The 61,713-nt window shown below is 53.2% G+C and overlaps 6 protein-coding genes across 7 annotated transcripts; 3 read left to right on the plus strand and 3 right to left on the minus strand.

Moving 5' to 3' along the window:
- Positions 1–2,647: 2,647 nt before the first annotated feature.
- On the minus strand, positions 2,648–8,935 carry LOC120307544 (basic salivary proline-rich protein 1-like). Its single transcript, XM_039342400.1, has 2 exons — positions 8,880–8,935; positions 2,648–6,372 (listed from the first exon to the last, which is right to left on the minus strand). Exon 2 carries the CDS (start codon positions 6,287–6,289, stop codon positions 5,108–5,110), a length of 1,182 nt encoding a protein of 393 aa, XP_039198334.1. The 5' UTR covers positions 6,290–6,372; positions 8,880–8,935; the 3' UTR covers positions 2,648–5,107.
- A 12,397-nt stretch (positions 8,936–21,332) lies between these two features.
- On the plus strand, positions 21,333–27,771 carry DNTTIP1 (deoxynucleotidyltransferase terminal interacting protein 1). Its single transcript, XM_039342401.1, has 13 exons — positions 21,333–21,505; positions 21,601–21,671; positions 21,978–22,074; positions 22,755–22,853; positions 24,170–24,238; positions 24,407–24,463; positions 24,551–24,612; positions 24,924–24,969; positions 25,185–25,243; positions 25,344–25,404; positions 26,933–27,004; positions 27,170–27,225; positions 27,378–27,771. The coding sequence occupies exons 1-13, from the start codon at positions 21,386–21,388 to the stop codon at positions 27,538–27,540; spliced, it is 1,032 nt and encodes a 343-aa protein (XP_039198335.1). The 5' UTR covers positions 21,333–21,385; the 3' UTR covers positions 27,541–27,771.
- Positions 27,772–30,567: 2,796 nt separating this feature from the next.
- Positions 30,568–33,921, plus strand: UBE2C (ubiquitin conjugating enzyme E2 C). Its single transcript, XM_039342374.1, has 6 exons — positions 30,568–30,703; positions 30,832–30,859; positions 31,037–31,123; positions 31,698–31,902; positions 32,212–32,271; positions 33,669–33,921. The coding sequence occupies exons 1-6, from the start codon at positions 30,606–30,608 to the stop codon at positions 33,725–33,727; spliced, it is 537 nt and encodes a 178-aa protein (XP_039198308.1). The 5' UTR covers positions 30,568–30,605; the 3' UTR covers positions 33,728–33,921.
- A 3,221-nt stretch (positions 33,922–37,142) lies between these two features.
- Positions 37,143–43,475, minus strand: TNNC2 (troponin C2, fast skeletal type). Of its 2 annotated transcripts, none has more exons than XM_039342403.1 (6): positions 43,366–43,475; positions 42,111–42,162; positions 41,342–41,485; positions 41,144–41,258; positions 37,698–37,834; positions 37,143–37,382 (listed from the first exon to the last, which is right to left on the minus strand). In XM_039342403.1, the coding sequence occupies exons 1-6, from the start codon at positions 43,366–43,368 to the stop codon at positions 37,351–37,353; spliced, it is 483 nt and encodes a 160-aa protein (XP_039198337.1). In that variant the 5' UTR covers positions 43,369–43,475; the 3' UTR covers positions 37,143–37,350. The 2 variants fall into 2 exon arrangements, with proteins under 2 accessions (XP_039198337.1, XP_039198336.1); XM_039342402.1 differs by having other exon boundaries at positions 43,357–43,466.
- A 4,569-nt stretch (positions 43,476–48,044) lies between these two features.
- Positions 48,045–51,023, plus strand: SNX21 (sorting nexin family member 21). Its single transcript, XM_039342404.1, has 3 exons — positions 48,045–48,696; positions 49,707–49,864; positions 50,314–51,023. Exons 1-3 carry the CDS (start codon positions 48,435–48,437, stop codon positions 50,983–50,985), a joined length of 1,092 nt encoding a protein of 363 aa, XP_039198338.1. The 5' UTR covers positions 48,045–48,434; the 3' UTR covers positions 50,986–51,023.
- Positions 51,024–51,158: 135 nt separating this feature from the next.
- ACOT8 (acyl-CoA thioesterase 8) lies at positions 51,159–55,544 on the minus strand. Its single transcript, XM_039342405.1, has 6 exons — positions 55,379–55,544; positions 54,636–54,772; positions 53,588–53,813; positions 53,042–53,199; positions 51,883–52,074; positions 51,159–51,783 (listed from the first exon to the last, which is right to left on the minus strand). Exons 1-6 carry the CDS (start codon positions 55,504–55,506, stop codon positions 51,662–51,664), a joined length of 963 nt encoding a protein of 320 aa, XP_039198339.1. The 5' UTR covers positions 55,507–55,544; the 3' UTR covers positions 51,159–51,661.
- Between the last annotated feature and the right edge of the window lie 6,169 nt (positions 55,545–61,713).

Genomic DNA, 61,713 nt, shown 5'->3' on the forward strand with positions numbered 1-61,713 from the left:
CATGAAACCAGAAAGACTTGAGACACAGGAGCAGTTAATACCATGTAGATCAGAGCAATGTAATAGAGGAATTCCGCCTGACAGGTATTCTGCCAGCAAGGTAAAGGTTTGCAATGTGTGGTATGAGCCAAGAAGTTATAAAGAGGTGTTGGCATTACCAAAAGCTGAACAAGAAAGATGGAAGGAGGCCATGGATAAAGAGATGAAATCCATGGGAGACCATGAAGTATTTAAATCAGTGACTTTGCCACAGGGAACCAGAGCTGTGGGTTGTAAGTGGGTATATAAGAAAAAGGTATTGCCAAATAATGATCTACAGTATAAGGGCAGGTTAGTGGCACAAGGTTTTTCACAATTAAAGAATGTGCACTACGATGAAGTATTTGTGCCAACTGTGAAAAGTGAGAGTATAAGATTAGCACTGGCGTTGGCAGCGGCATATAAGCATAAAATCTGGCACTTTGATATCACAACTGCATTCCTCAATGCTGAGTTAGAGGAAGAAATTTATATGATCCAAGCACGAGGATACGAAATTGCAAAACCTAACATGGTGTATAAATTAAACAAGCCTATTTATGGGCTGAAGCAGTCAGACAGAAACTGGAATATCTGTTTAGATTTAAAAGTTGCAAAGCTGATAATTGTATATATACCAGACAGTTACAAGGAGGGAATTGTCTACTGTTATTTGTGGATGATCTTTGCTTCATCGCAAAGGATGCATCACAAGTCAAGGAATTTGCTGATAAATTAGGAAAGAAATTCTAATTAAAGAATTTGGGAGAAATAAAAAATTATCTCAGTGTAGAGATACAGAAAAATGAAAAAGATGGTTATATTCTCAGTCAAAGGAGAAAAATTGAGTAGTTACTGGAAAAATATAATATGAAAGATAGCAATACTGCTCCCACATCCATGAGTATGGATTTTTATAATAGTTTAAGTGCGGACAAACGTGAAACCTGTGATCAAGAGATATATCACTCAGCAATAGGGAGTCTGTTATATCTATCACAGTGGTCCAGACCCGACATAGCTTGCGCAGTAAGCATTTTGAGTTATTTTACTGTTGCACCTACAAAGTTACATTGGATGGGTGTAAAAAGGGTTCTCAGATATTTAAAGGGAACTATAAATTTGGGTCTTCAAATACAGATTACTGAGGAATTGAAATTAAAGTGTTATGTCGATAGTGACTATGCAAATGACATAAACACAAGGAAATCAAATTCTGGGATTATAATATTGTTTGGAGGGACTCTGATTGGATGGAAGTCCAGAAAACAAACAACTGTTGCTATTTCAACAGCGGAAGCAGAGTTTATTGCTTTATCTGAATTGTGTTCTGAAGTAACATGGTATGTACAGTTGTTGCAAGATTTAAATATTAATGTAAAAGAATCTGTAAAGGTATTTGAAGACAATGCTGCCTGTATAAAAATGGCAACTGGTGAAAGGGTGAAGAACAGAAGTAAACATGTAAACATTAAGTATTGTAATGTCAGCGAAGCTGTAAAAGGAAAATTGATTAGTTTACATCATTGTTCTTCTGAGGATAATTTGGCAGACATGATGACTAAACCATTGGGTAGTGTTCACTATGGAGAATGTATTAAGTCAATAGGTCTGATGTCTCTTCCTGTCATGAAGGGAGGAGTGTTGGAATATTCATGAGCAGGAAGAGTCATGTGGTAACTCAGTCAGTCAATGTGAAGAAAGTGCTACTGAGTCTGTGCAAAAGGTATTGAGTTAGAAGCTGAATTTTCAGTCTCAGGTTTGTCTCTGTATCTCTCTGTAAGAGGTCTTCATTGAGCTATGTTGCTGTAAAGAAGAATGTATGGTATTGTAAATATTTTGATATGAATATAAAAAGGTTATCTGAATCAGCTAAATACAGTCAACTGTGAGAGCTTCTTATTTATTTTTCACCAACAGAGAAATTAAAATTCTCTAACACACCATTATTGCCCCCCCCCCCGGGTTGCCTTGGGCCTTGAAATCACAGCTTTGGCCTTCGGTGTCCTTAGGGCAACCAGTCAATTTGTCAGTCGCTGGCCCACAGGCAGAACCAAAAAGTGTGATCAGATCAGAATCCTAGCCAATGACAAACTGAACACGATCGCTGTCCCTCACCCTCACGTCTAGCTTTGCTACCTCCTGCTTGTTATTTGTTGGGACACAAAATAACAATGGTCAGGATGACCCACTTTAGTGTATCCTATAATTTTACTCCACAATTACTGCACAATTAGAGAGTTGGTGGAGCAGCTGCACAATGAACAATGATCAAATGTGTGAGAAGTAAAAGAATGACAGAGCTGGAAGGACCCTTAGAGGTCTCCTAGACCAACCCCTGCTTGAGCAGGAGACCCTAGACCAGGGGTGCCCAAATTTGGAACTTTAAGACTTGTGGGCTTCAGCTCCCAGAATTCCCCAGCTATCCATGCTACCTGGGGAATTTTGGGACTTGAAGTCCACAGGTCTTAAAAGTTCCTGAGGTTGGACACTCCTGCCTTATAGCATTCCAGACAAATGGCTGTCCAATCTCTTCCTCCAGTGAGGGAGCACCCACAACATCTTGAGGCAAGCTGTTCCACTGGTTGATTGTCCTCACTGTCCAGAAGTTTCTCCTTAATTCCAGGTTGCTTCTTTCCTTGATTAGTTTCCATCTGTTACTTTTTGTTCTGCCTTCAGGTGCTTTGAGAATAGGGGTCCATCTTCACTTAGATGACATCAGGCTCAAAAAACAAAATCCTTGTGTCATGGCTGCCTTTGACGATGTCCCTCATGCAGATATTGTCATGGTTCCGACAGATTAAACTTTCAAAAGAACTTCAAGGCATTGTTTACCTTAAAGAATCTTTTATTCGGGAAGCATAATATCGGCACTACATAGTTGAAGCCAAAAACTGAATTCCCCTTCCCTGGGCACAAAGTAGGAAAACACGATTCCCTCCTCCAACTAACAGTCATAAATCACATTCCCCAACTAACTTGAAACATGGGCTCTCTCCACAGCTCTCCAGCCCATCATTATCAACTCTGGGCTCAGTAAACTTGAATTCCCACGGCTGAGTTTTTTGTGGTTATGACTAACTGAACTCTCATCCACATTCCCCCCTCCCAGCATCAATCAGCTCTAAAAGCAAAAGAGAAAAATGAATGCATTTCCATGTCAAGCAATGTTAGCAGACGTTCTTGGTCACAAAATTGTAAAAACTACACTGGACTATACAAACAGCCTGCCGTGCCTAAATCCCACTCATTATACAAATTCTGTTGTCTTTTTGCTCAGTGGCCGTAGTGTGCTTAATAAAATTAGTGGGCTGTGTCTGCTCATAAACAGGGGAGCACTGGGTAATCCTGATTGGAACAGTATAGTGTTGTGGTCCATTGGCTGCCAGCAGAGTTGGCATCCAAGTCCGAGGAGGAGGAGGCACCTGAGTTAATACATCAGAGCCTTTGGAAGGCTTTGATGAGCAAGGAGACTCAGAGCCAGATGCGGAGCCGGGGCCATCTGCCCATGCTAAGGTGGAGAGGCAGCCGTTTTCGGGGCCTGAGCTGAGTGAGGAACAGATGGGTCCGTCCCAGATGCGTGTATGTGCAGAGAGGAGAGCAATGGAAGGCAATGAGATGGTTCTCAGGGAAAAGATGAAGACGTTAGCCAGCCCCTCCCTGGCTGGAACATAAGTAGGAGGGGTGTGGGAGTGGCCAGTTGTCACAGACAACCATTCGTGTTACAGGACATTTCCATCAGTCAGATTTATTTGCCAATATTTATTTACTAAGACTCAGGTTTGTCGGGACTACATGTTTTGTGTTTGAAGTGCTAAATGAGTCTCCCTGCTGGAAACTAATAGACTGTAATAGACATTGAAATTGCCTCAGCGGGTGAGGAAGATCACCATTGAAAAGCGATGGCTGAGCCTTGCTAGGAAGCCCATCCCCCCCATTTCCAAAACACAGCCTGGTTCACACAATTGTGTCACCTTCTGGAGGAGCACAAGAACTTCCTGAGAAAAGAGTAAAAGTCACGGTGGCTAATTTCATGCTGTAAAGGGCACATCCAAATCACTCAAGCCACACTCATAGTCTGGCCAGTGGTGTCCAACATAGCTGGCTGGGGAATTCTGGGAGTTGTAGTCCAGAAGCCTTAAAGTTGCCAAGAGTGGACATCCAGGCCTAGTGGCTGAAGGGTAGGAACCCGCAAAATGTACCAAGGATTTTAGGTGTGCAATATCTGCCCCAACACACAAAGGAGTCTTTTTTTTCCAAAGCACATATCCATAGTGTATCAGTATTAGATATCTATTGTATATCTATAGACACCCAGAAAAATACAGCCTACTCCATTTAACCCTCCAGGGAAAGATGGAAGGACAACGAGGCCCAGGCAGAAGAAGAACATCGTGGCTTCAAAATCTAAGGGACCGGTTGGGACAAAACTCAGCAGCACTTGTTCGTGTGGCAGCTGATAAAAACAGGATCGCCAACATGATCGCCAACGTCCGATAACGGATATGGCACAAGAAGATAATATATCTATAGTACATCAGTAGTAGACAGTACAAGTAGTCCTCGACTTACCAGAGTTTGTTTAGTGACTGTTAGACATGAGAACAGTGTTGAAAAAAGGGATGTGACCAGGGTAATGTGATCAAAAAGACATTTGGCAACTGACTCCTATTTATGACGGTCCCAGAGTGTTCCAGAATCACGTGGTCCTCTTTTGCGACCTTCTAACCGGCAAAGTCAATGGAGAAGCCTAGTTCGCTTAATGACCGTGCTACTCACTTAACAACTGCAGTGATTCACTTAGCAACTGAATGGGAAGAAAGGTCGTAAAATGGGGCAAAACTCGCTTAACAGCTGTCTCAGCTACAGAAAATTTTGGGCTCAATTGTGGTCGTAAGTCGAGGGCTCTGTGTACTCAGAGTCTGGAAGCAGCAGGATAGGACACAGATTAGGGACTGTCCTGGCCTCCTATTAAATTGAAATTACAAATTTTCATTTATTTAAAAATTAAAGCTCCAGGCTGCCAAAACTGTGCTTCAGGTCCACCTTCCTTTCTTCCATCCCCTTCCGAGCACTTCTTGGCCTGCCGTTAGGGCCTCGACCCTCCCACAAGGTCTCCCCAGGCATCGAAGATCGGTTTCCCGTCATTGTTGGCCTCTCCAGCCTCAGGAAGAGCTGCCGTTTCTCCCCTCAAGCCAACATCGGCCCCTCCCGCCCCCTCGTCGCTCCAGGCATCGTGGTACGAATAGGCGTCAAAGGGGGATTTGTTTAATCCATAATCCAGCTCCTTGTCAAAGGCGGCATCGCCATCTTCGTTTCTTTCTGCGGCGCCTTCTTCCTTCTCTTTTCCTTTCTCCCCCTCCTCCTGTTCATCATCATCATCATCAAAAAGGTCCTCCTCCTCAGTTTCGTTCCTCTCCTCAGCTTCTTTTTCAGGTTTGGACTCCTTCTCGGCTTCGGGTTTCCCCCCAGGTTCTGGCTTGTCGGAGGCAGTTGACTCGTCGGCAGACGGGTGTTTTTCGTGTCCCAGGTGGGAAGACGGCTTCTCTCCAGATGTGAGCTTTTCACCAGCCAGGGGTCTGCCAGGGCCCTTGGGGCCACAGTTAGAAGCTGGCTTCCCTTCAGGTAGGGGGCCCTCGTGAGTCAGAGGCCCAGCAGCTGAAGCTGGTTTCGGCTTGTCCTGGATGGAGTGTCCAGAACCGGGATCCGGCCTTTCATTTGAGATGGGCTCCCCCGTCCCAGATGTGGGTTTGTCACCTGGGGTGCTAGAAGTGGGCTTTTCGCTAGCGTTTAGCTTCCCACCAGAGGTGGCCTCATTATTGGGATCCCAGACCGGGTTCCAGGTTCCCAGATTGGGCAACACTGGCGTGGAAGCCGACTTGGGTCTGCCGAGGCCGCCGGACTTCTCCTTCCAGGGCATGTTCCCACCAGGCAAGCGCTTCTCCCTGGAGACAGGGCCCCCTCCCCGCTGGGGCCCAGTGTCCGGAGAGGGGTCCCTCTCAGATGGCTCTTGGGGCTTCTCAGCTGCTCCGGGCCTTCCAGAAGATTGAACTTCCAGGTTATTTGCAGGTGGTCTTTCCGGCGGTGGATACGTTTTAGGGATGAGCTTTCCAGGGGGGGCTGGACCTGCTGCCCCAGGGGGAAGGCCACCTTCCTTGCCCGACTGGGGCTCTTCAGCCACCATCTCCCCGTCCTCACGGCTTTCCTTCCCCTGGGGCCAAGGACTCTTCTGCCCCACCTCAGGCTCTGGGGCCATCATGCATGCCAGCATTGCTTCCTCCTCCTGCGAGACCCTGTCCTGGGGGGCTTCCCCAGGGGCACCGCTGGGGGACAGAGGGGGCTGTCCAGGAGTCCCTAAATAAGGGGGAGAGAAGGCAAATGGCGTCAGAGGGAGGGAAGGAGGCCTGGACCTGCCAACGCATGATCTAGAGGGGGGGTGGCTGGTTCTCTTGGGCTCCTTCTGGGGTCCCACTGAAACTGAGTTGATGGGCCCCTCGTTCCCTTTGCAAGGAGGGAGATCCTTCTCCTTCTAGGGACCCTCCCCCAAATAAGGACCCGGATGTCTCCTTGGTGCAAAACATCTGGGATGATTTTCCCCGGTTGGGTACAGAAACCTCTGCAAGGAAACTTCCTCCTCCCCCCTCCTCTTCCTTTCTGCAAACCACTCCCTGCTAGCACTGATGATGGCACCTAGTTGGGCAATGAAATGTCTGCAAGAAAATAGCCAAACAGTCCTCCTCCCCCGCCTTCCCCTTCCTCCCCCCTTTCTTTCTCCTCCATCCTGCAAACCCCTCTCCCTGCCAACACTGATGATGTTCCCTAGTTGGGTCATGAAACGTCTGCAAAATAACCACCCAGCTCAGAGAGAACCAGGGACCCCACAGTCCTCTTCCTCTTTATCTTCCTCCTCCTACCCCTCTTCCCCTCTCCTCCTCCTACCCCCCACCTCTGCAAACTCCTCTCTGTTCCAACACTGATGATGTTCCCTAGTTGGGTCATGAAATGTCGGCAAGAAAACCACCCAGCTCAGAGAGCACCAGGGACCCTGAGTCCTCTTCCTCCTCCTCTTCCTCTCTCCAAACCCCCTTCCTTTCCAGCACTGATGATGTTCCCTAGTTGGGTCATGAAACGTCTGCAAGAGAGCCACCCAGCTCAGAGAGCACCAAGGACCCCTCATTTCAATCCTGAGCTACACAAATTCTCAATGGACTTGGCTCACCAAATGACTGACATCATCCAGAATGCCCGACCGTGGCAACTCCTAAGACTGGTGGACTTCAACTCCCAGAATTCCCCAGCCAGGCAGGCTGGAAGCTGAAGTCCACCAGCCTTAAAGTGGCCAAGGTTGGACACCCAGGCCTAGACTCTTTGTGAGATTTCACCTGGGCTCTCGCCAAACAGCTTCCATGGCATGGAGCTGGCCCTCTCCTTCTTCCGCGCACTCCCTTCCCTTCCCCGCTTCCTCAACTCGATAATGGGGCGAACATTCCGTATGAAGAGCAAAGACTAATTGTTTAGCACCGTTTATATTACACAATGACAACACTTGTCATGAGGTGTGTCATTATAACAAGCCTGTTCTTTCCACTGAGCCTCTGATGTTTTCTTTGTATTTTTCCTTTTGTGCCTGTGCGAAACTCAACAGGAATTTGTGAGGTTTCTATTTGTCTACAAAATATGTTGGGGGTGGACAAGCTCTCAGGAGCTGAACCCCACCCAAGGCTTGCAGGTGTAAATGAGAGGAAATGACCTGGAAATAATTAGGGGGAAATGAATGGTTAGTCATCAGAATTACAACCATAGGGCCTGGGCAGTTGTGCCCCCCCAAACCAGGGCAAGCTCACTGTGGGGAGGGGGCACAAGGGACCCTCCCAAGGTCTACCCTGCTCACCAGCATTCCTTCCAGTAAGGCTTTTAGGACAGGAGTCTCCAACCATAAGAACTTTAAGACTTGGGTACGTCAGTTCCCAGAATTCCCCAGCCAGCAGGTCTGGCTGGAGAATTCTGGGAGTTGAAGTCCACAAGTCATAAAGTTGACCAGGCTGGAGACACCTGTTTTAGAACACAGAATAAGGACCTGGGTGGTCTTCTAGTCCAACCTTTTACTCAAGGCAGGAGACCTTACATCACTGCCCCCCCCAAGTGTTCCTGGGGGATTCTCAAAGCCCAGTAGATTCTTTGGAAGCCCCAAGTTCTCCACAGGGAGGCCCAGGCGCCCTCAGAGCCCAGCTGGGCAACCTCGGGGGACCCAGAATTTCCCAGTGTGGCTCTGCTGGCCCCCACCCACTGCCCCCTCCCTCGCAGGACTTTGACTGAGCTTTGGGACTGTCTAGGACAGAGCCGGGGAACCTTGGCTCTTTTATGACTTGTGGACTTCAACTCCCAGAATTCCTGAGCCAGCCAACCCCCCCCCCGATTAGCAGGTGACTCTAGACCAGGGGTCTTCAAACTTGGCCCTTTTATGACTTGTGGACTTCAACTCCCAGAATTCCTCAGCCAGGCATGCCTGACTGAGGAATTCTGGGAGTTGAGATCCACAAGTCATAAAAGGGCCAAGTTTGAAGACCCCTGCTCTAGACCTTATGGTTGTCCCAACTGACCTGTTTTATAACAATCACAATGAGCAGACTCCCTTACGGTCATAACCTGAGGACTGCCTGTACCCCAACCTGGCACCTCTTCCGAGAGGAAGGACGCAGCAACTCTGCTGCTGAGGTCGCGGGGTGCAGGAAAGGACCCCGTCCGCTTCCTCCTCCTCCACCCTGCCCACCCCCCCATCTCCCTTGCCCAGGTGGTCTGCTCCACTCCTAGCATCAAGCCAGGCGAGGAGCTGCCTTCACCTGCACGCAGCCTGTACTCACTTCGGGGGGGTGCGGCCGGCAGCCCCGTCCAGAGGACCACAGACCCCACGAGCAGCAAGAGCCACCCCGGCTTCATGCCAGCAGCACCAAGAGACGGATGGCTCCCGGTGCCCAGAGCGCGCTTCTTCCAGGCTATAAAGCCTGCCCTAGGTTGGGCTGTGGGGAGGGAAAGGAATGGCTGGCGGGAGGGCCCGCCAGGCCCTGTGGATAAGCAGGTTGTGAGTCCCTTCCCTGACAGCCACCCCAGAAGTTCTGCCTCCCACACAGCAGCCTGGCAGATCCGGCAACGGCACAAAGCCAGATCGCCTGAAGGCTTCTGGGAGGGAGGGAGGGAGGGAGGGCTGGACCCCAAGGATGACGGCTCTGGCTTCTGCCCATGGGGGGTCTAGGAGACCCCTGCGTTTCTTCCCACCTGCCTAGGCAACCTGCACACTTGGGGTCTACCGAGATCAGCCAGCCAGGAACATTCCTTCTGGCAAAGCTGGCAGCAGTAAAAAAAAAAAAATCGGTCATTTTCAATTCAATTCAATTCAGATAAGAGCTGAAAGGGACCTTGGAGGTCTTCTAGTCCACCCCCTTGCTCAAGCAGGAGACCCTGTACCGTTCAGAATAAGAGAATAGCCGAGTTGGAGAGATGCTTGGAGCAGTGGTGGGATTCAAATAGGTGAACAACTGGTTCTCTGCATGGATGCCGCTTCCGGAAGTCCATTCTGGGCCTGGGCAACAAAAAATTAGCTACTGGTTCTGCCAAACCGGTGCGAACCGGCTGAATCCCACCACTGGCTTGGAGGTCTTCTAGTCCAGAGGCCCCCAAACGTTTGGGCACCAGGGACCAGTTACGTGGAGAGAGGTTTTTCCGCGGACCACAATGTGCGTGGTTTTGTGTGGGGCCTGCATCCTGCGGATGGGGCTTCACTTGTTTGTGTGGACCGGTTACTGGCATGCCGCGGCCCAGTACTGGTCCACAGACCGGGGGTTGGGGACCCCTGTTTTTATCCAACCCTCTGCTCAAGCAGGAGACCCTGTACCATTCAGAACAAGAGAATAACAGAGCTGGAAGGGACCTTGGAGGTCTTCTAGTCCAATCCCCTACTCAAGCAGGAGAACCTGTGCCATTTCAGACAGGTGGCTGTCCCATCTCTTCTTCAAAGCCTCCAATGATGGAGCAGCCACAGTGTCTGGAGGGCAGCCGTCCCACTGGTCAATGGTTCTCCCTGTCAGGTGGCTTCCAGGTTGCTTCTCTCCTTGATTAGGGGGGAAATTCAATGGCATTGAAAGAGAACTTACGGCCATTTTTCTCATGACCGTTGCAGCCTCCCCCTGGTCACATGACCAGAATGCAGACACTGGGCCACCGACTCGTATTTATGACGCTTATGCAGTGTCCCGGGGGTCACGTGATCCTCTTTTGCAACCTTCTAACGAGCCAAGTCCATGGAGGAACCCAGATTCACTTAACAACCACGTGACCAACCTAACAACTGCAGTGTTTCACTTAACAACGGTGGCAAGAAAGGTTGTAAAATGGGGCAAAACTCACTTAACGAGTGTTTCGCTTAGCAACAGAAAATCTTGGGCTCGACTGTGGTCGTAAGCCGAGGACTATCGGTGATGGCCGTGTCTGCCCTTGTGTTATCCAGAGTCGGGCAGCGCTGCTGTTCCTCCCGCCCGCAGCCTCCCATAATCGGGCATGTTTCTTTATGGCTTGGCATCATCGCCCACGGTCCCTGGCAAACGTGCCCAGACTCTGACACACTTTAATTTGTTTATTTAATTTATTCAGAGGACCTACATGGCCGCCCCCTCACTCCCAGCGGCTCTGGCTAGCCGACAAACAATGAAAAGCTCGATAGAAAAAGGATAAAAACAATAAACGTCCACCCCACTGGCGACAACACGCAGTCAAGCGAGGTCCTGCATGGGCTCCATCCTGGCAGGACCAGGGTTTGGGGGTCTTGCGAAGTAGGATCAAAATTGAGGCCAGTCTAATCTCTATGGGAACGATGTTCCAGAGGGTGGGAGCCACCACAGAGAAGGCCCTTCTTGGGGGTCCCGCCACATGTACAGGTAACCTTGCCTTACCGACACTTCATTTAGTGACCAAACTCACAAAGTCACTGCAGTTGTTGAGTTAGTCACCCGCTTGTTAAGTGAGTCCAGCTTGCCCACTGATTTTGCCGATCAGGTGGTGGCAAAAGGGGATCACGTGACTCCGGGACTCTGCAGCTGTCATACATACGAGTCGGTTGCCCAGCGTCTGAATTTCGATCACAAGACCGTGGGGATGCTGCAACGGTCGTAAGTGTGAAAAAGGACCGATTTTCAATTCTGTTGTTAGGTTCGGTCACTTAATGAGCTGCTGTGAGTCAAGGTCTATCTACAGTCGTCTCCCTTGGCCTGGTTTGGAAAAGATATGCACATGGGAAGGCCGAGGAGAAGATGGGTCCTTGCCTTCTCCTGAAGCTACGTCGCTCATTTGCCCGTCTGCACTTGGGAGAGACCGGAAAAGCTGGCCAGGCCTGGAGCAGCCCACAAGGGTTAGCAGTGAGAGGATGCTACATTCCAGGTAGGTCCTTCTTGACCTGCACAGTAAGTGGAAAGAGCCCCCCCCCTTAAAAGAGGGGGGGATAGGACATCATCCATCTCCAGTCTACCCCAAAATCCTTTCAGCAGGTCCAAGGAGGTTCCACCCCCATTTGCACTCCTCAGGTGACCCTGAGGACACAGGTCAACCTCCAGGTGGCCTCAAGGACTCTCTAAAAGGAGGCAAAAGACCAGCTGTCTGCAACGAGTATAAATCCTTCCCTTCTCCACCATCCGGTCAGAACCTGAAGGAGCTTCTGGGATGAGAAGCGAAACGTCTTCAAAGGAAAAAACAAGGAAGTCCAGTTGTCTCCTGAAAAAGCACCTTTGGGACAACCAGGACCTGGATGACTAAGGACCTGCAGAGACATTTACGTGGCACAATGTTCAGGCCCCATTTGCAAAGGGTGATTAGCCTGTGGCATTCCCATCATTGTAGCCGGACACCCTCATCAATTGTCTCTTTAATGGAACAATAACCTTAAGTAATTGAGAAATTAACACCCAAGCATGATAACTATCCTCATTTCCTCACCCACAAGAACAGGAAGAAGTAGCCAGGTGGGAGCAATCTTTACCTGTCTTGGTGGAGACTGTGACAGGGATCAGCTGGCAGAACCAGTTCCTGGGGCAGGTGCCTCGTCTGTCTCCCGCAGGGCTCCCTGGGAAGAAACAACCTGTCAATTCAACCAAAGGAGAAAGAAGGGGGGCAGGCAGAGGGGCTGCCCACACACCTGAGTGACCTCCTCTAGATCACAGGGGTCGCCAATCTTGGCAACTTTAAGACTCGTGGACTTCAACTGCCAGGGTTCCACAGGCAGCGTAGCTGTAATCTGTAATTTTATAAAACTTTTTTACAAAATGAAAACTATCATCACGCATTTTAGAATATGTTGTAAAACGTTTCCTGTGGCCAAGTGAATAACAGAATAGCAGAGTTGGGAGGGACCCTGGAGGTCTTCTAGACCAACCCCCTGCTCAAGAAGGAAACCCTACACCATTTCAGACACATGATTGCGCAATCTCTTCTTTAAAATTTCCAATGATGAAGCACCAACAATTTCTGAAGGCAAATTGTTTCACTGATTAATTGTTCTCCCTGTCAATAATTTTCCACTTAGTTCTAGGTTGCTTCTCTCCGTGATGAGTTTCCATCCGTTGCTTCTTGTCCTGCAGGTGCTTTGGAGAATAGCTTGACTCCCTCTTCTTTGGGGCAGCCCCTGAGATATTGGAACACTGCTGTCATGTCCCCCCTCATCCTTCTCTTCGTTAAACTAGACATACCCAATTCCAGCAACTGTTCTTTGTATGTTTTAGCCTCCGGTCCCCTGATCATCTTTGTTGCTCTTCTCTGCGCTCTTTCTAGAGCAGCGGTTCTCAACCTGTGGGTCGGGACCCTTTCGGGGGTCGCATGACCCTTTCATAGGGGTCGCCTAAGACCATTGGAAAACACATATTTCCGATGGTCTTAGGAACCGAGACACTGCTCCGCATCCGTCTCCGCACGGCCTTCTCCGCCATTTGCAGAGAGAGAGAGAGAGAGAGAGAGGCACTTTCGCTTCCCTTCTCTCTCTCTCTCTCAGGTGGACTTACCTCCTGCAGGGCTCCTGATTGCCCCTGCGCCCGGGTGCCCCATCCCCTGGGAAAAGCGCGGCCAGGGCCTCGTGGCCTTGGAGCCACCCCGGGAAGCCCCCGGGATCCCTGCTGGGAGTGGCCCGCTGGAGGCTCCGCTGAGCGGGCCAGCCCTTCCGCAAGCTGCGGCCCAAGGCAGACAAGCCCCTGCAATCCCCAGACAGCCCGACCATTGGCCCCTCTGGCCAGGAAGGCATGCCAAAGTCCAGGCGGCTGGGAAGGAAAAGGAGATGCAGCAAAGGTAGAAGAGGAGAGCTGCCTCCTGGGGCCCGGCGCTGGCAGCGGCTTCCTTGCCCTCCTCTTCCTCCTCCCCTTCTTCCTCCTACTGCCCCCAAGGCGGCTCGGGCAGGCACCGGGAGGAAGAGCTATGCCTGGGGGGGAGCAGCCAGGCTGGCAGAGGGGCTGGCGGGCTGCGCGGCACAGCCCCACCGCGGCTCCATCGATGGACGGAGGACGAGGCCAGGCAGCGCAGAGTCCCGGCAGGGGCGGCAGCCGGGCCAGGGGCAGTGGGGACCCCCAACGATGCTGCCATAAGAGAGAGAGAGAAAGAGAGGAAAGAGAGAAACAGAGGAAAAGAGAAAAGAAAGAAAGAGAAAGGGAGGAAACAGAGAAAGGGAGAGAAAGAGAGAGAGGAAAAAGAAAGAGAAAAAGAGGAAAGAGTGAAAGAGAGAGAAGAAAGAGAGAAACGGGAGAGGAAAGAGAAAAAGAGGAAAGAGGGAAAGAAAAAGGAAAGAGGAAGAGAGAGAAGAGAGAGAGGAAAGAGAAAGAAAGAGAGAAAGAAGAAAGAGAGGAAAGAGAGAGAAAGAAGGAGGAAAGAGAGAAAGAGGAAAGAGAGAGAAGAGAGAGAGGAAAGAAAGAGAGAAAGAGAGAAAGAGGGAGAGGAATGGCACTTCTCCAACCAGGCTGGGCGGAGCCGGAGGAGCGGCCTTCCTGCCCCCCCCCCCCGGCCAACTGGATGGGGGAGTTGGGGGTCACCACAACATGAGGAACTGTATTAAAGGGTCGCGGCATTAGGAAGGTTGGGAACCACTGTTCTAGAGTCTCAACATCTTTTCTATATCATGGCGACCAAAACTGCATGCAATATTCCTAGTGTGTCCTTACAAGGGCATTACAGAGTGCTAATATTCAACTGTGTGTTCATTTCACTATGGGCTGCTTTCAAGGCAGAAACGTCTGACTCACTGCCTGAATTATTAAGAATTTTCCAGTGACGGCGCCCCATGAGACAGCCCTGAGGGACCTGGTAAGGAAACGATGATCCAATGGGTCATGGGGTTTAGTTCTGATTTAAAGAGGAAGTCCATGGATGTTCCTTGGGAATGACTGTGGTACCTCCTGCCTTTTAACCACTTCTGCAATTTTGCAAAAGTTGCTCACCGAGAGAGAGCCCAGGGCTGCGAAGGTTTTGCAGAATGCGACCGTGTCTTGTACGTAGATGTTTGGGAAGCCTCATGCCTGAGCTTCATCAATGGGCCAACAGAGTGGAACCTGTCTTTTGGATGCAAGCTACCTTTACCCACAAGGCCCCAAACCTTCCTGGCGCTTCTGCCATGCACATCTTCCTCCATCTAGGGCAGGGGTAGGCAACCTTGGCTCTTTTATGACTCGTGGACTTCAATTCCCAGAATTCCTGAGCAGCATGGGGGAACTATGGCCCCCTCATGACTGGTGGACTTCAACTCCCAGTATTCCTGAGCCAGCATGGGGGAACTATGGCCCCTTCATGACTTGTGGACTTCAACTCCCAGAATTCCTGAGGCAGTATGGGGGAACTTTGGCCCCTTCATGGCTTGTGGACTTCAACTCCCAGAATTCCTGAGCCAGCATGGGGGAACTATGGCCCCTTTATGACTCGTGGACTTCAACTCCCAGAATTCCTGAGCCAGCCTGGCTCAGCTTGCAAACCTCTCCCTTTCCCCTCAGCATGGCTGGCTCAGGAATTCTGGGAGTTGAAGTCCACCAGTCATAAAAGAGCTAAGGTGGCCTACCCCTGATCTATGGTCACATATAAATATTCCTAGACTCACAGCACTTTATTTAGTGACCATTCAAAGCTACAACAGCATTTTAAAAAGTGACTTATGACCGTTTTTCACACTATTGCAGCATCCCCAGGGTCACGTGATCAAAATTCAGCCACTTGGCAACTGACTCGTATTTATGACAGTCTCAGTGTCCCGGGGTCACGTGACCCCCTTTTGCAACCGTCTGACAAGCAAAGTCAATGGGGAAGCCAGATTCACTTAACATCCATATTACTAACTTAATAACTGCAGTGATTCCCTTAATGACTGTGGCAAGAAAGGTTGTAAAATGGGGCAAAACTCATTTAACAACTGTTTGGGGCTCAATTGTGGTCTTAAGTCGAGGGCCCCCTGAATTATCCCAGCGGATTCGGCAGGGGAATCGGGCGAGAGCCAACGTCTTTTCCGCCAAGAAGAATCAGAAGCTGCTTCTGTTTGGTCTGCCGTATAATCGATTCCACTTCGGTTCCTAATTCTTTTACATTTCTCTTCTTTTCTTCTTCTTGTGCCATATCCATTATCGGACCCTGGCGATCACGTTGGTGATCCTGTTTTCATCAGCAGCCGCACAAAAAAGGGCTGCTGAGTTTTGTCCATTTTGTCCATTTCTCTTGCTTCATGAAAAAATGAGAAGGAAGGTTATTCAGGGGAAAAGAGAATAAGTGTTCCACACATCACACATCGCTAGCTGTTTTGGGGACATCCCGGGGTTCCTTGTGATGACTTTTCTGTTTTCATTTTTGTAAGCCAACCAGAGTCCCTGATGTGATCTGGTGGCGGCAATTAGTCCTGGCATTTCAAGGTCAAAAAAGGCCTGGAGGTAAAACCGTGCATACGTAAAAATTCACATTTTTCCCTTTCAGCATAAGCAATGTTATTCAAAGCAGAGAAAGGAGCGGAAACATTGTATACCGCAAGCAACCAAGAGCTCTAGGAATAGGCAGCTTGCATAAATTTGTAATAAATACACAGTAAAAATAGTAAGAGGAAGAAATTAAGAGCGTGGGATAAGAAAATATAATTATTATGTAATACCCACGCCGTTTTCTCTCCTTCTCACACAAGAGATAGAGGGAAGGATGAGAAAAAATGGTTGGAAGCTGACCAAAGGAGAAGCAACCTGGAATTAAGGAGAAACTTCCTCACAATGAGGACAATCAACCAGTGGAACAGACGTTGCCTCCAGAAATCGTGGGTGCTCCGTCACTGGAAGTTTTTAAAAAGAGACTGGACAGTCACCTGTCTGAGATGGTATAGTTCCCATTCCATTCCATATTCTATTCTATTCTATTCAGACTCTAGGTCAGCGGTTCTCAACCTGTGGGTGGGGACCCCATTTGGGGTCGAACGACCATTTCACGGGGGTCGCCAAACAATGCAGTCCCATTTTTTCCCCCTTTTCCTTAGCTGTGCTACTCCCTTTTATTCTATTGGCTTTTGAAAGCCAATAGAATAGACTCTCTTGAATAGAGTCTAATTCTATTGGCTTTCCAAAGCCAATAGGAATCGTCCAGGCTGTCTCTGCCCTGCTGAGCCCGCCAAAAGTCCCCTTCTGCAAACGGTGCTGCACCAGTTGAGTAGTCCTCAACTTACGACCGGTTGAGTAGTCCTCGACTTACGACCGGTTGGGGGTCGCGGCATTAAAAAGGTTGAGAAGCACTGCTCTAGGTAGATTACAAGATAGAAAATCCACCATATGCAATTCCAGATATCCCTCCCCCCCCCCACAAACCCCACATCAATAAGAGCAGGGCTGATCTACTCACCTGATGTAAATGCCTGAGAAAACAGCCAGATCTTCAATGCCTTGCAAAGTAATAACACGTTTGGGGGTCATCCAAGTCTCCGGGGGGGTGGTGCTTACAGGATATGGGTTAGGGTGCCCAAGGGAGGAGGGGCAGGTGTCTGGAGTCTGGCAAGCTGCTTTCCGAAGCAGCGACCACCGAGGGTCACTTGCACCTCCAGAACAGAGAGTTGACCTCTTGGTGGGAGTGTGCCACATTTCAATGAGACAAGATGAATGCATGAATCAATCAATCAATCAATCTCTGCAACCTTAAGGATTAAGGCAGAGAAACACAGAGCCAAACAGGAGATTTTTTTTTCCCCTTGCCAGCCTGGAGTGCCATTCACGCTGGGTGGGAGGCAGCTGGATCAGCGCCACAAGAGACAGCATCCCAACTGATGCCTACCTATTGCGGTGCTCAATCATCTCCAGGGGCTGAGAGATACTTGACATCACCACCCTAGCCCTTACCTCTCCTTTTCAGTATTTTTTGCCAACTCGCTTAGCTATTTACATTCAAACCTGCCATTCTTCTCTCTCAGCTTCCTATCCATTAAGCCCACTAAATTCTCAAGACTGCCAGACACAATTGCTTCAACACAGAGTGTCTTGCACTGAGCCCTGGATGGCACCCAGATGTAAGTGCCAGGAAGACTCCCACGTAGTCTTTCAGGCCAGCTTGACCCTCTCCATATTTAGAACATAAGAATAATAGAACTGGAAGGGACCTTGGAGGTCTTCTAGCCCAACCCCCTGCTCAAGGCAGGAGACCCTATCCCATTTCAGACAAAGGGTTGTTCAATCTTTTCTTAAAAGCCTCCAGTGATGGGGCACCCACAACTTCTGGAGGGAAGCCATTCCACCAAGGGATTGTTCTCACTGTCGGGAAGTTTCCCCTTCTTTCTAGGCTGGATCTCTCTTAATGATCTTCTACCTATTTATTATTTCTTGACCTTCATTTCATCATTCCAGTTCGTCTTTGTGGTCAGCCTCTAGCATTTTCTATTTGGATCCCTTGCCATCCTAAAGTCATCTCCCTAAGGTCCAGGGAAAGATCCTGTATGTCAGCACGGCCTTAGTTAGGAGGGAGGCTTTGTAGAAATTCTTTTGTCCTCTTTTATTATAGATTTGTATGGCCGCCCATCTTACAGCCTGAGGGGCTGACAGCAACAAACGTTGTTTTTATTAGATTTAATCAAAGCTGACACACGCAGCTGAACACAATGTGCCAGTTCCAATCCTTTCTCCAGAATCCAGGGATGACCTTGGGCGGATCCTCCCAAAGGCAGATTTATTGTGCAAGCCTCTTGATGCAATGAAGAATGATTGGAAGTCAGAGAACAAGGTCTGCTGGTCATATCCCTTTACCTCTCTCTCTCTCTCTCTCTCTCTCTCTCTCTCTCTCTCTCTCTCTCTCTGTCACACACACACACACAGACACAGACACAGTTGGAGGAAAAGATGAAACCACTGCCTAGAATCTGTTGACCTCCTGGAGGCACTCGGCATCCATCCTTTCCATTCTAGCTCTCCAAATCACTACTCATTCATCCAGAAATGCCCATATGCCCATATGCCAGCCTGCCCTCCAGGTCTGCAACCCTGCCTTTTCCCTGACCCTTTTCAATTCCAGTTCACACCCAGTCATGGAAGCATCCTTATGAAAGCTTTGACAAAACAAAGAGACATTCAGCTAATATAACCTGGCCTTCGTCAACATTCAGCTAATATAACCTGGCTTCGTCAACAGATCAGAGATGGGGCCGATCAAGTGGGGAATCCGATTGTATTGTTCCTGCCGTGGGAGGGAGACAGAAGAGTTTTTAATGGCTTTGTTTTGTGATAGACTTTTATAATTTTTCTAAATGTTGTATGCTCACCTATGTGTGAGTTCAGCAGCTATATAAATTTGTCTATGGAGATTCTCAATCGCGTGCACAACATAGGAGAACAAACCCATCAGGACAAGATTCAGCAGTTCATCTGCCTTTGAAAGACTTCCAAAGACAGCAAAGTCCACATTCTGGCCAGAGAGGACTGCTGGCTTGAAAGAGGGGTCAAGGAGAGCATCTAGGTTAAAACTGAACAGCCCTCTCTCAACAGAGGGGAAGGAATAGGATACCATCTATCTCCAGGCTACAACACAGTTCTTCCAGCAGTGTTGAAGGCTCCACACCCATTTGCACCACTCAGGTGATCCTGAAAAGAAAGGTAAACCTCCAGGTGACCTCAATAACTCTCTGAAAGAAGGCAAACGACCAGCTGTCTACAAGGAGTATAAATCCTTCCATTCCCCACCATCCAGTCAGAGCTGAAGAAGCTTCTTGGATGAGAAGTGAAACATCTTCAAAGAAAAACAAGAAAGTCCAGTTTTGAATAGAGCTGGAGGGAACCTTGGAGGTCTTCTAGTCCAGCCCCCTGCTCAAGCAGGAGAACCTATACCATCTCAGACAACTGGCTGTCCAGTTTCTTCTTAAAAACCTCCAGTGATGGAGCGCCCACGATTTCTGGAGGCAAGCTGTTCCACTGGTTAATTGTCTTCACTGTCAGGAAGTTTCTCCTTAATTCCAGGTTGCTTCTCTCTTTGGTCAGTTTCCAACCACTGTTTCTTGTCTTGCCCTCTGGTGCTTTGGTGAATTATGTGACCCCCTCTTTTTTTGTGGCAGCCCCTCAAATACTGGAAAAAGCACCTTTGGGACTATATAAATGTGTTTAAAAAAACAAACAAAAACAAAATGTCTTTTTATGACTTCTAAGGTAAGGCCAGGGCATGATGTCACGTCTCTCTTGCACCAGATATGGCAATTCTTTAAAAAAGGGAAGAATCCCACAGGTCAGCAGGCTGAACATTGGTAAGCCCAACTGGCTGCCCTCCGAGACTGCCAGAAAGCAAAAACCCTCATTTGCCCCCCTCCCATAGTCTCTGGTCCCACAAGTGGTGACCACAAGTAGTCCTCGACTTACGACCTTTCATTTAGTGACCGTTCAAAGTTACAATGGCACAGAAAAAAGTGACTTATGACCGTTTTTCACCTAGTGGTGGGATTCGAATAGGTGAACAACCAGTTCTCTGTGTGGATGCCACTTCCGGAAGTCCATTCTGGGCCTGGGCAACAAAAAATTAGCTACCGGTTCTGCTGAAGTGGTGCAAACCGGCTGAATCCCACCACTGAGGAGGAGGAGGAGGAGGAGGAATGGTGGGATTCAAATAGGTGAACAGCCAGTTCTCTGTGTGGATGCCGCTTCCGGAAGTCCATTCTGGGCCTGGACAACCAAAAATTAGCTACCGGTTCTGCTAAAGTGGTGCGAATCGGCTGAATCCCACCCCTGCTCACGACCCTTGCAATATCCCCAGGGTCACGTGATTTCCCCCTTTGCAACTTTTCTGGCAAGCAAAGTCAATAGGATGCTAGATTCACTTAACAACCACAGCGATTCCTTTTACAACAGTGGCAAGAAAGGTCGTAAAGTGGGGCCAACTTCACTTAACTACCATCTTCCTTAGCAAAGGAAATTTTGGGCTGGGTTGTGATTGTAAGACGAGGACTACTGAGGGAAGTTAGCCCAGAGAAAGAAATATTAAAAAGGGCAGAAAAATATATTTTTCCTCAAAAGGACTTTTTAAAACCAAACCTGGCCCCAAATCTATCTCTCTGGCCCAAGCAAGCGCTAGCCCCATACAAATGCAGATGTAAAAACCATCAGAAAGTTGCCAGAGCAATCAAGAAAAGAGAAGATCTGCATACCCCACCCAAACTCTAGGTGTCATTAGCCCCATCACCTGGGAAGCAGGATATGATAATAGAATTAAACCACAGATATCAAGGCCTAGACAAACACTCAGAAACAGCCTCAAGGTTCATGCCACAGGAACAGGAAACTATTCCAAACAAAAGGCTGGAGGGGATATAAAAACCTACTACACCATGTGCTCAGCCCCTTCTCTCCTCTGCACTTTCCCGAAGAACCATCTTTCTGCAATAAACTGTAACCTTCTTCCCAAAGCAGTCGCCATGTTTGCTTATTTATTCCCGGCTTGGATGAACCAGGATGAAGACTTTACTTCTAACACTACCTACATTTGTACCTGTGGAAGAGTCCCACAACTGCCCTGCCAGGTCCAGGAGCCCCCCTTGAGAGCCAGGACTGAACCCCCCCACGGAGGTCAAAGGAGCCCCTTGCCCTCCTTCCTTGGGGCAGTCCGGGAGGAGGGGGCGTCTCCTTCATTGGGCTGGGGCTCGATAGGGGAAACCTATGGGGGAGCCCAACGTCAAGCGGGGGTCTGGCAGGCCCCGCCCGCTTCCTCGAGGGGGGGCCTCCCTGGACGGGAGAGAGAGAGAGAGAGAGAGAGAGAGAGAGAGAGAGAGAGAGAGCTAAGCCGTTGCCGGGCAACGCGCGCCGCGTCCGGGTTGGGGGGCCGTCGCGCGGCGGTGACGTCAGGGAGGCGCGCCCGCGGGGCCCGGGAGGCTCGGCGGAGCATGGGGGCCGCCCGGGAGGTCGAGCCGCCGCCGGCGCAGGACGAGGAGCCGGACGACGAGGAAGAAGAGGAGGCGGCGGCAGCCGGGGCGGGCGATGGGGAGCCGGCGGCGGGGGCGGCGGTGAGGGCGGGGCCTGCGGGCGGGGGGGGGAAGCGAGAGGGCGTGGCCGGCGGGCGCCTCTGACCCTCCCTCTTTCTCCCCCCCCCCCACCGCAGAGTCCCTGGAACATCATGATCAAGCACCGGCTGGTGCAGCGGCGGGGGCGGCGCTCCCAGATGATGACCAGGTATTTCCCCCCCCCGGGACCTCCCCCTCCCCAGGACCTCATCCCCCCGGGACCTCCCCCTCCCGTGATCTCCCCCTCCCCAGGTTTCACCCCCCCCCGGGACCTCCCCCTCCCCAGGGCTTCACTCCCGGGACCTCCCCCTCCCCAAGACTTCACCCCTCCCCCGGACCTCCCCCTCCCCAGGGCATCCCTTCCCTGAGTTCCCCATATCTGGGGGTGATGGGAGGATCGCTTCCGGGAAGGGTGCTGGGGTGGGGGGGGGTCGCGATTGGGGAGAAGGACGCCAACCCTCTCCCCCCCCCGCAGCTTCACCGATCCCGTGGTCTCCATGGACCTGCTGCGTGCCGTCCTGCAGCCCAGCATCAACGAGGAGATCCAGGCCGTCTTCGGCAAGTACATGAAGGTAGGGGGCTGCGAGGGGGGAGGGAGAGGGAGCACCTGCATGGCCCTCCCCAGCTGCCCCAGCCCCCCCTATGGCAGCAGGCCCCCCTACCTCCCCATGCCTGGCCCAGGCAGCGAGGGAGGGGTCCCAGTGGGAGCCAGGATCGCCCTGCTGGACATCCTGGAGGGGCAGCGGGGCTGGGGCTGGTCGCCAGTCTGCCAGGGCTGCGTCTCATAAGGCCGGCCACGAGGTAAGGTCATAAATCAATACAGGAAGTCCTCGACTTACAGCCATTTGCTTAGTGACCGAGGTGAAAACAGCACTGGAAAAAGTGACTGTTTTTCACACTTACAACTGTCACAGCAGCATCCCCAGGGTCACATGAACAAAATTTGGATGCTTGGCAACTGACTCATATTTATGAGGATCGCTGTGTCCCGGGGGGGTCACGTGATCCCCTTTTGCGACTTTCCGACAAGCAAAATCAATGGTGAAGCTAGATTTAACAACTGCTGTGATTCACTTAACAACTGGGCAGGAAAGGGCGTAAATGAGGCAAACTCACAGAACTGTCTCGCTTAGCGACAGAAATATTGGGCTCCATTGTGGTCGTAAGTCGAGGACTGCCTGCAAATGCCACCCGTTCTGTCCTCGGTGTCGCGAAGCCTTCCGACCCTGAGGGGGGCCTCCCTTCTCTCCAGTTTTTCCAAAAGGCGGCAGGGAACGTGCGCGAGAACGTGGGCGAGGACGTGGACACGGAGCAGCTCATCCAGGAGACGTGTCGCAGCTGCCTGGAGCAGGTATGGGGGGCTGCGGCTGCATCACTGCTAAGAAAGCGCTGCTTTTGAGCACAGGATGGTGGGCAGCCCCCCCCCCGGGCGAAGGGAAGGCCCTGCTTTCTCTTCCGTTCTCTCTGTCTTGTTTGGGCAAAGGCCGGTGGGAGCCCTAGCAAGCTGCGGATCGAGGGTGACCATTGAGTGTAATCGTCGGTTGCAATATAATATAATACAAAAATGGTGGCTGGAATTGGGCATGCCTAGTTTAATGAAACGAAAGACCAGGGGTGACAGGATAGCAGCCTTCCAGTATCTCAGGGGCTGCTCCAAAGAAGAGGGAGTCAAGCTATTCCCCAAAGCGCCTGAAGGCAGGACAAGAAGCAACGGGATGGAAACTAATCAGGGAGAGAAGCAACCTAGAACTAAGGAGAAATTTCCTGACAGTCAGGACAGTTAAGCAGAGGAACAGCTTGCCACCAGAAGTTGTGGGTGCTCCAACACCGGAGGTTTTTAAGAAAAGATTGGACAGCCATTTGTCTGGAATGGTATAGAGTCGCCTGCTTGAATAGAGGGTTAGACTAGGAGACCTCTAAGGTCCCTTCCAACTCCTAGTACAGGGGTAGGCCACCTTGGCTCGTTTATGACTGGTGGACTTCAACTCCCAGAATTCCTAAGCCAGCCATGCTGAGGGAAAAGGGAGAGGTTTCAAGCTGAGCCAGGCTGGCTGAGGAATTCTGGGAGTTGAAGTCCACGAGTCATGAAGGGGGCCATAGTTCCCCCATGCTGGCTGAGGAATTCTGGGAGTTGAAGTCCACGAGTCATGAAGAGGCCATAGTTCCCCCATGCTGGCTGAGGAATTCTGGGAGTTGAAGTCCACGAGTCATGAAGGGGGCCATAGTTCCCCCATGCTGGCTGAGGAATTCTGGGAGTTGAAGTCCACCAGTCATAAAAGAGCCAAGGTTGCCTCCCCCTGTTCTAGTATGTAAAAGTGAAAAGTTGAGGTTGCAGGTTATTACCTTATTCTATTGTGCCAAAAGGAGCTGGAGATCACTGCTCTGCTTTTTCTTTTCCCCTTTACCATAACATTTTCCTCCCCTATATTGCCATTATTCACATTTTTCTTTGTATTTCTGCATTTTATATTTTGATAAACTAATAAAACGTGAGTATTGAGATAGGGTGACCATCGAAAGCGCATCCCTCAGCTGCTCAAATTAACGGAAGTCGGCGCTCAGTATGCCTTCACAGGCCATTGGCCCATCTGGAGCCGCCAGCGTCAGGGGTTCAGGGACGCTGACCGGCTCTCTGGGGCCGGCCTGACCACCCTCCTCTCCCTGCAGGCCAAGCTTCTGTTCTGCGACGGTAAGAGGCCGATAGCCAGAGTTCCCCACGAACTGCCGGCCATCAAGGTAAGGGCCAAAAGCCAGGCTGGGGGGGGGGGCGTCTGGCTAAGGCGCTGAGGGCCCCTTCGCCTCTCTGCTGGGAGAAGCCCCTGGCCATCTCTGTATGGAGCCCACCCACTTGGGGCAGGGAGCAGGTCTCGCTCTGCAGCTGCCACTTTCTGTCTCTCTGTGCAGCGGGCGAAGCCCTTGGAAGACGAAATGAGCCAACAGGGGAGCCCCATCCCAAAAAAGGTAGGCCATTGGGGAGCCCCCGGCAGAAGGCGGCTGGCGCTGTCTTCGGGCGGCCAGGAAACATTGATGAGGTCTTCTCCTTGGCAGAGAAAGGGGAGACCGCCAGGACAGAGCCAGCCCGGTGACCGAGGTGCCTCAGGTGTCAGCGTGTGAGTAGAGTTTCCGGACAAGGATTTTTTTTCGGGGGGGAGGGCAATCTGTACTGGCCTGCATTTGCCCTCTTCTCCCCGTGAAGCCTTGGGACCCCCCTCTGGCCAAAACCTCCCATTATAAGAGGAGGAGTAAACCAGGAAGCGGGAGGGGGGGTGTCCTTTTATAAGGAGGGATTCGAACCTGGCACACAACCGGTTAGGGTATGGAGGGGGGGCAGCAAAAAAGGTTCTCCCCCGGAAGGACAAACGCACGGCATTTGGCCGTCACAGCTTCAGCAGCCCCCCAAGCCCCCCTCTCTGCTTTCCAGGGGGAAGAGCAAGTCTTCTGAGCCAGTGCAGAGGGACGGTCCGAAGGTACGCCGGGCACACGGGCCCCCCTTGAGTTTGCAAAGCCACCCAGGGGGGAGAGAGCAGTGGGCGGGAGAGCAGCCTCTCCGAGGCAGAGCCGAGGGGCTGGGCCTGGGCCCCACCCATCCGCAGGCCATTGACCGGGGAGCCCCCAGAGAAGTCATGGGGCCTCTGGTCAGTTCCTGCTATGGATTGATGTCCACTCGCCTCTGGCCTTGCAGTGGGACCCCCTGCGCCTCACGGAGACCACGAGCTTCGTCCTTGGGTCAAGAGCGAACAAGTAAGGGGGAGCCGGTGACACAGTTGTCCTTCTTCAAAGGGGGTGGGTGGGGGTCGCCCCTTGACCATTGCAGACTTTAACCATTTCCAATCTGATTCAGGGCCCTCGGGATGGGGGGCACCAGAGGCAGACTCTACATCAAGCACCCCCACTTGTTTAAGGTCAGTACGGTTTCTTTCCTGGGGGGTGGGGGGGATCTTCCTGCCTCCTCACCTGGCCACTGGGAATCCGAGTGGGTGGGGCATTTCTTAATTAGCCCGCACACCCCAGGGAGGACCCTGCCCAGTGCTTTCAGCAAGAATGCCCTCGGGCCCAGGGCAGAGGAGAAAGAAGCTGGCATCTGATCACAGATAGTCGGACTTACGACCGATGGACACGGTTTGGAAGCTCTGAGGACCCCCACCCCCCATTATGGTAGCTTTTTGGGCACTTGGCAGGCAGCCAGCATTTAAAGCGGTTGCAGTATTCCCATGCCCACACGACTGCCATTTTTGGTGGGGTTTTGCCAGAAATCAGCGTTTGAATTCCAGTTTCCAGCAAAAAATGCTCATTGAATACAGATGGTCCTGACCTACGACCACAATTGAGCCCAAAATTTCTGATGCTAAGCGAGACAGTTGTTAAGTGAGTTTTGCCCTGTTTTAAAAGCTTTCCTGCCACTATTAAGGGAACCACTGCAGTTAGAAACACAGTTGTTAAGTGAATCTGGCTTCCCCATTGACAGGGAAGGTCGCAAAAGGGATCGCGTGAGCCCGGCAGACTGCAGCCATTGTAAATGCGAACTAGTTGCCAAGTGGGTGAATTTTGAACAGGGGTGCTGTGACGGTCACAAGTGTGAAAAACAGTCCTAAGTCCCTTTTTTCAGTGCTGCTGTAACTTTGACCGGTCACTAAATGAACTGTTGTAAATGGAGGACTGCACAGCTGTGTTCACTTAACTGCCGCAAAAGTTGTAAAATCAGGTGGGGTCACATGGCGACCTACTTAATGACCGTCACCACTTAGGACAGGGGTAGGCAACCTAGGCTCTTTTATGACTGGTGGACTTCAACTCCCAGAATTCCCGAGCCAGCCAAGCTGAGGGGAAAGGGAGAGGTTTCCAAGCTGAGCCAGGCTGGCTCAGGAATTCTGGGAGTTGAAGTCCACGAGTCATGAGGGGGCCATAGTTCCCTCATGCTGGCTCAGGAATTCTGGGAGTTGAAGTCCACCCGTCATAAAAGAGCCAAGGTTGCCTACCCCTGACTTAGGACCATAATTCTGGGCTCTTTTGTGGATGTGGCTTGTGTCTACTCTGGCGCAGAGGCAGGATGACGTTTGGCTTAATCCTGTTTCCGGTTTTGCACCGTGGGCTCCTGCGTGGCCCCCTGCCCCGGCTTGCAGGAAGCCACCTGCTTGGCTCAACCAGGCCAAGGGCCACGTTTCCTTCTCCACTGGGGGAGGCCCCTCGTTGCTGGGGTCTCCATCCTTGGCCACTTGTGGACTTCAACTCCCAGAATTCCCTGGCCAGCCATAAAGTCCACAGGTCTTAAGAGTTTGGAGATCCCTGCTGTATAGCCCGTGGCATTGCCTCTGGAGTCCCCCCTCCCACTGCCCCCCAAATCCTGAAGGACATCAAAGCTCAGGGCAGCGGCTGCTTCCTCACTTCTGCTTCTCTCTCCCCCCCCCCCCACTTTCTCTCTTTCTCTCCCAGTACGCAGCAGACCCACAAGACAAGCACTGGCTGGCTCAGGAGCAGTACATGAGGGCCACCGGAGGGAAGATGGTCAGTAGGGGGCAGGGGCAGAAGCAGCAGGCAGGGGGGGGAGTAAGTGGATCTTTCTCCCTGGCCTGGGGTGTCTGGTCAAAGGAGGGGCTTCTGTCCAGCGCTTCTCCTGCAGGCAGGAGGGGCTGGCCTCCCCTGATGCCCTCGCGGTCTCTCCCTGCACAGGCCTACCTGCTGCTGGAGGAGGACATCCAGGACCTGGCTGCCAGCGATGAGTACAGGTGAGGCTCAGGGAGGCAGGTGAGCTGAGTCCATTCCGAGGAGGCCGGAGCAGGGCAAAGGGTGTCCCCCCCCCCGTCCCTTTAAAACGCTGTTAGTCTTGACCTCCTCTTCCTCTTTTTCCCACTCCTCCTCCTCCTCTTCCTCCCCCCAGGGCTTCTCAGGACCTGAAGCTGGACGAGCTGAAGCCCTTCACCATCCCTTCCTGGATGATTGTGAAGATGCAGAGATATATGAAGACCCTCCGCAGTGACGGGGAGCAGCAGTTGCCGCAGCAACAGCCCCTCTCCCTGCCAGAGGAAATGCGGGAGACTTAAGGCCCGGCCCAGCCAGGGTCTCTTGCCCCTCGTCTGCCACCGGGGACAGGGCTGCAGGGATGCTCCTGGGAAGCCCAGGAATGGGGGGGGCAGCCTCCCCTCAGCCTTTTCCCTGCACAGGATCCCTCCAGGCGCTTCCCTCCTTTCCCGATTTTGTATTTGGAATCTTGTATTTGCTTTGTTGGAGGATTCAGAACGGGTGAAAAAATAAAGGCTTCTGATTGAACCTTCCTTGCTACTTGAAGGGTACTTGAGGAGCAGGCAAGGGGTGAAGAGCAAAGGGACTCCCTGGCTGGCACACAGAGGGGCACCGTGACCCCTCAGCCCCATCCAGAGGGCTTTGGTGGAAAAGCTCTCCACAAAATTCATTTAGTGCACGAGTTAAAAGGTTGCGTCCTAAATGTTGCACCCTTCCTTACCAGCAAAGGCCTGCCAATAGCCGGGCTTATTTCACCAAGCTTTCACGTGTGTTGTTTTTGCTTAGCTTACAGGTCAGCAACCCATGATTCTGGAGCAGCATGTGGCTCTTTGAGCCTTTTCCTGCGGCTCCCAGCTTCCTCCGCCATTTGGAGATAGAGAGAGACACTTTCGCTTTCCTTTTCTCTGTTTCTCTCTGTATGTAAAAAAAAGAGTGGCCTCACGCTGTTTTGGACAAACTGGCAAGCTTATTGGGCGGGGCTCCTGCCTTTGCTGCATCTCAGCAGGAAGCAGTAGCGCTCTCTCGTGCTCTCTCTCTCTCTCTCTCTCTCTCTCTCTCTCACACACACACACACACACACACACACACACTGAGTGGGGGAAGAGGACTGGCAGACCAAGGGCAGGAGAGAACCAGTCCAATAAGAACGTGTGTCAGCTTGTCGGAGAACAGCGTGAGGCCAGGTGAGCAGAAGATCAGAGGGAGGGAGGGAGACAAAGGGAGGGGGGGGGAGAGAGAGAGAGAGAACTCATGCACAGCAGCCTCTATTTTTAATTAAACTCTTCAATCAAGCTCCCCTTCCTTTGTGTGTGCGCATTCTGTGGCTCCCAGTATGTTCTCTGGGAAATGGGTCCAAGTGGCTCTTTGAGTGTTTAAGGTTGCCAACCCCTGGTTTAGCTTGTTGCACGGATCCTGCCTTTGTGGCTTTTGGAGGGGATGAAAAAGTCAAGAATGACCTGGACTGTGGCCCACAATCTCTTTCCGGGCCTCTCATTCTCTCTGGATCCGAGTCATTCAGTAGCACGGAGCAGGTGGGGGGGCAGAGCTGCCTTTCCTTCCTCAGGGATACTTCCGCTGGGCATTGGTGGGGTAGGAGAGGCCGCCCCAGGGACCCAATCCACCGGGAACTGCAGAGCTTGCTTCTCTCTCCCTGCTTTATTGCATCAATGTGAAGCTGCAGGAGGAGGTCACCCAGCTGGTTGGGGTGTCACTTGGGGCGTGCAGATGATGCCCAATGATGCATTCCCCTCCCCCCAAAACACTAGAGATTTTAGCAAACTAGTGCACAACACGTACATCTTGCAAAGCTTTGTCTAAACCGCTTTTGAGACTCACTGAGCTGGTTCGGGAATTCTGGGAGTTGAACATTGGATGGAAGCTAACCAAGGAGAGAAGCAACCTGGAATTAAAGAGAAGCTTCCTAACAGGACAATTAATCAGTGGAACAGCTTCCCTCCAGAAGTGATGGGTGCTCCATCACTGGAGGTTTTTGAGAGTGGATAGCCATTTGTCTGAAATGGTATGTAGGGTCTCCTGCTGGACTAGAAGATCTCCAAGGTCCCTTCCAGCTCTATTCTGATTCTGAAGTCCACAAGTCTTAAAAAGTTGCCAAGGTTGGACACCTCTTGGTCTATGCCAGGGGTAGGCAACCTTGGCTCTTTTATGACTCGTGGACTTCAACTCCCAGAATTCCTGAGCCAGCCACGCTGAGGGGAAAGGGAGAGGTTTCCAAGCTCAGCCAGGCTGGCTAAGGAATTCTGGGAGTTGAAATCCATGAGTCATGAGGGGGCCATAGTTCCCCCATGCTGGCTCAGGAATTCTGGGAGTTGAAGTCCCCGAGTCATGAGGGGGCCATAGTTCCTCCATGTTGGCTCAGGAATTCTGGGAGTTGAAGTCCACGAGTCATGAAGGGGCCATAGTTCCCCCATGCTGGCTGAGGAATTCTGGGAGTTGAAGTCCACCAGTCATGAGGGGGCCATAGTTCCCCCATGCTGCTCAGGAATTCTGGGAATTGAAGTCCACGAGTCATAAAAGAGCCAAGGTTGCCTACCCTTATGCGGTTAATTATTTTAATTTTTTTTTAACCTAGCGTCTGTTTTAATCCTACTGGGGGTGCTCTCGTACCTCCCCCCCCCCGCCCCACTTCCCTGCGCACCGTTAAAATCAAGAAGTGGTGGCAGGACATAAACTGGGGGGCGGATATTTGGGGTGAAAAGCCAAGGACCGAATGGGAAATCAGCTCTTGTGACCGCCTATCAGTCCCCAGAGCCGCATTCAACGCCGTAAAAGACGATCTACTGGAAGGAGAGGGGAACAACCCCAGCCCCCACCCCCCACCCCGCTTGGGGAAAACTAGTTTCCACCCATTCTCCAAAATTGGGGACGGGGAATGAGAAGCCCCGGGCAGAAGAAGCGAGAAGAACGAGGTCACCGGAGCCTCCCATCATCCCCTGCCCCGCTTTCCCGGAGAGAAGCCGGCGAGTTTGTGTGTTTGTGTCTGCTTGTGTCTGTCTCTGTATGTGTGTGTATGTGGAGGTAAAGTCCCCCAGCCCCCGGTCAGGGGCGGAGCGAAGGACGGACACCCAAAGCCGCCCCCCCCGCGCCCTCAATCTCGCAACACCCCTGCCAGGTCGACCACCGGAGCCCCGGGCAGCCGCGCCTGCCACTCCACCACCCCCCCCCCGCTCTTGAAGGAGGCCCCGCCCACGCCTATCGGAGCAACGCTGCCGCGGCGGCCAATCGCTGGGCGCGCGCGCCGCCATTGGGCAGATCGAACGCGAGCCGGGCGCCGATTGGCTGAGCCCGGGGAGCTTTGCAACATTCAAACTCGCAGCCAAAGCCGGGCGAGCCTCTCCCTGCGCCCGCCATGGCCTCGCAGAACGACGACCCCGGCGCCGTCGCCCGCGGCCCCGGCAAGGCGGCAGAACCCGGCGGGGGCGCCGCTCGGGGCTCCGTCCGCAGCAGGTGGGGCCGAGCGCGGCCGGCGGGGGTGACTTGGGGGGGGGGGTGGCTGGGCACGTGCAGGGCCGGCTTCGGGCGACCCGGTCGGCAAGGCGCCGCCCGGGCTGACTTCTCTCTTTCTCGCCCCGCAGGCTGCAGCAGGAGCTGATGACGCTGATGGTGAGTCTGGGGGGGCTCTCTACGCCTGGGGGGGGAGAAGGGGGGGCTTTCCCCTGCCTGCGACCGCCACCGTCCCCCGCAAACGGCCGCGCCCCGGAGCCGCCCGCGTCCTCTTTCCAAGCGCCCGCGGCCCCACAGCTCCGGGGCGCCTCTGATCCGCCTGCCTTTCCCTGGCAGATGTCTGGCGACAGCGGCATCTCGGCCTTCCCGGAGTCGGACAATCTCTTCAAGTGGATCGGGACCATCAACGGCGTGGCTGGGACGGTGAGCGGGCCAAGGAAGACGGAGGCCTGAGGTTGGGCCCCGCAGGGCTCGCCTCCGGCTCCTGTCCCCCCCCCCTTCCTCTCCCCCAACCCGGCAGCCTTTCACCCTCTGCAAATAAAGCGGCGAAGCAGGCGCGGCCCCGGTTGCCAAGCGCTGATGTTGACGAGGGAACGCTCAGATGCGTGAAAGAAGCGGCGGTGGAGCTGGTGAACGGGGCAGGTTGTCTGCCCACCCCACTGGCTGGCAGGCGGGGGGAGGAGGGTTCTGATGCCCTCGTGGGAGCCTCTTGGGGGCATCAGGAGCTCCTGGGGAGAGAAGCCTCCTTCCTTTGACCAGCCAGAACCCTCTCTGGCTGTTGGGGGAGGGGTTTCTGGGCAGATGCCCCCAGCTGCAGAAACGGGATCCCCCCCCCAAAAAAATCAGCAGCACTCTGGGACAATGGGCTTTCAAGCAGAAAACAGGTGGTGATGGAAACTATTGAGGCCACACAGGCAAAGGGGGAGGCCCCAGAGAGGGTCCTGCCCTCCCCCATGCCACACCTGATCTTTTTCCCCCTCCCCTTTTGCAAATGCAGGTCTATGAGGACCTGAGGTACAAGCTGTCCTTGGAGTTCCCCAGCGGGTACCCCTACAACGCCCCCACCGTCAAGTTCCTCACCCCCTGCTACCACCCCAACGTGGACCTTCAGGGGAACATCTGCCTGGACATCCTCAAGGACAAGTGGTCAGCTCTCTACGACGTCCGGACCATTTTGCTCTCCGTCCAGAGTTTACTGGGAGGTGAGGAGAAAGGGGGGCCTGGAATCGGGGGGGGGGCTAGCAGGAGGAGAATTTCTCCCCCCCCCCCCGCCAGCCAGCTGTGGAATTCCCACTGAAGCCTCTGAGCTGCACCCCAAGAAGTAGAGTTGAGGGGGTGGGGGGATCCTGGCTGTGCAGAAAAGAGTCATGCAGTAACTGACTACCCGGTGTCAGGCGCGCTGCCAAGACCTGGCAGAGCAGAATCCCCCATCCCGCCATGGCAGGGAGGAGGGAGGTGAATTTGATTCTGTTACAAAAAAACGTGATTTGCGACCTTCTTTGCCACTTCAGAGCCAAACGTGGAAAGTCCTTTGAACGTAGAGGCTGCTGAGCTTTGGAAGAACCAAGCAGGTGAGTAGCCGAGTCAGCTCGGACTGGTGGTAAAAGCAACAGGCTAGAAACCAGGAGGCGGGGAGTTCTAGCCCCGCTTTAGAAGGAAAGCCAGCTGGGTGAATATGGGCCAATCACCAAGAAACTGGGAGTTCTAGTCCCGCCTTAGAAGGAAAGCCAGCTGGATGACTATGGGCCAATCACCAGGAGACTGGGAGTTCTAGTCCCCCCCAAGTAGAAAGTCAGCTGGGTGACTTTGGGCCAGTCCTCTCTCTCAGCCCAGCCCACCTCACAGGGTGGTTGTGCTGGGGAAAACAGGAGGAAAAAGGAGTATTAGTCATCTTCACCATCTTAGCTACCTATAAAGTAATAAAGGCAGAATTAAATGCTAACAAATAAGGAAGTCTCCTGAGAAGAGAACCCTTGGAAAGACGCCCCTCCCCCCCAGCACTGAGGGAGAGTTGCAGAACGCAACTTGAGCTGGGGTGGGGTCCTTTCCTTCATTTTAAGAGCTTCATGAGGACTTGGGTCTTTCTTGTCTGAAAGTGGTGGAGGCAAGCAACTTTTGGTTCTTTTTGGCTTACCTTCTCCGGCCTCTTGTCTTTTTAAAGCAGCTGCTTTGTGCCGTACAGGCAGTCCTCTACTTACAACAATTTGTTGAGTGCAGGGGTAGGCAACCTCGGCTGTTTTAGGACTCATGGACTTCAACTAGCTTACAGCATAGCTGACTCAGGAATTCTGGGAGTTGAAGTCCATGAGTCCTAAAAGAGCCGAGGTTGCCTACCCTTGGTTTACTGACTGTTGGAAGTTACGACGACACTGAAAAAAAGTGGCTTAGGACCATTTTTCACACTTGTGACCGTTGCAGCATCCCCGTGGTCATGTGACCCACATTCACCTGCTTGACAACTGGTTCGTGTTTACGATGGTCGCTGTGTCCCGGGGTCCTATTTTTGCAAAAGCAAAGTCCACGGGGGAGCCAGATTCACTGAACAGCTGTGTTACTAACGGAATAATGCAGCCATTCACTTAACTGTGGCAAGAACAGTCGTAAAATGGGGTAAAACTCACTTCGCAAATTTCTCATTTAGCCACAATAAATTTGGGGCTCCATTGTGGCTGTAAGCAGAGAACGACCTGTATAGTTTTTACAGCTGCACAGTTTCATGGCTGCAGGAGAGCAGGCACACTATTTATTTTTATGAGACTTATATACCGCTTTAAGTGCAAGCACTCTCTAATTGTGCAAAAGAATTGCCGTGCCCTTGCATCTTTGCCCAGCTCTGTTGGGGAGGGTGGGTGGGCAGGATTTGATGCCCAGAAAATCTTTGGCTGAATTTGACTCGGTCTCCACCCTTTTTTCTAAACACATAACCGTCTCCGGGTCCTTAATCTGTCCCTGTTGTCTCTTCACACAGCCTACAGAAAATACCTCCACGAATCCTATCGAAAACACATGAAGAGTCAGGATACTTGATGTCCTTCCAGCCAGCACACCACTTCACTGGGGGGGGGGAGAGGAGGGAGCCCCGTGATAACGTCTTTTCTCTCTTCTGTTTTATCCTTGTGATTTCTGTACGTCAGCCCCTATTGTATTATAGATCATTTTAATGTTTATCTGGCTTTTTCCGTGGTGCTAATGTATAAATAAACTTCCCTTGTTTTTATAAAGTGATGCCTATTTGAGTTTGGGAGTGGGTTTCAATGAATTGAAAAAAAAAGGGCAGAGAAGAGTAACAAAGATGATCAGGCGTCTGGAGGCTAAAACATACAAAAAAGAGTTGCAAGAATTGGGGATGTCTTGTCTAATGAAGAGGGCGAGGGGGGACATGATAGCAGTCTTCCAATATTTGAGGGGCTGCCCCAAAGAAGAGGGGGGTCCACCTAATCTCCAAAGCACCTGAAGGCTGGACAAGAAGCAATGGATGGAAACTAATCAAATAGAGAAGCAACCTAGAACTAAGGAGAAACTTCCTGACAGTGAGAACAATTAATCAGTGGAACAACTTGCCTCCAGAAGTTGTGAATGCTCCAACACTGGAAGTTTTGAAGAGACTGGACAGCCATTTGTCCAAAATGGGTTTGGGGTTTCCTGCTTGAGCAGGGGGGTGGTGGTGGACTAGAATACCTCCAAGGTCCCTTCCAACTTATTCTGTCATTTTGAATTCCCTTGCATTTACTGAGAAAGGGGGAAATGTCATAGGGGGGAGTTGCGTTACAATTTTCATTTACATTTCTACCTATTCCTTATTCCTCTGGACAAAATTGAGAAATAGAGGTTGGATTCAGTGTTGTTCTTTTATAATGTCTTTTTGTCATGGGCAAGAATATGAAAAATGAGACCTTTGTAATGGATCGACACCATCTTGTGCTCTTTTGGGGTTTTCAGTTTAAATAGCTGCTATTTAATACGGAGTGGGACTAATTACCTCCCACACCTCTCCACGTCTACGATTTTAGTATTTAAAGATATAGATGAAATACTCTTGTATTTTTGTTTTAAACAAAGCTTGATTATTTTTTTTTCCTACTTGTGAGATAGTTTAGCTCAAGGGTCTTCAAACTTGTCCAGTTTAAGACTTGTGGACTGCAACTCCCAGAATTCCTCAGCCAGCCCTGAGGGCTGGCTGAGGAATTCTGGGAGTTGAAGTCCACAAGTCTTAAAGTGGCCAAGTTTGAAGAGCCCTGGTTTAGCTCCAGTGAGAAAAGACTGGTACCCCTAAGCCTTGATGGTCTGTGGTCATATAATGGTCATTTTTCACTTGCACCTAATACCCCAGAAGAGGGGGGGGGCAATATTTCCAAGTCACTCCGCAGAGCAGGAGGGAAGGCCAGAGAGAGCTGGGAGACAAGGCTGGAGACCTCCCTCCTCCCAAATGCTGCAGAGTTCCAGTTTTAAATGCTGGTTATTTTCTTGTCCTCAAATCTCCCTCCAGTCTAAGTTGAGTTTTGCCCCATTTTGTGACTTTTCTTGCCACCGTTGTTAAGCAAATCAATGCGTTGTTAAGTGAATCTGGCTTCCCCATTGAATTGGCTTTTGTCAGGAGGTCACAAAAGGATCCCAGGGCCCCTGGTGTATAACTGCACCAGCCTTTAAAATCCTCCTGTCCGTTTCACATGGAGCCCCTTGGACTCCGATCCCGGACATGTCTAGGGGGGGCTTTCCCTCCTCCCTCCGAGAGCCTCCAGCTGACACAGCTGAAGTCACAAGTTTTGGCTTGCAAGGGGGGGCAGGAAATTGTCTTCCTGGAGGAAATTGTTCGGCCCCTCCCTTGAGGACTGGTGCTCCTAGACACCCCCCCCCCAGAGGTCTTCTTCTTAGGTGACCCTGTCCAGGAGTTGCAGCCCTTCCTGGGGAGCCCTGCTGCCCTTAGATCTGGGTCACCCCCTCCCTGAGGGGCTCCAGTAGACAGGTGTAATCCTGGCCCTGGGCATTGGGGGGGGTGCTGAGGTGGAGAGCTGCCCCAGCAGGATTACAACCAGCTTGGAACCCTCTGAGTCCGCATTGTTTCACACTGTTCCCTGTGGGGTGCATTGTTTTACTGCTTAGTTTTGTGGACTGCTCAGAGTGGAGTGGAGTGGAGAGGGGAGGAAGGAAGGAAGGAAGGCAAGGCAAGGCAAGGCAAGAGTAGGAGGGAGAGATAGGAGAAGGAAGAAAGAAAAGGAAGGAAGGGAAGGGTAGGAGGGAGAGAGAGAGAAAAGGGAGGAAGGAAGGGAAGATTGTGAAGGAAAGATAGGAGGAAGAAAGAAATAGAAAAGGAAGGAAGGAAACGAAGGGTAGGACGGAGAGAAAGAGATAGGAGAAAAAAGGGAGGGAGGAAGGGAAGGAAGGGAAGAGTGGGAGGGAGAGAAAGGAGAAAGGGAGGGAAGGAAAGGAGGGAAGGAAGAAAAGGAAGGAAGGGAAGGGTAGGAGGGAGAGAGAGATAGAAAAAAGGGAGGAAGGAAGGAAGGGAAGAATGGGAAGGAGAGATAGGAAGAAATAGAAGGGAGGAAGGAAGAAAAGGGTGGAAGGAAGGAAGGAAGCGAAGGGTGGGAGGGAGAGAAAAAGGGAGGAAGGAAGAATGGGAGGGAAAGATAGGAGGAAGAAAAATAGAAAAGGAAGGAAGGGAAGGGTGGGACAGAGAAAGATAGAAAAAAGGGAGGGAGGAAGGGAAGGAAGGGAAGAATGGGAGAGAGAGAGAGAAAGAAGAAAGGGGGAGGAAGGAAGGGAAGAGAAGAGTGGGAGGGAGAGATAGGAAGAAAGAAAAAGGAAAGAAGGAAGGAAGGAAGGAAGGAAGGAAGGAAGGAAGGAAGGAAGGAAGGAAGGAAGGAAGGAAGGAAGGGCTTGGCTTCTCATTCCACGGCCATCTTCCACGGTGAGGAGGAGGGGGGGCAGTGTCCGCCACTCAGGAAGGGGATCCAGAGCCGTTCAAGGGAGCTCAGTTGCCACCATGCAGCAGCCCTGCTTATCGTCCATTTCTTCCACGAGGCTGGCAGATACACAGCCGGGCACAGAGGCCAGCCTGCCTTTGGGCTTGCAGGTGGTGGGGGGGAGAGGTTAAGATGCCTCCCTTCCCCCCCCCCATGCTCTGCTTTCTCCCTTGAGCCAGCCTGGGATGGGCAGGGGGGGACAAGGTGCCCTGCCCTGAAGCCCAAGGAGAGGCAGGAGCCCCACGCCTCTCGGAGCCCCCCCCCTGTCCCCCTCCCTGGGTTTAGTTCCTCCAAAGGGAATGTAAGCGTACTCCTTGGACGACCCCTCCCCCTGCCTGGCATGATGGGGCCCACTCAGAGGACAGGAAGGGCGGTGGGGGGGGTCTTGCCTATCTCCCCCTCCCTAGCCAGGCAGGCTCTCTGGGGGGGGGGGGTGAGGGACGATGATGCTTCCGCTACCAAACTCAGCCCCGCAGCCCTTCTGCTTCCAGTCCGCTGCTCTTTATTGAGGTGTCAGTGTTCAAAACAGGCTTTCAGAGCTGGGGATGATGGGATCCAGAGTTTTGCTGAAGAGGCGTCTCTGAGCTGTGCAGAGCAAGCTGGCGCAGGAGCAGGGGGTTCGGGGGCTCGGCGGGGCTGGGGGGAGCTGCCCCCTCCCACTGGCTAGTCTGCCAGGAATGTCTCGACGCTTTACTGCACACCCTCCATCATCTTGAGGAACTCTGGGGGGAGATGGAGATGGGTCAGCCCCCCCAGCAAGGATAGGCAGCAAGCACCCCCTCCCGGATGGGGTCTGGAGGAGCCAAGGAGGGAAGCCCCCCACGAAGGGGCACCCAGCACCCGCCCAACCTGAATTGCTTGCGGGTTCCAGGAAGGGCTTTGCCCTGGGGTCTTGGCCCCTAGGGTCCCAAACTCCATGTAGGGAGAAGGCTGGGTCAGGGCCTTTCTCCCCGTGGGGGGACAGGAGGGAGGGGAGCTATGGGTCAGCCCCCAAGAAGCTCCGTCCGTCTGTCCGTCCGTCCCTCTGAGCTGCTCACCATCGAAATCAATCCGCCCATCGTTGTTTTTGTCTCCGTCCCTCATCAGTTCCTGGATCTCCTCTTCCGAGACCGCCTCCCCAGACATCCGGAAGATCTCCACCAGCTCCTCGGCATCCAGGAAACCATCGGCATTCCTGGCAGGAAAGGGGGAAGGAGTGGAAAAGCTGAGATGGGGCAAACATCTCCCCCACTGTGGCCACTGTCAGCTGAGCAAAACTGGCCCAGCAGCATGGAGGGCACATCCTGTCCGGTTGCCCAGTCCAGTTGAGCGCCACAAGGCCTCAAGGACTCGGAAAGCCCCAGAGCCAGGGGTAGGCAACCTGGGCTCTTTTATGACTTGTGGACTTCAATTCCCAGAATTCCTGAGCCAGCTATGCTGAGGGGAAAGGGAGAGATTTCCATGCTGAGCCATGTTGGCTCAGGAATTCTGGGAGTTGAAGTCCCCGAGTCATGAGGGGGCCATAGTTCCCCCATGCTGGCTCAGGAATTCTGGGAGTTGAAGTCCACCAGTCATGAGGGGGCCATAGTTCCCCCATGCTGGCTGAGGAATTCTGGGAGTTGAAGTCCACCAGTCATAAAAGAGCCAAGGTTGCCTACCCCTGCCCCAGACCATCCCACCTCTGCGGCCTCAACACCAGCAGAGACCAGAACCAGAAGGCAGAAAAACAGAGTAGGAAGGGGCCTTTGAGGTCTTCTAGTCCAACCACCTGTTTAAACAGGAGACCCTAGACCAGTTTGGACAGTGTTCAAACTTGAACACTGGGCCCTGTCTAACAAAACGAAATTCAGTGTCGAGAAAATAAGGTTTTACACTCAGGCAAGAAAAGCCAAAACGTACAGGGGCAGATTAGGTGAAACCAGGATCCATGGAAGTAACTGTGAGATCTCGGAGCCCAAGTGGATAATCCCTTAAACGTGAGCCAGCCAGCCAAATAAAGACCGTGCAACCCTAAGCTGCATTAACAGAGGGATTCAATCGTGATCACGTCAGGTACTAATACTAAGTAAAACGACACCTAGAATACTGCAACCAATTTTGGTCTCCACACTATGAAAAACATGCTGAGACTCTAGAAAGAGTGCAGAGAAGAGCCACAAAGATGATTAGGGGACTGGAGGGTAAAACATATAAGGAACGGTTACAGGAACTGGGCATGGCTAGTCTAGTGAAGATTTTTTCTGGGCTCCAAGATCACCTCAGATGGGGACTGCAGCCAAGAAATTAAAAGATGCTTGCTCCTGGGGAGGAAAGCTATGGCAAATCTAGACAGCATACTAAAAAGCAGAGACATCACCCTGCCAACAAAAGTGCGTATAGTCCAGGCCATGGTTTTCCCAGTTGCAATGTATGGCTGTGAAAGTTGGACCATAAGAAAGGCCGAGTGCCAAAGAATGGAGGCCTTTGAACTATGGTGCTGGAGAAGACTGCTGCGAGTCCCTTGGACTGCAAGGCGTTCAAACCGGTCAGTCCTAGAAGAGATCAACCCTGACTGCTCTTTAGAAGGCCAGATCCTGAAGTTGAAACTCAAGGACTCTGGCCACCTAATGAGAAGGAAGGACTCACTGGAGAAGGGCCTAAGGCTGGGAAAGATGGAGGGCAATAGAAGAAGGGGACGACAGAGAATGAGGGGGCTGGATGGAGTCCCTGAAGCCGTAGGCGTGAGCTTAAATGGACTCCAGAAGATGGTAGAGGACAGGAAGACCTGGAGGAACGTTGTCCATGGGGTCGCGATGGGTCGGACACGACTTCGCAATTAATAACAACAACAGTCTAGTGAAGAGAAGGAGCAGGGGAGACAGGATAGCAGTCTTTCAATATCTGAGGGGCTTCCACAGAGAGGAGGGGGTCCACCTATTTTCCAAAACAAGAAATAATGGAAGGAAACTGATCAAGGAGAGATTCAACCTAGAAACAAGGAGAAATCTCCTGACCGTGGGACCAATCAATCAATGGAACAGAAGTTGCCTTCAGATGTTGTGGGAGCTTCATCGCTGGAGGCTTTCAAGAAGAGACTGGCCGGCCATCCATCAGAACTGGAGTAGGGTCTCCTGCTTGGGTGGGGGTTGGACTAGATGACCTACAAGCTCCCTTCCAACTCTGCCATTCTGATTCTGAAGGTCTGAAGAGTCTCACCTCCACTGGAAAGGCAAGGTCCATCAGGTAAGCCCTGACCTGCCCCCCTAGCCAAGGACTAGCCCAGAGGGCAAGAGGGAGCTGCCCCCCACAACTGCTCTCTCTCTTCCAGGCCACGCAGGGAGCCACAGAGGCGTGGAATCCTCCAGCTGTGGGCTAACTTTTGAGGAGGACAGATGTGCCGAAGAATCTTCATTTGGGAACGTGGGCAAGAATGGACGACTCGTTCCACTGAATGCCCCCCCCCCTCTGCTTGGCTGGAGCACCAAGTAACCCAGGCTAGACAGTGGGAGGGAGAGGAGTCTAGTCCCACCTTAGCCACGAAAGACAGCTGGGTGACTTTTGGGGCCAATCACCAGGAGACGGTGCGTTCTAGTCCCGCCTTAGGCCCCAAAGCCCTATGGATAACTTTGGGGCCAGTCCCTCTCTCCTGGCCCAGCCCACCTCACAGGTGTCATGGTTCCGAAAAGAAGCAGCTTTTCAACGAACTTTGAGGCTTATTTACCTTAAAGAATCCTCTTGTTTCTGCATAGCTTCGGCACATACAAAGCTTAAGCCAAAAACTGAATCCTCCCTCCCCCAATCCCCCTGACAAGGCATAACGCACTCCTTCATTTTACAGTCATCAATCACATTCTCCAGTTAATGTGAAGTGTGAAGTGCCCCTCCCCTTACAGCTGACCTTGGCAATACTGTGCTCAGATATTGTTATGGTTAGCGAGCATATTTTCCCATCCACTAGGCTAGTATTATCTGCTTTAACTCCAGAAGTGCTATACAGGCTAAATCAGGGGTTCTCAACCTTGGCAACTTTAAGACTTGTGGACTTCAATTCCCAGAATTCCTCAGCCAGCTTTGCTGGCCGAGGAATTTTGGGAGTTGAAGTCCACAAGTCTTAAAGTTGCCAAGGTTGAGAACCCCTGGATAAAACAGGTTTGCTTCTTCAGATGTGGCAAGCAAGAACATCCGATGTTAGCAGTCTTGACAACAGGGTTGTCATTGTAGGGAATATAGGAGGTGTATTCTTAAGTGCATTGGCCACTTTGAGTTCCTTATGAGGTTATAAAGAACTCCTGTTTGAGAGAGACGGTGGTTTAGAAATATGAAATATAACAGAATAACAGAGTTTAGGTCATCTAGTCCAACCCCTCCCACCGCTCAAGCAGGAGACTCTACGGACCCTATATAACTAAATAAAGATGAGATAGAAATCTAATGAATAAATAAGAAGCATCCTCCCGCTCCCCCAAGACCAGCCTGCCCCCCCCAGCAGACCCCCCCCGCCCTGCCCAAGGACCCAGGGGCCCACCTGTCAAAGATGCGGAAGCATTCGGCCAGCTCCTCCTCGGACTTGCCCTTGGCGTCCTCCTTCATCTGCCTCACCATCATCACCAGGAACTCCTCAAAGTCGATGGTTCCGCTGCCTGCAAGGGGGGTCCCAGCCCAGAATTAGGGGGGGGTCTCCCCAGGCCCGTCTCCCCCCCTCCCGGCTTCTGCCCCCTCATACCATCCTCATCCACCTCCTCTATGATGGCGTCCAGCTCCTCCTTGGTGGGCGTTTGGCCCAGCATCCGCATGACTGTCCCCAGCTCCTTGGTGCTGATGTCGCCCCCCCCATCGGCATCAAACATGTCAAAGGCGGCCTTGAACTCTGCAGGGGGGCACAAGGGGGCGCTCAGCCTCTGCCGGAGAAAGGCAGGCGCCCCCCCCCCCCGCCTCCCTGCTCTCCCCATTGCCAAGACGGGCACCAAGCCCAAACATTCAGAAGTGGCCTTGACTTACAACAGTTTTGTTTAGTGACTGCTCGGAGTTACAACGGCACTGAAAAAAGTGACTTGGGACCAGTTTTCACACTTGCCACCCCTGCGGCCCCCTCCCCAAAGTCATGTGGTCAAAATTTGGAGGCTTGGCAACTGACTCATATTTATGACGGTCGCAGCATCCCAGTTGGGTCAGTTGATCCCCTTTTGCGACCTTCTCAGCAGCGAGGCCGATGGGGAAGCCAGATTCACTTAACAACGATGTTATTAACTGAACCACTGCGTTGATTCACTTAACAAGAGTGGCAAGAAGGTCGTAAAATGGGATGTGACTCACTTAGCAACTGTCTCACTTAGCAACAGAAATGTTGGGCTCAGTTGTGGCCATAACTCCAGGACTGGCATCCCCTGGCCAAACTCCACTATGCCCCTCTGGGCACCTGGAGCCCCCCCACCCCTCCCTCCTATGCCCCCCCAGGGCTGCCCTCACCATCCCGCCCCATCCGGCGGACTCACCGGCAATCATCTCCTCACTGAGGTAGGAGCGGGCCTCAGCCTGCTGGTCAGTCTGCAAGGCAAAGACAGGGGTGACCGAGGGCCGGGGAGGGGGCCCAGTGGGGCCTGCCTAGGGGAAATCAGTGCCCCCCCATCTCACCTGACCTGAGTCCCAGGGCCGTTCACAGCGTCTCTCCCTGCCAGTCTTCTGTGAGCACCGGGGGGCTCCTCACCCCGAAAGCAGGACAGTGGCCCACCCACCCACCCCTCTACTCCTCGGCTGGAAGCAGCCGCAACCAGGGACGGGGTCCCCTCTGGGGAAGGACTGCCAGAGAAGGGCAGGGGGGGCAGGGAACCCCATCCTCTCTTCCTCTGGTCCTTCCAAGCACAGCTGTGGCCCCAGACAGAGCCCCAGGCTGAGGTCCGGGGAGACGCTGGGGGACAGTCTCCAAGTCTGCCTGGCTGGAGAAGCTGGCTGCTCCCCTCCTCCTCCTCCTCCTCCTCCTCCTCCTGGGGGCAGCTGCTCTTGCCCTCCCTCCCCCCTGCCTCCCAGGCCTCTTCCTTGGTCCCTCGGCCAGAGGCAGCCGGCCAGAGCGAGGATGCTTCTTGAGACGCGGGCTATTCTTAGCCAAACTGGAGCTGCCGGGAGCGCCTTCTAGGGGCGGCTGCAGGCGGTCTGCCAGCCAGACCCGCACCTGTCCAGCCCCCGGATTGGGTTACTCCTTCAGGACGCTCTTGGGGCTGTGAGATGCCCAGGCAGTCCTGGCGCCTCCTGATCCGGGGCTCAGCTTTCCCCACGGCCAGCTCCCCCTTTTCGCAGCCTCTGCAGCCCTCCCGCCTCGCCGGAGGTCCCCGGGAACGCCGAATCGCCCCCCTTTGCCCCCCAAACCTCCTCTAACCCCTTCGGCTCAAGCAGCAGAAGTACCCACCGCCCCCACCGCCCGGCCTGCCCAGTCCACCCACCCCCCACCCACCCTGGCCGCTCGCCCCCTCCAGTCGCCCCAGCCGCCTCGGCCAACGGGTCGCTTTGCCCCCCGGCCTCACACAGAGCGGCTCCGCCAGAGCACGGCTTGTGTCCTGGCCGCTTCCTCGCCGCTCCTGCGCTGGCCCTGGGCGCCGGGGCCGCCTTGTCCCATCGGACACTCGACCAACCAGTCCAGCCGGCCATCTGTGCACAGTCGGCGCTCCCGTCCGGCGTCCTGGCAGGAGGGCCAGCTCCAACCGTCCTTGCGCCGTCCATCACCGGGCTCCGCGCCCGGGGTCTTACCATGCTTACCATGTTGGCAGGTGTCACCCCGGAGCCACCCACAGAACAGAACCTCCGTGTCCCCCTCCGGTCTGAGCAGGTGGCAAACGCTGCCCCGCCACCCGCCCGGCCCCCTTTGTACCCCGGAGCCCGGCAGGGCCCCCCCCCGGCCCCTCCGATTGGGCGCCAGGAGAGGCAGCCCTGCCCGAGGCCAATCGCCTCCGGCCTCACCTGCCGATTGGTCAGCCGGGCATTTTACCAAATTTAGCCAAGGTTCTCCCGGCCGGGAAGGGGGGCTGAGCGCAGCGGGAGGGGCAGTCCGAGCCGGGAGGGGGTTCAATTCCCCACAATTTGAGGGAAACTGCATTGCAGACCGAATTGCCCTTCTGACCCGCCCCCCCCCCCAGCCTGGACGGGAATAAAAATAGACCTCTGTCCCATCTCAGCATCCCGCGGTCAAGAATGAAACCCCAAGGAGGCTGTCTTGATTCACACCCCCACTTGTGACGGGAGGGGGGGAGAAACTGGCTCACTCAGCTTTAGGAGGATAAAGCATTTCAGCAGCCCCCCCCTCAAATCTGCATGGCAAGGGGTGGGAAGGGAGGGAGGGAGGTCGCAGCAGTTCCACTAAAGCCCCTACGCGGTTCTCCCCCATTCCTGCCCCCTCGCTGTGCTTTGTTTATGGGGGATCCTGTTTCCCACCTCTCTGCGTCTGGGAGGGGAGAAGGCCAGAGGGCAGCCCCCCCCCGACCCCTGGCTTAGGGGAGACAAAGAAGCCCCTGCACATGCTGCATGCAAACCAGGATGCCCCCTCCCCCCGTTGGGGGGGGCTACTTGGGGCAGGGCAGCCCAATTCCTAAGGAGGGGGGGGCTGACAGGCAGGAGCAGCTGGAGCCCTCCCCCTATTAATAGACATGCCCAAGGAAAGCTGCTGAGGAGGGCAGTGGGGCAGGGAGGTAAATAAGGCGGAGAAGTGCTGGCTCAGATGGAGGGGCCAGCCCCCCAACTCCCACCCTCACGCACATCCACAGAGCATGCACCCATCTTCCTGGGAGGGGGCTGCCACTGGCAATTGACATTTGATTTAGCTCACGTTGCTCCTGTTCGTCTGTCTATCTTCTCTGCTGTAAATACAAATGTTACATAGGTTTATTTATTTAAAAAAAACTAGACGTTTGTGTCAGCGTCTCTAAGTTCATTTGGACATTTCCCTGACCCTGTGCCGGGTGAAATGGGCTGGGGGAAGTAATGGGGAAAGCCCAGCTCCCTCTAGGCTGCATCCCCCGTGTTCAAGCCCAACGTCCCCTCGCTTTGGGGCAGAAATGGATGAAAACTGGAGGCCGGACGGAGAGGCCTCTCTTAGGAAATAAATTGCCCTAATCTTTGGGACTGACCTGCCTGGAAATTCCCTGAACTGGAAAACAAGTCTTACCAGAATGGCTGAATGGCCCCTTCCTTTGTTATCAGGACATGGCTTTATCCAAGGGTGAGTGTGCCACAGGCAGAAGACGCCCTGCTCGGTTCCAGCAAAGCATTTGGAGACATTTTTCCTTAAAAGTGTGATTAGAGTCCATTGCAGCTGGGTGGCCAATAGATTTAAATTAATAAATACAACTGCCTGGCATGGCAGATAAAACGATAAACATTTGGCTCAAAAATGAGTGGCGAGTGGCTTTTATTAAACTGCTGGAAGCTTGGCTTCCCTCGTAGTCCGGTGCTTGGCCTCCTCTCTTCAAGATTTTTCTTCAAGGACATGGATAAAGAAAGAAAGCCGATTGAGGGCTTGAAGATGGCACAAAATTGGAAGGGGCACCAACACCCTGGAAGGCAGAAATATTATTCAACGCGATCCTGACAGCTTGGGAAACCGGGTTGAAATATCAGAATGAAATGTCACGGAAACAAAGGCAAAAGGCTTAACTTGGGAAAGAAAAGCCAAAGCCCGTGGGGGGGGGGCTGGCTTGTGGTAACACCACTAATTAGAACAATTAATCAGTGGAAAAACACGGATCTGGAAGTTGTGGGTGCTCCAACACTGGAGGTTTTTAAAAAGGGATTGGACAACGATTGTCTGAAATGGTATAAGGTCTCTTGTTTGGTCTAGCCCAGGGGTAGGCAACCTCAGCTCTTTTATGACTGGTGGACTTCAACTCCCAGAATTCCTGAGCAACATGGGGGAACTATGGCCCCCTCATGTCTCGTGGACTTCAACTCCCAGAATTCCTGAGCCAGCATGGGGGAATTATGGCCCCCTCATGACTCGTGGACTTCAACTCCCAGAATTCCTGAGCCAGCATGGGGGAACTATGGCCCCCTCATGAGCCGTGGACTTCAACTCCCAGAATTCTTGAGCCAGCATGAGGGAATTATGGCCCCCTCATGACTCGTGGACTTCAATTCCCAGAATACCTGAACCAGAATAGCTCAACTTGAAAACCTCTCCCTTTCCCCTCAGCAGGGCTGGCTCAGGAATTCTGGGAGTTGAAGTCCACGAGTCATAAAAGAGCCAAGGTTGCCTAGCCCTGGTCTAGATAGAAGACCTCCAATAACTGGTATTCTACCCCTGGCCTAGATAGAAGACCTCTAATTCTGTTATTCTACTCCTTGTGAAGAACGTCTTGGAATAATATCTGACTCAATAGAAGTTAACAGCAAGATATAACTGGCAAAAAGGGAATGCAGCTTCAGCCTGTAGCATGACTGGCTAGGGAATTCTGGGAGTTGAAGTCCACAAATCTAAAAGTGTCAAGACTGGACAACCCTAGACTAGAACACAGAGCTTAGCCATTTCTGCCATGCTGCTAATTTTGCTGCTTGCCATCACCTCTCAGTGGCTTTTCGGTCCCTCCTTTTTGAATTCTTGCCTCTGTCCGAGGGGAAGGGAGAACTCCTGAAGGCCTGGAAATCAATCACAATCGGAATAGAGCTGGAAGGAACCTTGGAGGTTTTCTAGTCCACCCCCCCTCCCCCCCCCGCTCGTGCTCAAGCAGGAGAGCCTATAACAGTTCTGACAGATGGCTGTCCAATCTTTTCTTTAAAATTTCCAGTGATGAAGCATCAACAATTTCTGAAAGCAAGTTGTTTCACTGATTAATTGTTCTTACTGTTAGGAAATTTCTCCTTCGTTCCAGGATGTTTCTCTACCTGATTACTTTCCATTTGTTGCTTCTTGTCCTGCCTTCAGGTGCTTTGGAGAATAATTTGACCCCCTCTTCTTTCTGGCAGCCCCTCAAATACTGGAACACTGCTGTCATGTCTCCCCTAGTCCTTCTTTTCTCTAGACTGGCCAAACCCAAGTCCTGCAACCGTTCTTCATAAGCTTATGTCTCCACGCGCTTAACCATCTTGGTTGCTCTTCTTTGCACTTTTTTTTTTCCAAAGTCTCATTCAGGCTGCAAATGGGTCCAGTTTCTTTGTTAGCTTACTGGGGTCATGGAGAGCAAGTTGGGCAGTCATACAAATTTCCATAAATTAGCACATTTCCAGAGAGGAGCTTTTAGGGCAAAACTGGGAGGGTCCCAGAGTCATCCTTTGTAAGTGACAAAATTGCTAAAGGAATGCTCCTACCTTGGCAGCTTGACAATGGGTGAACTTTGCACTGAATGGAATTGGGTAAGATGAACAGCTTTATACATTGGAGTAATAAAATAGAGAAATAAGTCAGGGGTCTTCAACCTTGGCCCTTTTATGACTAGTGGACTTCAACTCCCAGAATTCCCCAGCCAGGCACCCTGACTAAGGTAAGAGTTACCACTGGCAAGATGGGCAGCTAGTAACTTTTACAAACACATTTCTTAGATCTCTTCTAAATGTGAATAAGGATACAGGTAGTCCTTGATTTACGACCACAACTGAGACCAACATTTCTGATGCTAAGCATGACATTTGTTAAGTGAGTTTTGACCCATTTTATGATCTTCCTTGCCAAGTGATTAAATGAATCACTGCAGTTGTTCAGTTGGTAACACGGTTGTTAAGTGAATCTGGCTTCTCCCCCATTGACTTTGCTGATCAGGTTGCAAAAAGGGGTGACCCCCCAGGATGCTGTGCGACCATCATAAATATGAGTCGGTCACCAACTGTCTGAATTTTGTCCATGTGAGTGTGAGGATGCTACCCTGGTTGTTAAGTGTGAAAAACCATCATGAGTGACTTTTTTCAGGGCCGTTGTAACTTTGAACCGTCACTGAATGAACTGTTGTAAATCGAGGACTACGGGTCATTAAATATATGAAAGAAACAATTCTGGGAGCTGAAGCTGCCCGGGTCCAGAGCCCCGGGCTGGGAACCGGAGCCCGCTTCTGGCCAGCCTGCCGCTGTCCAAGGGGCGGCGCGGCCGCCCAGCCGATCTAGACCAGGCCGGAGGGGCCGCCGGGCCGGAGCAGCTCCCAGGCGCGCCCGAAGCCGTTTCCCTCCATTCAGGCGGAAGCAAGAAGGGCCCGCTGACCGGCGCGCTCCGGTGCCCGGTATCTCTGCCGGGCGGGCGCCGCGGCGAAAGGGCGAGGACGCCTCTGGGCTGCGGGCAGACGGGAAGCCGAGCCGGCCTCGGCGCCGGAGCCAGCCGGCCAGGAAGGCCGACTGCCGGGGAGGCCCGGGCGCTGCTCCTGCCCGCCGGCCCCTCCGCAGGCGGCCCGTGGCCGGAGCGGCGGTGGCGAGAGGAGGCGGAGCGGGGCGGCGCTTGGCCGGGCTAGCGGCGAGGGAGGCGGGCGGCGCCGTCCCCGGGGAGCCGCCACGTTCGTCGCCGGGGCCCGAGGAGGGCGGGGGGTCCTCGCAAGTGAGCCGCTCAGCCGGGAAGCGGCCAGCGGCTCCTCCGGGCAGGCGACGGGCCGGAGCTCCCACGCGGCCGCCGTCTGGCTCCGAGCGGAGGGCGGCGGCCGGGGAGGCCATCCGGCTCTGGGGCAGAAGGGGCGCGCCGGGCCGGGGGTCGCGCCTTCGCCCCCAAAGCCCCTGGCAGGGCGGCGAGGGGCCTCCCCGGGAAGCGCGGAGAGGCCCGGAGCGGGGCACGAACGGCTGGGGCGGCAAAAGCCCCCCCCCCACAGCTGGAGCCGGCGGGGAGGGCCTCGCGCCCCCTTCCTCCCCCCCTCCGTCCGCCCCGCAGGATGGCCTCCCGCCTCCTGCACCGGCTGCGGCACGCGCTGGCCGGGCCCGGGGAGGCCGAGGGGGGGGCGGCCGGGGGCTGCGCCGGGCCGGAGGACTGTCCGGAGAGCTCGGAGCTGGAGGACGACACGGAGGGGCTGGCCACGCGCCTCAGCGGCACCCTCAGCTTCAGCAGCAATGAGGAGGACGAGGAGGAGGACTGCGAGCGGGGAGCCCGGCTGGGGGGCGACCTGGACTTGCCCGGAGATGCGGCGGAGATCGGAGGTACAGGCTAAACCCGGGGCGGGGCGAGGAGGGGGGGCAGAAAGGCGGGTGAGCTGCCGACAACGGTGTCCGTCCGATTCTGGGCCAGCTGAGCCGGGGGGGGGGTCAGATAAGCAGCGTTCACGAGTGGACAAGACCCTGCGCCATAATTCCGGCACCCTGAATTTATTTAAACTCCTCCCCCCCCCCCGGTTTATAAGAGAAGATTCTAGCAGCTTCCCTCCCTGGTGCTGAATCTGGGCTCCAGTGGAAATGCAATTCAGTTCAGAATAGAGCGGCCAGGGACCATGGAGGTCTTCTAGTTCAACCCCCCCTCCACTAAAGCAGGAGACCCTATACCAGGGGTAGGCAACCTTGGCTCTTTTATGACTGGTGGACTTCAACTCCCAGAATTCCCGAGCCAGCAACACTGAGGGGAAAGGGAGGTTTCCAAGCTGAGCCATGCTGTCATAAAAGAACCAAGGTTGCCTACCCCTGCCCTATACCAAGGGTTGGCAACCTTGGCTTTCTTATGACTGGTGGACTTCAACTCCCAGAATTCCTGAGCCAGCATGGCTCAGCCTGGAAACCTCTCCCTTTCAACGCAGTGTGGCTGGCTCAGGAATTCTGGGAGTTGGAGTCCACGAATCATGAGGGGGCCATAGTTCCCCCACGCTGGCTCAGGAATTCTGCGAGTTGAAGTCCACCAGTCATAAAAGAGCCAAGGTTGCCTACCCCTGGCCTAGACCATTTCAGACAAATGGCTGTTCAGTCTCTTGTTAAAAACCTTCAGTTACGAATCAGCCAACTCTGGTGGCAAGTAGTTCCACTGGTTGATTGTCCTCACTGATAGGAAGTTTCAGTTCTGGATAAGACCCTCCCCCACCCATGTATTGGGGAGGGAAGAACTTCCTCCACCCCAGATCCTTGGAGTAGGGGCCCCTGACTCCTCTGCCAGCCCAGGGGCTCCACAGGCCAAGCTCCCGGCCTCAGCCGTTGCTCTCCCCCTTCTCCTCCCCCCTCCGGTGCAGAGTCCGGCTCCCCCCTGGCCGAGCAACGGGGCAGCCACCTGCTCACCCGGCAGCTGCAGGAGCTCTGGCGGAAATCCCGGGGCAGCCTCGTTCCCCAGCGCCTCCTGTTTGAGGTCACCAATGCCAGTGTGGTCAGCGAGCGCAGCTCGAAGCACGTGGTGAGTATGGGGGGGGGGCAAAAAAGGCAGACCGGGAAGGAGCCCCCTGCCCCTGCTTGCAAGGAAGTGGGTGCGTGCCCCCAAGGAAGGCCAGCCCAAAGCAAGATGTAGCCCCCCCCCAGTTTTGGAAGGATGGAGCTCACCTGCTCCCCACAGTCTCAGCAGTCTCTTCTCCCCAAAGGGGGCTGCCGGGGTTGGGGGGGGGTGTGAGGGTGGCAGCTGGCCTTGACTGTTGTCTCTTTTCTTCTGCTGCTGCGTTGGGCTCTCTGGGCTCAGAAGAGCCTCAGGTAATTCTCTCCCAGGGCCAGGAGCTGCCCCCGTGTCTCTGCCACTCGAGGGGACCCTCCATGGGAGGCCTGCCGGTGGGGGTGTCGACAGGGAAGGGGGGCCAGGCTGGGCTGGGCAGCTGCTTCTCACTCCCCTTCACCCGTTTCTCTATTGGCACCCAGCTCTACACCATCTACTTGATCCGGGCAGGGCAGTTTGACCACATGCCCGCCGCCGTCGCCCGCTGCTATTCTGACTTCGAGCAGCTGAATCGACGCCTGCGCCGCCACTTCAGCCGAGACATGGCGGGGGTCTCTTTCCCCCGGAAACAGCTGTGGCACAACTTCACCCCCGCCACCATCGCCAAGCGCAGCCGGGCGTTTGAACAGTTTCTCTCCCGCCTGCACGCCTCGCCGGAGATCCGCCGCTCCGCCACGTTCCTGGAATTCTTCTTCCTGGACAGCCTGCAGGGGGCGCAGCGCTTGACCGGCAAGGGCCTCTACCCCGAGGCCTTGGCCACCTGGCTGACCTCGCGGCGGCTGCAGGAGAAACTGGGCGCCTGCCGCTCGGGGCATTACTTGCTGACGCTGGCCGGCCTGACCGTCTGCCATCAAGAGCTGGAGCAGTGGGCAGAGGCCTACGGGGCGTGCCAGCAGGCCCTGCAGCAGCTGGAGGGCCAGCAGAGCCACCCCCTCCTGGCTGCCCTCCTGCAGACCCACATCCACCTGGCCTGGGGGCTGGGCAAGGACAAGCAGCAGGCAGAGACCCGCCTGCGCGGCCTGCGGGAAGCCGGGGAGGGCAAACAGCCACCACCCACTTTGAAGGAGCTGCTGCTCAAACAGCCGCTGCCCTGACCCCCTGCCAAGGGAGGGGAGCTGCCGGGAAGTGGGGGCACCGGATGAGCAGCGGGGGGGGGGGGAAATCCACCAGGCGAGCAAGAGCCAGCGCCATCTTACACACTCTGCTTGCCTGGCAGCGGGACAAGGCTGGCTGGCCTGTTCAGAAGAGGCTTCTGGGGTGCAGACCCACAAACCTCCACCCCCAAATCCTTCCGAGAAAGCGAGGTGATGACTGCCCTCTTGGGGAGACAAGAGCATCTGCAAGGCTCGCTGGCAGAGGGGTGCATGGAGAGCCCTCCTAAGAGGCTCCCCCCACAGGCTGTTCTTGCTAGAGGGGGGAGGCCGTTAGGCACTGGCGGGACTCCTGGCTGCAGCCTGGGCGGTGGGCAGGCTCCCCCCTCCGGCATCGATGTGTGTGAAGCCACCAGGAACCTCCTGCTCCCCCCCTTCAGAAACCGAAGCCGCGTGGGACACTTTCCTCCCTTTATTAACGGTCGGGGGACAGAAGCCCGTCTCCAATAAATTAATATGTCCAAGGAAAGTGGGGTGCCAGTGCTTCCATCTGTAAGTGCCACCTCCAGGGGTTATGGGGGTCCTTGTAAGCGACCTCCAACCACCGAAGACTCGGCCAGTGCAAAGGGGGGGGGCTCCCGTTAGGAGAGAATAGCCAAGGGAAGAAAGAAAAGCAGCGCTACAGCTTGCTGGTGCCCCGCTGCTCTTCCTCCAATCGGATTACTCCTTCCTGGGCACAGCTGACCGCCAACACGCCATCCCTGCGCCACAGGCGGCCCTGCACCAGGCCCCGGCTGCCACCTGTGGGGAAGGGGAGGGGAGAACGGAGGAGCTGCAGCCGGCCGCTTGGAGCATCTGCTGCCCCACCACTCCCCATCGCAGGCTGGCAGCGGCGCTTACCGGCCCAGGGGCTCTCGCACTCATACAGCATCCACTGATCGGTTCTGAAGGGCGCGTGGAACCACATAGTGTGATCGAGCGAGACCATGAGCTTGACTTTGTGGTGCTGGTGCGGCAACAGGGCCGTCCGCAGGAAGGCGTAGTCGGAGATGTAGGCAGCCACGCAGCAGTGCAGCTTCATGTCGCATTCGCCTGGAACGGGAGAGGGCAAGGCTCAGCCTCACCTGGAGGCCAAGCAAGGTAGCAGGTCTGGGGGAGAGATTGGGTTGGAAGAGGCAAGGCGGCCCTGTTCAACAGGTCAAGCTCTCTCCTACCCGGGGTGCGTGTGTGTGTGTGTGTGTGTGTGTGTGTGTGTGTGTGTGTCCTTGGCATACATTTCCTGCAGTATTTGTAATCATTCCAACTTGAGAAGCTCACATTAATTAAAAATCGGTAAACCTCCCAAAGCTGCAGGTTTTACAAAACCGCCTGCCACACAGAAAACATGGGACAAAGAGCACGATGCCAGTCAGACTGCCACTCTGAAACAACCGGGGGGGGGACGGGAGGGGGGGCAGGAGATTCCATGAGGGTGAGGCAGCCGCTGGGCTCTTGGTTCTCTGGAATGGGCCTTGGGGGGCGGGCAGGTTCGTTCTGCAGGAGATGGTTCCTAAGGCCAGCCCCATAACCAGCGCTTTTGAGGGTGAAGGTCCGTTCTCCCGAGGTTGGGGGTTGGTTTCCGAACGTTTCATTACCAGGCTAGGTAACTTCTTCAGCACTGCTGGTAACGAAACGTTCAGAAACCAACCCCCAAGCTGGGAGAACGGACCTTCTCCCTCATCCTACACCCGAGCCGCAGATATTCGCCACTATTGCAAACGGACTTGTACTCAGAACCCCACTCGTACCAACACAATGCCCGAAGGGGTGGTGCTTTCCTTCCAAGGAGATTCTCTCCTGCCAAAAGGAATGGCCCCAACGCCCCCCCCCCAGCAGAAAACAAGAGATGGGCTCCGAGGGGCGGGCCTTCTGAAACCCACACTGAAAGAGCCCCCCCACACCATGAGACCCTTCCCAGGGCCAAAAGGAGGGGTCTGCTCTCTCCAGTTAACCCTTCCCTCTCCTGGGCACGATGACACTGCTCCTAGAAAGCAGGCTGGGGTCAGGATGCAGGTCTTACCGATGTAGCCCTTGGCACGCACCCAGAAGAGCTGCTTGGGTTCCTGGGAGTTCTGGTGAAAAACGTCAGGCGGGTTCACCGGCTTCATCTCAATCGGAACTTCCTGGGCCAGCATCCCCTTGAGTCCCTGCCGGTATCGCTCTAGGAGGTTGGGGTCCCTTCGGAAAAAAGGCAGATGCCAGCGTGAGACGCTGGAAATCTCGGAGGCTGTGCCGGTGTGGTACTTTCTGCCAAAGGCACAGAAAAGCGGAAGCAGCATGGAGACTTCACTCCGGTGTGAGCTGCAGCAGCCTTGGCTCAACACACCACTGGCACTTCCAGTGCCAGGACAAAGCCGTGAATGTAGCTTGATGTGTTCCCAGCTGCTAGAGATACAAAAGTCTCCCGTGAATTTCACGCAGGCAGAGCTAAACTCTCTTCGGGCCGGTTCCTGCATTCCAAGATGGAGCAGCAGGGAGCATCTCCCACTCATGTTTGCTCTCTCCGCACGCCAGATGTGTCGTTGGCTTAGCGCTGCCGCAAGCCCTGCTCCTCCCAGCCACTCACCGCAGGTACTTCTGGATCAGCTGCTCCTGCGTGAGCAGCTCCTCTGGGTGAGGCACAGCCGGCATTTGGAACTGGTGCTGCAGCGGGCTGGGCTGTCCTCGTTGGAAAGAGGCCTGACATATGAAGATGGGCTTCCCGTGCTGGATGGCCTTGACCGAGCGCACCGAGAAGCTCCTCCCGGTGCGGGTGCGCTCCACCTGGTACAGAACTGGCATGGTGGGGTCCCCTGGAAGGCAGAAGAGCCTGCCCTGAGCCCCCCGTTGTCCCAGCGAGGAGACATCCCGGTTGCTGTGAGGATAACCCTAACCCCCAACCCCCCTGCCCATTACAGCCGCCCGCTTCACATCCCGGAAAAGAGCTGCCCAATCTTTTCTTTAAAATCTCCAGCAACAGAACGGCGGCTTCAGGAGGTGGGTTGTTCCACCGCTTCACGGTCTCACGATCAGGAAATTCTGCTCTATTTCTTTCTGAATATTATATTCATGTATTATCATCAGCGTATCTTTGTCACTGTTAATTTTATGGTTCTGATATTTTACTTCTGTTTACACTCCTTCCATTTTTTCTTCCTTTTTATTATTGTAATCCACCTACAGAGGCCACTGGGGCAAGTCAGGGCATGCGTAAAAATGTATTGTATGCATATATTTACAAGCAGAGCAGCTCCCAGCACCCTCTCTGCCAGGGCAAGACAGGCTTGCTTACTTACTTACTTACTTACTTATTTATAAGCAGAGCAGCTCAGGCTTATTTATTTATTTGTAGAGCAGCTCACAGAATTGGAAGTGTCTTGGAAATGTTTCGACGAAGTCTCATTCGTCATCTTCAGGCTGGTGTTTTCGGCTTCGTGCTTCTAGGAGCAATTTGCTCCTAGAAGCACGAAGCCAAAAACACCAGCCTGAAGATGATGAATGAGATTTTGTCGAAACGTTGCCAAGACACTTCCAATTTGACGCGGGAGAAAACCCGAATAACCAAAGACCTACATACAAACACCTGCGAAAACAAATACACACACACACCTCCCATCCCAGAAGCTGCTAATTACCTGCCCTCACAAAGTAGCAATGGAGTGAATGGACTTCCAGGTTGTCCGTCACGGCCTTGGCTGCTGCCACCAGCGCCTGCCCCACTATCTGCCCTCCAAAAAGACGCTGCGTGACGGGCACCCAGTAATGTCTTCCCCTAAGGAGAAAAGAGGAGGAGTTATGGCTGGCAATGGCTGCCTCCTGGGGGGGGGGGTGCTGCAAGCCAGGGAGGCGAGTGGCTGCCCCCAAGCTTCCCTCCCCAGTGCCAGGATCCAAAGAGCAGCCCTCCATCGGGCCAGGGCCTGCGCGGCAATGTTCACAGCTCAGGACCGGCTTCTCCTACAACCGGCTGCTTCCCCCCACCCTCAAACTCTAAATAGGGAAGCATTTCGCCAGGGCTGCTTTCACGGCTGCAGGCAGGCAGGAACGCGGCCGGTCGAGCCCCCAAGGTGCTGTTTCAAAAGGGCTTTTTCTAAAAGGGACTTTCTAAAGAAAATCCGGTTTGCCTTTTGGAAAAACACCTTTGGGCAACCGTCACCCGGATGACTCAACAGGTCGAGCCGCCTCCGCCTCCTCCCAGCTCAGCGCTTCCCAGCCTCGGTCGCTTGAAGAGGGGTGGACCAACTCCCAGAATTCCCCAGCCAGCATTTGCTGATTGGGGAATTCTGGGAGTTGAAGTCCGTCCCTCTTCAAGCGACCGAGGCTGGGAAGCGCTGTTCCGGCCGCTTCCGCGAAAAGCCCCGCCGGCTCCGGCCCCACTGACCGGAAGAGGTCCACGTCCAGCTGCTCCAGGTGCAGGACGCTGGTCAGCAGGACGCTGCGCAGGTCCCCCCGCGTCTCTGGCGACTGTTCGGACTCGGGCGCCCGGCCGGCTCCGCTGAAGGACGCCATCTTGGACAGTCAGGTGACCGGACCGGAAGCGCTTTCCCCTCAGTCGGCTCCCACGCTTCTGCTTCCGGCCGATCTAGGAAGTTCGTCCAAACGCCTCTCACTGAGTTGGCCCTTAGGGGAGACGCTGGTGGCGCCTTAAGTGCTGAGAGAGTCTTTCTTTCTTTCTTTCTTTCTTTCTTTCTTTCTTTCTCTCTCTCTCTCTCTCTCTCTCTCTCTCTCTCTCTCTCTCTCTCTCTCTCTCTTTCTTCCTTCCTTCCTTTTTCTTTACTTCTATTCTTTTCTTTTTATTTCTTCTCTTTTCTTCCTTCTGTTCTTTCTTTCTTCTTTCTCCTTCCTCCCTCCCTCTTTTTTTTTCTCTCCCTTCCTTCTATTCTTTTCTCTTTCCTTCCTTCCTCCCTTCTGTTCTTTCTTTTTCTTTCTTTCTTCCTTCCTTCATTTTTCTTCTATTCTTTTCTTTTTCTTCTGTTTTTTTCTTCCTTTCCTTCTGTTCCTTTCTTTCTCCTCCCTCCCTCCCTCTTTCTTTTTCTCTCCCTTTCTTCTGTTCTTTTCTTTTTCCTTCCTCCCTTCCGTTCTTTCTTTTCTTTCTCTCCCTCCTTTCTTTCTTTCTCTCTCTCCCTCCTTCCCTCTTTCTTTTATCTTTCTTCTTTTCTTCTCTTTGTCTCTTTATTTTCTTTGTCTTTTTCTTTTCCTTTCTTTCCTATTTTCCCTTTTCTTTTTCTTTTCTCTTTCTCCCTTTTTCCACTGGCATCTAGGGGGACTGGAAGTGACATCTCTGAGGAGCAACGGCACAAAATCCAGGCTCTCCGCAAAGACCTGGGAAGTCTGTTTCTACAGAACGAAGGACGGGAGCTGGAAAAGGGCATCTCCGCCCTTAAGATAATGGCTAATGTTTGGACCTAGGGCTGTGACCTGCAGCCAGAGGAAGGAGAGACGGGAGCTGGGGGGATTCTTAATGTCCAAAATGTCAGAGATCTCCCTTTTCTCTGGGTAGAGAAAGAAGATACGGAAGTCATTTCAGTCTCATTCTGGAAGACCACCAACCTTCACTGGCTGGGAAGCCCCTCAAGTAGCTTAAAGTAACAGCAGCTGGGATGGCTCTGCTCAAGCCAAGCACACAGAGATTGTTCCAATCTCAGAAGCAAATTCAGGTTCCTGCTTAGCTTCTGAGCAATAAAATTGCAATCTTCCTCTGTTCCCATCAGTACATGCTGTTCAGGAAATCAGGCAAGCCGTAGGAGGCAACATTACCTGACCTGCATAAGACTAATTACATTACATGACACGGTACCTCCCTACTTAACACACGCCTTAATAAGGTGAAATGTGATGGAAGTGGGATTTGCGTTGTATAGAAAAAAAATGGGGGGTCTTTGGTTGTGAGATCTAAGCATGACAAATTTTTGCCAAATCTGGTCCACCGCCCTTGGCTCAGACATAATTTCCCAGCTTTTCTCCTTATCTGCTACGTTAAAAAAACCTGCTTGTATTAAGCAGAGCTGAGGCTTTGCTGGGTCAGAAGCCTACAGCAGCACCGTCTTCAAATCTTGCTCAATCTTGGATGCAAGCAAGCAGAACTACTTGTGAATAGTCTCAAGAGAAGCTTTATTGTTGGTCACCACCCACAGTATAAGAATGTCACCATCCGACTGCATTTCCTTGGGAACTGTCAAACAAGGCTTCAATGATTCTACAGGAGGTCAGGCCTCTGTTGCCCCTGAAAGGATTCTTAACTGGGCTCCCTTATCACCTTCCTCCAGTCTAGCTGGAGACTCCGCCACATCCCATAATGCAGGGGTCTTCAAACTTGGCCCTTTTATGACTTGTGGACTTCAACTCGCAGAATTCCTCAGCCAGGCGCGTGCCTGGCTGAGGAATTCTGCGAGTTGAAGTCCACAAGTCATAAAAGGGCCAAGTTGAAAGAGCCCTGCCACAATGTATTTGGACAATAGTGTTCCTCGGGGCCGTTGCGCCTCCAGGTTGCAATAGCCAAAGAGATGATTTGGGGAGGGCAGTGTTAGATACACTAACATAAATGCTAGCAAGATCCATTAGCCTAATATGCCTTCCAAAATAGAACCCAACATGGGTCCCCAATCTCCAGGCCATGGACTAGCATTGGTCTGCGGCCTGCAAGGAACCAGGCTACGCAAGAGACTGAAACCCCTTCTGCACATGCGTGGGATCTGGGCAGCACGTGAAACCATGCCCTCCCCCAGTCTGTGGGAAAAAAAAAATACCTTCCACAGAACCAGTCCCTGGCATCAAAAAGATTGGGGGGGCACTGGATTAAAACTTCCTTATTTGTGTACATAAGACTCAAAAAAGAAAGGAGGCAGAGAATCGCTTTATATACGGTTCAAACATATTGCATTTAGAATACGTTCTTTCATTGGTTAGTATCCTTTGACACACCTGTGATGTAGCATGCAGACTCATTAACTTTAATAAATGTAACATTTCATAGCATCCCATGATGTTCTTAGTATGATCTTGCTCACACTCAGTGCTATATTCACTGAGTGCTATAAACACCCTGGGGGGTGAGTCACAGCTCCCATGACTAAGCAGATTCTTCCCAGCCTGCAAAACGCAGCAAAAGAGGCAGCCTGCCCCTTGGACGCTGTCTGGAGATGGTTATCCACTTTCTGCAGAGAGGGCGGACCAGTTCTCTCACCCTGAACAGGTGTGATGGTGAGAGGCAATCCTTGCTTGTCCAGAGTACCAGCCCCAGGCTGGGTAGTCCTTGCATTATGTGCTAGCAGAGACGTGGAGGACTGCAGGATTAGAGTCTGCTCTGAGTCAAGCTTAATTAACACCAGAGACTTCATGGCCAGATACACCAAAGCAACAGAGGGCAGGACAGGAAACGATGGTTGGAAACTGACCAAAGAGAGAAGCAACCTGGAATTAAGGAGAGACTTCCTGACAGGGAGGACAATCAACCAGTGGAACTTCTTGCCCTCAGAAATCATGGGCGCTCCGTCACTGGAGGTTTTTAAGAAGAGGCTGGACAGTCACTTGTCTGAGATGGTATAGGTTCTCCTGCTTGAGCAGGGGGCTGGACTAGAAGACCTCCGAAGTCCTTTTCAGCTTCTATTCTATTCTATTCTATTCTATTCTATTCTATTCTATTTATTCCATTCCATTCCATTCCATTCCATTCCATTCTATTCTATTCTATTCTATTCTAATCTACTGGCAATAATGTGGTGTTTGGGGATTTCCCATTCTACAAACCAAACATTATACAGGAAGTCCTCAACTTACAACCACAATTCAGTCCCAAAATTTTGTTGCAAAGTGAAACATTTTGAAGTGAATTTTGCCCCATTTTACAACCTTCTTTTGCCACGGTTGTTAATTGAATCCCTGCAGTTGTTAAGTTAGTCACATGGTTGTTAAGTCAATCTGGCTCCCCCCCCCCGTGGACTTTGCTTGTAAGAAAGTCACAAAAGGGGGATCACGTGACACCCCCCGGGACACCGTGACCGTCGTGAGTCAGCCGCCAAGCCCCTGAATTTTGCCCATGTGGCCGTGGGGATACTGCAACAGTTGTACGTGTGAAAAATGGTTGTAAGTCACATTTTTCAGGGCCGTTGTAACTTTGAACGGTCACTAAATAAACTGTTGTAAGTTGAGGACTATGTAAGGACCTGCCTCCGTTTCTCTACCAAAGGAAGCAAAACTCTTGAAATCGGCATCATTTCAAAAAGAACTTTTATTGGCAGGTACAGAAAGCAGGAGAGTGAGACGGGATCTGAGGGCTTCCCGCCCAAATCAACAGGTAAAACCTGCAAAATAATAAACACCCACCCCCAACTGTCCTTCCGGTCAGTTCAGACGGGCCGATCCACGGGTGACATCGAGTTGTGGGAATGGACCCGTAAGGTGCCTTTTCAAGGTTGATAGGTCTTCGCTGTTTCCTCCCTCCACACTGAGGTAAGGCAGGTGCCCCCCCCGCATTCCCTTCACACCCCAAGGAGGATACATCAAAGCAGACAGAGGAAGCCTTCCTCCTGCATTACGAAGGCCCCCGGTCTCCCCCCTCCCCCCATAAGAGATGGCAGAACCCCCCAAACAGCTTAACCACAGAGGATATTATATGGGATTGTGCTGGTCAGAGTAAATAGCTGTTTTAGGAATTAAGAACTGTCCCCTTAAGGCAGGGGTTCTCAACCCTGGCAACTTTAAGACTTGTGGACTTCAATTCCCAGAATTCCTCAGCCAGCTTTGAGGAATTCTGGGAATTGAAGTCCACAAGTCTTAAAGTTGCCAAGGTTGAGAACCCTTGCCTTAAGGGATAGCCTTTTGGGTAATGTAGTTTTAAGTTACCTGGTCATATCTGTGTTTCGGATTGGCCACTGGGAGGGACCTGACTAGCTACCTGGGATTACTGGCTACGTGCAGGCCAGCGGGTTTTTTTTATGAATTCCAGCCACGGGAGCTGTTTGCTCCTTTAACATGGGAGATACTATCTCTTTTCACCTACGTGTTGGGTTCAGATTATGAAATGTGCTTCAGAAGAATCTCTCCAGTAACTGTGAGTTAATGTTTAGAGAATGCCCGATGAATTAAAAGTAATCTGCATGAAACCCTTTCCGTGGAATTTATCTGCCTGTATCAAGCAATAGTAAATCCCCCCCCCTTTGCTTGAAACAACAGGATAAATAATTGAGGGTTCTGACGCACTCTCTAAATCCATGTAGCATGTTGACAGATAAAGCTTGGCTCAGTGCTGCCCCCTGGTGACGCCTCAGCTGAACAACGGGGCTGGTCTGTGCCACCTTCCGTGCCCTCTCCCCCCCCCCCCCTTACCCACTTGTGAACCGCCTTTATTGCCCGGCTGAGCTCCCTCTGCGAGCTACAGCTAACTAAAGTGGCAGCTTGTGGTTTGGAGTGTTGCAAGAAGTGTTTATTTACTTATTTAGAACATTGTTAGAGCTGCCTGCTTTATAACAAACTCCGTGCAGCTCCCAATGTTATCAACTCCGGGTTCCCCAGTTATTTTCAAGCCGGGGGACCTGTTTGTTTATTGTGCGAATGTGTGGATCCTCCTGCAAAAAAGGGCACCTGGGGGGGGACACAGCTGGCTAGGATTGGGACTCCCCAGCCGATGGATCTGCACCTCACTGCACCCACCCGGCACGTGGCCGGTTTCCTACTACAACACCTGCTTTCTTGCTTCCTTCCAAATAGAAGAGCCTGCAGACGCTTTTATATAAGCAAATCTTGGTAGCCAGAGAAATAAGCAGAGCTGAGGCTGGTCCGGGGGAGGGGGGGAGGGGGATGGCACTTGGTTTTCCATGGTTTCGTGGAAAAGACTTTTCAGGTGGGACAGGCAACCAGGCGGCATCGAGGGGGAGGGGGCTGTGAGCGCCAAGCCTTGGGCAGACAGACGCCTCGAATCCAGCAGCACCTTTTGGGAACCAAGAGGGTCCACCGGAGCCGAGTTTATTTGGAGCCATGGTGGTCTCAGTGGTTAGAATGTAGTATTGCAGGCTGCTTCTGCTGACTGCCACCAGTTCGGTTTGATCCTGACCGACTCAAGGCCCACTCAGCCTTCCATCCTTCTCAGATTGGTAAAACAAGAACCAGATTGTTGGGGGGGGGGGCAACAGGCTGACTCTGTAAACCGCTCAGAGAGGGATGGGAAGAACTGTGAGGCACTATATAATTCTAGGTGCCATTGGGGCAAGCAGGCTGGTTCTTGCCCAGAGACTTGGCGGGTTCACCGTCTTCAGAAGATGGAGAAAAGGGGCAACTGTGGTTCCAAAGGCAGAAGACGGGCAGCGGCTGAAAGCCTCACCTGTTATCCACCCACCCACCCCGTCCCCTCCTTTCCCACGGGCGACGGAGCAGAATCTCCTGGAGCAGTGGGTGCCAGGCTGCCAGGCCAGCCATGCCCCTTTCCCACGCTCTGCTCTCCCGCAGACGCTACCCCGTTTTGGCCACGCTTTCTCGCCCACTGGACGTTTCCCTTTCTTTGCGCCATAGAAAGCGGGCAGCCCCGGCTCCATCCGCTCCGTCGGACTCTCTTACCACCGCTGGGTGAGGCAGCAACTGCCCCAGCCGCCCTTGGGGAACCCAGTCAAGCCTTGGCGCAGGGACCGGGAGGGGGACTGCGGTTCCAGGCCGGTTTAGGACACGCGTCTCTGGACCCCAAAGGCTCCCTCCCATCTCGGCACCCTGCAGAGCCACGTTCCCAAC

This window comes from Crotalus tigris, unplaced genomic scaffold, assembly GCF_016545835.1.
Source record: "Crotalus tigris isolate CLP2741 ecotype Arizona unplaced genomic scaffold, ASM1654583v1 scf7180000017791.1120302, whole genome shotgun sequence".
In the NCBI taxonomy this organism is placed as follows: domain Eukaryota; kingdom Metazoa; phylum Chordata; class Lepidosauria; order Squamata; family Viperidae; genus Crotalus; species Crotalus tigris.

Bases quoted from the DNA above. Each gene is read 5' to 3' on its own strand.
- LOC120307544 (XM_039342400.1), bottom strand. From the start codon at position 6,289: ATGCTGGCATGCATGATGGCCCCAGAGCCTGAGGTGGGGCAGAAGAGT.
- DNTTIP1 (XM_039342401.1), top strand. From the start codon at position 21,386: ATGGGGGCCGCCCGGGAGGTCGAGCCGCCGCCGGCGCAGGACGAGGAG. The intron at 25,244-25,343 runs GTAAGGGGGAGC...AATCTGATTCAG, and splicing joins CTTGGGTCAAGAGCGAACAA to GGCCCTCGGGATGGGGGGCA. The intron at 25,405-26,932 runs GTCAGTACGGTT...TTTCTCTCCCAG, and splicing joins AGCACCCCCACTTGTTTAAG to TACGCAGCAGACCCACAAGA.
- UBE2C (XM_039342374.1), top strand. From the start codon at position 30,606: ATGGCCTCGCAGAACGACGACCCCGGCGCCGTCGCCCGCGGCCCCGGC. The intron at 31,903-32,211 runs GTGAGGAGAAAG...TTGCCACTTCAG, and splicing joins CGTCCAGAGTTTACTGGGAG to AGCCAAACGTGGAAAGTCCT. The intron at 32,272-33,668 runs GTGAGTAGCCGA...CTCTTCACACAG, and splicing joins GCTTTGGAAGAACCAAGCAG to CCTACAGAAAATACCTCCAC.
- TNNC2 (XM_039342402.1), bottom strand. The intron at 37,835-41,143 runs GTGGGCCCCTGG...CTTTCCTGCCAG, and splicing joins TGCTTCCGCATCTTTGACAG to GAATGCCGATGGTTTCCTGG. The intron at 37,383-37,697 runs GTGAGCAGCTCA...ATCTCCCCCCAG, and splicing joins TGGGCGGATTGATTTCGATG to AGTTCCTCAAGATGATGGAG.
- SNX21 (XM_039342404.1), top strand. From the start codon at position 48,435: ATGGCCTCCCGCCTCCTGCACCGGCTGCGGCACGCGCTGGCCGGGCCC. The intron at 48,697-49,706 runs GTACAGGCTAAA...CCTCCGGTGCAG, and splicing joins AGATGCGGCGGAGATCGGAG to AGTCCGGCTCCCCCCTGGCC. The intron at 49,865-50,313 runs GTGAGTATGGGG...ATTGGCACCCAG, and splicing joins AGCGCAGCTCGAAGCACGTG to CTCTACACCATCTACTTGAT.
- ACOT8 (XM_039342405.1), bottom strand. From the start codon at position 55,506: ATGGCGTCCTTCAGCGGAGCCGGCCGGGCGCCCGAGTCCGAACAGTCG. The intron at 54,773-55,378 runs GTCAGTGGGGCC...TTTTCTCCTTAG, and splicing joins CTGGACGTGGACCTCTTCCG to GGGAAGACATTACTGGGTGC. The intron at 52,075-53,041 runs GTAAGACCTGCA...CTCCCGTTCCAG, and splicing joins GCGTGCCAAGGGCTACATCG to GCGAATGCGACATGAAGCTG.